The 70,992-nt window shown below is 52.5% G+C and overlaps 1 protein-coding gene across 1 annotated transcript; it reads left to right on the forward strand.

The window, feature by feature from the left end:
- Nucleotides 1–16,131: 16,131 nt before the first annotated feature.
- On the forward strand, nucleotides 16,132–34,290 carry LOC135887162 (Fc receptor-like protein 5). The gene is made up of 8 exons (XM_065414941.1): nucleotides 16,132–16,205; nucleotides 16,309–16,347; nucleotides 19,720–20,013; nucleotides 20,808–21,101; nucleotides 30,355–30,654; nucleotides 32,030–32,359; nucleotides 32,793–32,894; nucleotides 34,218–34,290. The coding sequence occupies exons 1-7, from the start codon at nucleotides 16,175–16,177 to the stop codon at nucleotides 32,885–32,887; spliced, it is 1,383 nt and encodes a 460-aa protein (XP_065271013.1). The 5' UTR covers nucleotides 16,132–16,174; the 3' UTR covers nucleotides 32,888–32,894; nucleotides 34,218–34,290.
- Nucleotides 34,291–70,992: the final 36,702 nt, after the last annotated feature.

The raw sequence follows: 70,992 nt of genomic DNA on the forward strand, positions 1-70,992 counted from the left end.
CGTAGCCTCCTCGCCCGATTTCTCAGCATCTGCCTCTGGAAAAGGTGGATGATAAGGTGCGAGGTGTTGACAACGGCCATAACTGCAGCGATAGTCGCAGCGGGCTCCATGCTCGCAGTGCTGTGGCGTCCGCGCTGTCACTAACCAGAAAAGTGAGCGAACTGATTGCCCGCCGGCACTTTCAGGGAGGGATGGCGGGAGTGACGGTTGGATGACGACAGTTACCCAAAACCACCCTCGACACATTTTTTTCCCCAGAAGGCATTGTGGGCTCGACCCAGAATTCCAATGGGCAGCGGGGACTGCGGGAACTGTGGGATAGCTGCCCACAGTGCACCGCTTCCAATGTCGACGCTTGCCCCGTTAGTGTGGACTCACAAAGTCGAATTACTGTCCTTAGTGTGGATACACACGTTCGACTTTGTAATATCGATTCCACATATTCGATTTAAGTAAAATCGAACTACTCTCGTAGTGTAGACATACCCTAAAATATTTCTAGAGAGCAATGAGGTCCTGTCTCAGCCTGCATTTGATGCTTTTCACTTTCCTCTCCCATCTTCTGCACATCCCACCAGCCTTTCTTTGAACCTGCTCCAGTTGGAATTCATCTTTCTTGAGCCTGGGTGACCAGAATTGGACAAGCTATTCCGGAGGTGGTCCAAACAGTGCCTTGTTCCATGGCATGAGTGCTTCCACATCTCTCCTAGAAATACCTCGCCTGATCCCATGCCTTCCCATCGCCATAATCGTCACAGTGTCCTATAAGATCCCTGACAAACCTTATTGAACAGGGTTGAATTAAGATTTAACATTGGAGTGAAGTTCTGAAACAGCCTTCCAAAGGAAGCAATGGGAGCAAAAAAACCCTAACTTTTTTCAAGACTGAGCTTAATAAATTTATGGAGGGGATGGTCTGATGACGTTGCCTACGATGGCCCATGGCCCATCTGCAACTGCTATTAGCAAATATCTCCAACAGCTAGAGATAGGGATGGCTCTGAGATACTACAGTGAATTTTGTCCCAGGTGGCTAGCTGGTGGGTCTCACCCACACACTCAGGCCTGGTCCACACTACCCCCCCACTTCGGACTAAGGTACGCAAATTCAGCTACGTTAATAACGTAGCTGAATTCGAAGTACCTTAGTCCGAACTTACCGCGGGTCCAGACGCTGCAGGCAGGCTCCCCCGTCGATGCCGCGTACTCCTCTCGCCGAGCTGGAGTACCGGCGTCGACGGCGAGCACTTCCGGGATCGATTGCCTGCCGTCGGACCCGGAGGTAAGTGTAGACGTACCCTCAGGGTCTAACTGATCACCAGATTTGAGGTCAGGAAGGAATTTTCCCCTTGGTCAGATTGGCAGAGAGGGTTTTTTGCTTTCCTCTTCAGCATGGGGCAGGGGTCACTTGCTGGTTTGTATTGGAGGAAATAGTGGGTTCTCTGGAACTTGAAGCCTTTAAATCAAGATGTGAGGACTTCAGTAACTCAGCCAGAGGCTAGGGGGCTATTACAGGAGCAGGTGGGCTAGGTTCTGTGGTCTGTGAGGTGCAGTAGTTCAGACTAGATCAGAGGTGGGAAAACTACGGCCTGCGGGCCACATCTGGCCCGCGGGACCTTCCTGCCCGGCCCCTGAGCTCCCGGCTGGGGAGGTTAGCCCCTGGTACCTCCCCTGATGTCTCCCCTCCCCTGCAGCCACGCCACCATGCGGGGAGTGCTCTGGCCCGCCGCTCCTGCCGGGCTGTGCGGCTTGCGCCCGCCCACCTCCCAGGCTTTCCAATAAGCCAGACCTGCTGCTCTGAGCAGCAAGGTAAGGGGCGGGGAACGGTCGGATTGGATAAAGGGCAAGGGCTCCTGGGGGGCAGTCAGGGGACAGGGAGCAGTTGGATAGGGGGTGGAGTCCCAGGGGGCGGTTACGGGATAAGGAGCAGGGAGCAGTTGGATGGGGCGGAGGTTTGGGGGGGCAGTCAGGGGACAGGGAGCAGGAGGCGTGGGATAGGCGTGGGAGTCCCAGGGGGCCTGTCAGGGGGTGGAGGTGTGGATAGGGGTCGGGGCAGTCAGGGGACAGGGAGCAGGGGGCGTGGGATAGGCGTGGGAGTCCCAGGGGGCCTGTCAGGGGGTGGAGGTGTGGATAGGGGTCGGGGCAGTCAGGGGACAGGAAGCAGGGGGTGGAGGTGTGGATAGGGGTCGGGGCAGTCAGGGGACAGGAAGCAGGGGGTGGAGGTGTGGATAGGGGTCGGGGCAGTCAGGGGACAGGGAGCAGGGGGTGGAGGTGTGGATAGGGGTCGGGGCAGTCAGGGGACAGGAAGCAGGGGGTGGAGGTGTGGATAGGGGTCGGGGCAGTCAGGGGACAGGGAGCAGGGGGCGTGGGATAGGCGTGGGAGTCCCAGGGGGCCTGTCAGGGGGTGGAGGTGTGGATAGGGGTCGGGGCAGTCAGGGGACAGGAAGCAGGGGGTGGAGGTGTGGATAGGGGTCGGGGCAGTCAGGGGACAGGAAGCAGGGGGTGGAGGTGTGGATAGGGGTCGGGGCAGTCAGGGGACAGGGAGCAGGGGGTGGAGGTGTGGATAGGGGTCGGGGCAGTCAGGGGACAGGAAGCAGGGGGTGGAGGTGTGGATAGGGGTCGGGGCAGTCAGGGGACAGGGAGCAGGGGGCGTGGGATAGGCGTGGGAGTCCCAGGGGGCCTGTCAGGGGGTGGAGGTGTGGATAGGGGTCGGGGCAGTCAGGGGACAGGGAGCAGGGGGTGGAGGTGTGGATAGGGGTCGGGGCAGTCAGGGGACAGGGAGCAGGGGGTGGAGGTGTGGATAGGGGTCGGGGCAGTCAGGGGACAGGGAGCAGGGGGTGGAGGTGTGGATAGGGGTCGGGGCAGTCAGGGGACAGGGAGCAGGGGGCGGAGGTGTGGATAGGGGTCGGGGCAGTCAGGGGACAGGGAGCAGGGGGCGGGGGTTGGATAGGGGGCAGGGTCCCGGGTGGGCAGTGAGGGGCAGGGAGGGTCCTGGGAGGAGGCGGTCAGGGGACAAGTAGCAGGGGGGGTTGGATGGGTTGGGGGCTCTGAGGGGGGCAGTCAGGGGGCGGGAAGTGGGAGGGGGCAGATAGAGGGCAGGGGCCAGGCTGTTTGGGGGGGCACAGCCTTCCCTACCCGGCCCTCCATACCGTTTCGCACCCCAACGTGGCCCTCGGGCCAAAACGTTTGCCCGCCCCTGGACTAGATGATCATGATGGTCCCTTCTGGTGGAGGTCACAGGGCTCCTTCTGCAGTGGAGGTAGCGGTGCCGTTGCCTTTGACCTCACCGTGAAGCCAACGTCTCCGCTAGAGCTGCCTGGGAACCAGGCCTACTGCCCAGTGGTAGATCTGCCTATCGCCATTTTACTTCCCCTTCCCAAACGAAAACCAAGAGTTTCAAAATGCCCCGTGAAATACGATTCTGAGAAGAACTCATCAGCGATGCCAAGAAGGTCACTGCAAGGACCCAGCCTGACCTCTGCTGCGACACACAATTCCGAAAGCCGATCTTTCAGAGAAACATCCCATCTCGATTTTAACATTGCCGGGACAGAGAACCCACCACAGCCTTTGGGATGTGGTTCCAACGCTCAATTCCCCTCACCGTTGAAAATTTGCACCTGATTTTCAGGCTGAATTTGTAAAGCGTCAACTTCCAGCCGTTGGATCATGTTAGATCTTCGTAGGCTGATGGAAGAACCCTCAATTATCCAATTTCTCTTCCCCCCATAGGCACTTATAAATTGTGATCAAGTCACCCCATAATCTTCTCTTTGTTAAGCTAAACAGATCAAGCTCCTGGAGTCTCTCACTCTAGGCAGGTTTCCTAATCCTTGAATCTTTCTCGTAGCTCTTCTCTGTCCCCTCTTCAATTTATCTGCATGATCCTGTGAATCTACAGGGTCCATAATTCAAGATTTCGAGGCTGTTCTGACCATCTAGTGTGACCTCCCGTCTCACTCAGAGCTGGGCACAGGATATCAGTAGCTGTCGGACCAGTGAGTTGAGGGAAGTGTTGTGTTTTGACAAAATCAGAACATTTTTCAGCCAAAAAGGGACTCAGATCTCAGCTCGCATCATCACTTGAAGATTACCTGTTCTGTTCATTCCCTCTGAAGCACCTGGCATTGGCCACTGTCGGAAGACAGGATACTGGGCTAGATGGAGCTTTGGTTTGACCCAGCATGGCCGTTCCTGTTGTCACACCCCAATGGCTCCCTCCCTCAAGGGGTCCCCCCGGGGGAGGCAGATCAGCATTGTATATTGCTAACGCTGTTGCAGGCATTGCAGGGCATTTTGGGGAGGGTCAAAGGTGTGAGTGTGGAATGGAAGATTCCTTTGCAGGGTACAAGAGGCCAAGAGGGGGAAGGAGGAAGAGAGCAGAGAACAGGTTAACTCAACACTGTAGCTAGCTAGCTCAGTCCGACGATAAGACGCTACGCTGGCCCCAGTCCAAGATCACGGCGCTAGACGAGAAATCTGCAGCTGCATGTATCTCTCACTGAGCCACAGCCAGCCATGAGAAAAGAAAACGTACACTGAACCAGGGCTGCAGAGATGGAAAACACAGGTGAGACGACGGGGAGGAGTGGGGGGAGGGGGAGAAGCAGAGCTTTGCATCCCTGAAACTGGTGTGTTTTGGTAAAGTTGAGGAGACCACAGAAAGCCGGTTTGGACTGGTACAAAGGAACAGAGGTTGTGGAACGAAACACCCCCAAAGGAACCGTGGAATTAAAAACCCTCCTGAGAGCTGGAGCAATTCGGAGATCACAGTGGACCCTGGACGACCTGGGCCCAGGACAAGAACTCCCATCCACCCCTCCCCCTCTTCTTCTTACGTTACACCCAGCCTTGGCCAGCCTCAGGTCGTGCGTGTGTGAGTATGAAAGTGGGTTAGGGCTAACGCCTTCTTCCCTCCTCTGAGTGACGTGGAGAACACCCTGCACTCGCCACTGTTATTTTATTATTTTTAGTAATAAAGCTTTAAAACGTAGACACTTGGTATGCGCCTTCATCCCCTCCCCCACCAATCCTGCTGCCTCAGCCTGATCACCTGATGCCTCAGGCAGATTGGTAACAAAAATCTGTCACACTGTCAGCCAGAACAGGGCCAGAAGATTTTGTTTTGATTTTGACTTTTAAAAACCTTTCCATATAGAAACATTTCTGCTGCAACAAGTCGCTCCAAAATGAAAAATCAAAGCGATCGGTTTTGAAAGGGTCCAAACTGATCATCATCAACATGCTTCATTTTGCCAAAATTGATACTTTTTTCTAAATATTTCAATTTCGACAAAACCAGCATGTGTGGAGGAAAATTTTCCAACCAGCTTTGGCCCCCACTGCAAACATGAGTTTTTGATTTGCCGACCACCCTCCTTCACTGAATCAGCCGGTCCCCCTGCCCTGGGGCCAGATTAGAGCCAGCTCCCTGACCAGACCCAGCACCCCCTAGAGGGTAAAGCCCCCATGACCCATTCCCCTGAGCCAGCCAGTCTCCACCTTAGGGACGGATTGCAGCTGGTGTCTCCTAGAGGGGAAAGGCTCCATTTCCCATTACCTGCCCCCCGAGTCAGCCAGCCCCCTGCCCTGGGGCCAGATCAGAGCCAGCATCCTGACCAGAGCCAGTGCCCCCTAGAGGGGAAAGGCCCGTGTCCCATTCCCTGCCACACTGAGCCAACCAGTCAGTCCTCCACACTGGGGACAGATCAGAGCCAGCACCCCCTAGAGGGGAAAGGCCCTGTGTCCCATTCCCCTGAGCAAACCAGCCCCCAACCCGGGGGCCAGATCAGAGCCAGCTCCCCCTAGAGGGGAAGGGCCCCGTGTCCCATTCCCCTGAGCCAGCCAGTCTCCACCCTGGGGTGGATCAGAGCTGAAACGGACTCAGATGAGGGCCTCAGCTTTGAAGCTGAACACATCTGCCCAATCCAGATCACACTCAGGTCCCACTACGGGTGGGTCAGACGTCCAGGAGGTCAGCATTGTCCTGGGGCCCGGTGAGCTGGTAGGTCCACCAGGTTCCACGGCATGGAGCATTTTAAGTTCCTTGATTGGGGCGGGGAGGTTTTTGCAACCGTTTCTGGCTGAGTCACAGTGAGTGATGGGGTGGGGTGAGGAGCAACCCGGCTTCCTTCCCGTTCTCAGGGACCACAGAGGACAAACCTGACAGAGGCTACAGCTAATGTGAGGAGCATGTCAACCACAGGAAAGCAGCCCGGGAGAGCAGAGTGTCTGGCCCGAAACAACGGCACATGCTGTCTGTGGTAGAATGAGCAAGGAGTCGCCCGCAGTAACCAAGAGAATACGCTCCTTTCTAAGGGCTTCTGAGAACCCAGGAGTCCGGGCTCTTTCCCCTCTCTTATTCTCTCTCCCTCCTCTCCTTTTCTCCCCCGCCCCCGGCTTTCCCATTAACCACCGACTCCCATCTCTGGAGGGAAGAAGCTGGGAAGGTTGCAATGGCAGGATCTGAGCGAACCCAGTGGTTCTAGCGTAACAGGGTTGCACTGTCCAGGAGCTGGGAGGGAACCTGAGCAGAAAAGCCCAGCCCCAGTAGTAAAGCATCACAACCTCCCCCATGGGAGGCGGGACTCATGAGCTTCATGTGACTGGTGGGGAAACTGAGGCACACGACGGGGCAGGTGATCAGACACTGGAATTTTTATTTTGCCCTGGGTCCCCATCCTGGGATTAACCTTGGATTTCGTAAATGACAAACTCCCCAGGCTAGTCACTAGCCTGTGTCCATCCTAGCCTGCTTGTGATCACAGCTGTAGTGGAGCAGGTCAGCCAGGGTCAGCGTTTGGCTGGGAGACCTCCCTGGGTGGTGAAGGGGGTGAAACTGATACAATAGGGGGCGCTGTGCTGCAAGGAGCAGGGTGGGGGTCTCAGTAGGGGGCGCTCTCCCCTGTGACTCAGTGCTGACCGCAATGCCCCAGCGCTGTGCTAGGGGGCGCTGTGCTGCAGGGAGGAGGGCACGGGCTCAGCACCTCAGATCCTGCCCTAAGGCTGGGGCAAGCAGTGTGGAAATGTAGGCTGTTAACAGCTGCTGTGCCCTGCTCCAGAGCCAGCTGCATTTCAGTGCTAGGCAATCTAGCCCTGGCCGGTGGCACTGGGTGGCTACTAAACAGCAGCTGCGCCCCACCCCAGAGGCAGCTGCATCTCAGCAGGCAGCTCCAGGGTGGTGAAAGGCGAGGTAGAAGGGGGCTAGTCTTTTTCTCAAGTCTCGCACACCTGGACGCACCCCCAGATGGAGCCTGGCACAGCTGAGAACCAGTTAGAGCAGAGGTCGGCAAACTACGGCCCATGGGCCACATCCTGCCCACAGGACTGTCCTGCCCGGCCCCCGAGCTCCTGGCCCGGGAGGCTACCCCCGGCCCCTCCCCCGCTGTCCCTCCTCCCCCGCAGCCTCAGCTCGCTCACTCCGCTGCCGGCGCAATGCTCTGGGCGGTGGGGCTGTGAGCTCCTGAGGCAGCGCAGCTGCAGAGCCCGGCCTGACCCGGTCTCTGTGCTGCGCGGCGGCGGTGGCGTGGCCCGGCTCCAGTGCCGCCAGCCACTGGTGCTCCAGGCAGTGCGGTAAGGGGGCACGGAGCAGGGGGGGTTCGATAGAGGGCAGGGGAGTTCAGGGTGGTGGTCAGGGGGCGGGGGTGTGGATAGGGGCAGTCAGAGGGCGGGGAACAGGGGTTAAATGGGGGCAGGGGTCCCCAGGGGGGCAGTCAGGAAGGAGGGGGGTTGGATGGGGTGGCAGGGGGTGGCAGGGGGCAGTCAGGGGCAGGGCTTCCTGGGGCAGTCAGGGGACAGGGAGAAGGGATGGTTGGATGGGGCAGGGGTCCGGGGGGGGGGGCATCAGGAATGAGAGGAGGGGTTGGATGGGGTGGCGGGGATCCGGGGATGGTCAGGGGACAGGGAGCGGGGGATGAGGATGGGGCAGGGGTCCCGGGGGGGCTGTTAGGGAACAGCGGGGGTTGGATGGGGCAGGAATCCTGGGGGGCAGATAGGAGGTGGGGGCCGGGCCACGACCCCCTCCCCTAACCGGCCCGCCATACAATTTACGAAATTTGATGCAGCCCTCAGGCCAAAAAGTTTGCCTGCCCCTGAGTTAGAGGAACTAGGGTTTGAACAGGTCCTGCCAGGGGACCCACCATGCCCCGGATAATTGCAAGTGGCAAAGGAAAAACCTCAAGCGGATGTTGGTTGCAAGTCACTTCCTTTGTCTCTGCAGTCGGCAGCTGGGAATGAAGATGATGATGAGGATGATAATGATGAAAGCTGCTTGCAGGGTTAGCTTCCAAAGCCAGGGACAGCGTAGAGCTGGAGAGAGAAACTCTCCTTGATTTGTATTGCCCAGGCTGAGGAATGAAGTCTGGTGTACGTGTTCCTGCTGGCCCCTGCAGGAGGGAATGACCCTCGAGGCTGTGAGCTTCTCCACAGCAGTGCCCAGCCTGGGGACCCCAAGGGCTGTGAGCTTCCCTGCAGCAGTGTCTAGCCTGGAGATCCCTGGGGCTGTGAGCTTCCCTGCAGCAGTGTCCTGTCAACCCCACCAAGGTCCCCAGGGCTGCAAGCTTCTCCCCAGCAGTGTCCCGTCAGCACGGGAAGAGACGGGGAGATGGGGAAGCAAAATCCCAACAAACATTCACCACCCTGCCCAGTATCCGCTGGGCGGGGGAGGCAGATCCCACACCTCTAGTTGCCCAATGGGCACAGCCCTCAGAAGAATGAGGTCGGGGAGATGAGGGTTCCCAGCTGGGTTTCCCCCACCCCATTCGACGGACAGACATTCCCCGGGGGCCATGGAGGTGTCCATCTGGATGGTGCCCAGATGGGATCCTTTGCCCAGCTTCCAGTACCCAGTCCTGGCAGGTGCCCACTCTGGCACCTCAACTACCAACAGCTGTCGGCGGCGGCTGCCCCTGTTCAGCGGCTCTTGCCCATCCCTGAAAACTCTGAACCCCGATACTGCAGCCACCCCAGGTCACAGTCACGACAGGACGTCCCGGTGGGCCAAGACCTCGGGGGCAGGGGAGGCTGGAAAACAGGGAGTTGGGAGGATGACGGGAAAGGCTAGCAGGCTTGGCCACAAGAAATCTCCCCACCAAGGAGAGCATAAAACCCAGAGATGGGGAGTTCCCTACTCCTCCACCCCGCGCCCCCAGTAAATCTGGGTGTTCCCCCCAATCCACCCTCCTGGTCTGCTTCTTGATCCAATGACAGCTCCCTCCTTCTCCGGTGTGTTTTATTGGGGGAGGGTCCGTGCAGAGCCCGGCACAACAGGAGAACCCAAGCTGGGGCAGAGGGGTGTCTGTGCAGTGCCAGGCACAAAGGAGCCCCGGATCTAGGGCAGAGGGGGGCTTACACAGCACCTGGTGCCACAGGACTCCCCGATGTCAGGTGGGACATGCAGCGATCAGGTGCCCTGGCCCCTGGTTCGCCCCACGGGACATGCAGCTCCCTGGCATAAATTCTCCAACCGCCCCGGAAGAACCAGATCCCAGCTCTGGTGGGACCCGTGCCCATTGAGGAGAGTGGGTGCTCTGGAGAGACAGGGTCCATGTGGGGGCTGGAAAACAGAGGATGAAAGGGGGTGAAGGGTCATTTTGGGAGGCTGGCAGAACAGGGAGAAGCTGGGGCAGTGGAGGAGTTGGCCCATGGCCCTGTAACCAGGCAAGGCTGGGCCCCCCGCACTGGTGTAAAATAGCCCCCAGCAGATAAACTACCATGGAGCTCGCATCCCGATAATTCACCCTGAGCTGGGGGAAGCAGTGTCCTCACCATCATATCCCTCTAGGGGGTCAGCTACTCCAGCAGGGGGCAGCAGTGATACAGAGAGAGAGAGAGAGAGAGAGAGAGAGAGAGATAAGGGCTCACCCTCTCCAGCAGGGGGCAGCAGTCACACACACACATACACACACACACAGAGCAGGGCTCACCCTCTCCAGCAGGGAGTAGCAGTGACACACACACAAACGCACACACACACAGAGCTCATCCCCTCCAATAGGAGCCCTCCTTCAACACCCCACCCAGGGCCAGCTCCAGGCACCAGGCAACCAAGCACATGCTTGGGGCGGCACCTGGTAAGGGGCGGCGGGGGGAGCGCGGAGCGGCATTCGGGGGGGGTGCTCCGGCAGCGCAGTGCTCGGCGGGGGGGGGGCAGTCTCGGTGGCGCAGCGCTCAGCGGGGGGGGCGGCGCGGGGCGCGGCGCTGGGGGGGGGGTTCCGGCGGCGCTCGGCGGGGGGGGCGCGGCGCTCAGGGGGGGGCGCTCCGGCGGCACGGGGCTCGGCGGGGGGGGCAGTCTCGGCGGCGCGGCGCTCGGTGGGGGGGCGGCGCGGGGCGCGGCGCTCGGGGGGGGGTTCCGGCGGCGGTCGGCGGGGGGGGGCAGGCTCCGGTGGCGCGGCGCTCGGCAGGGGGGCGGCGCGGCGCTTGGCGCTCGGGGAGGGGTTCCGGCGGCGCTCGGTGGGGGGGGGGGCTCGGGGGGCAGCGCTTTTTTTTGCTGCTTGGGGCAGCAAAAAAGTTAGAGCCAGCCCTGACCCCACCCACGGGAATTCCTTGTGGTTCTCTGTTCATCACAACTTCAGCTCAGAACAAGCTGCCAGGTTTAGGGGGGCCCCACGGGCCAAGTCCTTGCAACCGCACCCTAAGACTCAGTGATCCTCCATGGACCAGGGGCTCTGTCCGTTGGGAAAAAGGCCCAAGACCACTGAAAACCAGGCAGTTCATTTACAAACCCTTCCTTTGCCCGTTGGCTCCCTGGAGAATCCAGTTTGAGCTAATAGACGAGAACCACTCCAAGGGGGTGTCTTCAAAGGGGCTGATAACCGGAGCAACTACATTATCATCCCCTAGTGTGAGCACACAGCCTGATATTAGGGGTTTTGTCTTAGCCAGGCAACTCTACACCTGCTCCGAAAAATAAGTGTCCCAATTTTTCACACTTGCTATCTGGTCACCCTGCAATCCCCCCTCCTAGAGGAGTTACAGACAAGTTCCTTACGAGGAGAGATTAAAAAGACTGGGACAGTCCAGCTTGGAAAAGAGACAACTAAAGGAGGATATGCTAGAGGTCTACAAAATCATGACTGGTGAAGATCAGTGGTTTTCAACTGTTTTTCATTTGCAGACCCCTAAAGAATTCCAAAGGGAGGTTCAGAGCCCTTTGGAAATCTCAGACGTAGTCTGCAGACCCCCAGGAGTCCACAGATCACAGGTTGAAAACTATGGATGTAGAGAAAGCGAAGAGAGAGGTGTTATTTACCCCTTTGCATAACAGAAGAACTAGGGGCCACCCGAAAAAATTAATGGGCAGTGGGTTTAAAACAAACAGAACAAAGTACTTCTTCACACAAAGCACAGTCAACCTGTGGAACTCACTGCTGGGGGATGTTGTGAAGGCCCAAAATATAACTGGGGTCAAAAAAAGAAGGAGATACTCTCATGGAAGATAGGTCTATCAATGGCTATTAGCAATGAGGGTCAGTGATGCAACCCCATGCTCTGGTGTCCCTAAGCCTCTGACTGCCGGAAGCTGGGACTGGGCCACTCAAAATTGCATAAAGTTTATCTGAACACCATAGGGTAAGTACAGGATGTTGTTATATCCGTCACCCTCTCCCACCCTTGAGCTGCTTTATCACAGTACTCACATGCCAGAGACAGATAGGGAGATAGAGGCATTCTTCAAGGACGGGCGCTTCCCCCCCATATAGCTGTGCCAAGTATGTGGAGACGTCTGAGCCTGAGTTGTCCACACCAAGACTAGAGATCTGGTAACCCCATGAGTGCTCCTCATTAGCCCATCGATACGCCACTTCTGTCCTGTCCTTGATGTACTGGAATCAGCTCAGGTGATAGCCCCTGGGTGCCAAGCTGGTGAGCGTAACAGGGTCTCCAGTGTGGGATGGGCACTGGAGACTGATCCCCGAACAGTTGCTTGAGACTCTAGCTTTCCCCGTTGCTCTGAATTTGCATGAATTTGCTGGCTTTTTGGCTTTGCTGCAAAAGACTGGGAGGGTCTTGGAGAAAGTTGAAGGTCTGCTTCCCAGATGATGAAAGGGGGCAGTGACCAGCTGAGCTCCCACGGCACTGAGGATTTCTCAGGGCTGGGATTTAACTGAATTACATTTATTCTGTGGTGAATGCGAGTGGGTCACTCAGAGCCTGGGAGAACATCTTTAGTATTTTAACTAACGACAGGGAAGAATGCACCAGGCATTAGGATGCTCACCTAGGAGTTGGGAGATCCTAGTTCAATTCCCTGTTCTACCACAGACATCTTGTGCCTCACTTCCCCCCCTTGAAAAATGGAGGGGAGTAGCCCTGCCCAATCTCATGGGGGGGCTGTGAGGATGAATTCATTAAAGGTCGGGTGGGTCCCACATACTAGAGTGATGGGAGACAGATAGGGAGGAGAGGGGTAGATTCTATGTTTAAATATGGCCCATGGGTTGGCATATGAATTCAGGGCTTCATAGTATTTCATACCAGTTATTTAGGGGCCCAGTGGGATTCTCAAAACATCAATCTCCCTAAAATTCACTTATGAATGATAATTATTTAATAAGTGGGGTGGGGACTGATGGGAGAGTGGGGCAGGGACAGACGGGAGAGTGTGGTGGGGACAGATGGGAGAGTGGGGCAGAGCGGAGCAGAGACTGACAGGAGAGTGGGGTGGGGACAGACAGGAGAGCGGAGAAGAGACTGATGGGAGAGAGGGGTTGGGAAAGATGGGAGAGAGGGGTTGGGAAAGATGGGAGAGAGGGGTTGGGAAAGATGGGAGAGAGGGGTAATACCTCTCTGGGTACGTCTACAGTGCCAATGGCAGTAGGTCTCACAGCCAGGATCTGGGTTTGAACTACAGGGCTAAAAACAGCAGTGTAGACGGTCCCAGTCGGGCTTGCAGACCCACCCCCCTTTGCCGGGTTTTGGATCCCCAGTGGGAATGTCTAGCCCTGTAGTGTGAGCTCCGTGAGCCTGAGTCAGTTGACTTGGGCTCTAAGATGTGCCACCATGGATAGACGAACCCATTGTCCTTCCCTTTAGGTCAACACTATCTCCACCTTGTGTTTCTCTTCCTTTCCCTTTATACTCTCCTCTCTGACTTCCCGATGAGCGCTCAGGGTCCATTGGAAGCCAGAGCTCCCAGAAGGAATGACTGACCGACACTAGGAAGGTGAAAGCCACAAGACCCCACAAGATGATGTCTCCCATCTGGGATCTTGGGGGTCATCCAAGCTTCTGATGCATCCTCCTCCTTTGCATCTTCAGCTTCATGGTCTACATCCAAATAGGACTTGGGGGATAATTTCCGTTGGCTGGAAGGAGTTACAGGGATTGAGAAATGGGGAACCTCCAGCACAGGTGGGGCCATGGGGGCATGGGGTGGGGAAGGCCATGATTCACTGAATCTAGCCTCCACCGAAAAACACAGTCCTGCCTACCCTGGAAGGACCTCCCTTCTAGGAGGGATATGGTAAGAACATAACCCGTGGAACGTGATGCCCGGGAGTACTGTGAAGGCCAAAAATATAACTGGGTTCAAAAAAGAAATAGAGAAGTTCATGGAGAGTAGGTCCATCAATGGCTATTGGCCAAGATGGTCAGAGATGCAACCCCATGCTCTGGGTGCCTCTAAACCTCCAACTGGCCGAAGCTGGGAGTGGACAACAAAGGATGGATCACTCAATGATTGCCCTGTTCTGTCCCTTCCCTGTGAAGCATCTGGGAACGGCCAGTGTTGGAAGACAGGATACTGGGCTAGCTGGAACACTGACCTGATGGCCTTGTGTTCCCTCTAAGAAGGACATTGTCCATTGCTCACTCTAGCCAGCAGTCATGGAGGGCAGCTGGCGAGTGCCAGGCACTTGTGCCATATGGGCAGCCATTGAACTGGGCCAAGAGCCAGCAAATTCAGTTCACCCAAGGAGCAGCCGGGGAAGTGGGGGAATGACTCTTGGTTACTGCCAATGTGGGTTGGGATTGGAGCCGATGGTGCTAAGAGGAGATGTGATAGGACAGACAGAGCCCTCCATTTGGGGCACCCTGCCACCCTTGTAGGTGAAGGGGGGGGTGACAAACACAGTATCTTGTAGGCTATTGCTTCGAATTTGTCAACGTGATTTACACCTGGTGTGGGCCAGAGATCTCATTCCAACATCATGGGGAAGGTTCGCCGAGTTTCCTTCCCCCTGGGAAAGTGTGAGCTGCAGGATATGAGCTCAGACGAGACCTGAAACCACCAGGAATTGCAGGGGGAGGGAGCCCTGCCCGTAGAGAGGTGAGGTCACACCAGGGCGCTTGAGAAGGTCACAGAACTATCTTCAGAATCACACAGCAACTACTGAAGGGAGATGCCCACAGTCACAGGTCCGTCACCTCATTTCCCACAATGTCTTGCAACGTGGCCCATTCATCTCCGAGACTAGAAAGCCCATCGCTCCGAGTGCTGATCATATCTACCCAGTGTTCTCCACTCCATGAGCTTTCCACCCAGGTCCTGATATGGCCTCCATCGCTGAAGATACTGGATGACTCCCTAATATTTAGGAGATTTGCGCTCACAGATCCCCACTCAGACAAGGGATGTGCGACTTTCTCAACATGACGTGTATTTCCATCAATTCATGGCTTCCGAGTCCAGAAGAGACCACAGGGGTCATCCTGTCCGGCTTCCTGTATAACACAGGCCATAGGACTGCCCTGAATGAATTCCTGCTTCAGCCTAGAGTCGATCGTGTAGAAAAATATCCCGTCTTCATTGAAACACAGCCAGTAACAGAGACCCCACCACGCTCCTGGGGAAATTGTTCCACTGATTAATTACCCTCAATCTTACAAATTTACACCTTATTTCCGGTCCAAATTTGTCAAGATTCAAGTTTCAGCCATTGGCTCATGTCAGACCTTTCTGAGCTAGATTGCAGAGCCCATTCTCACATATTTGGTCCCCATCTAGGTACTCACAAACTTGGATCAAGTTCCTCCCCCCTTAACCTTCTCTTTCGTGAGCTAGAGCGCAGTTGACAAATGGGGAAACTGAATCACAGAGAGTAACAGGAGCATAAAGAAGCTAAGCATCCAACTCCCACTGGATTGCAGGGGGATTTAGGCACTTTGACAACACAAGCTTTTCCCCAGGTCACACTGGAAGTCTATGGCAGAGCAGCAGATGAACCCAGGTCACCAGAGCCCAGCTCCAATCCCTTAAACAAAAACACAACCTTCCTCTCCTCACACAGACAGGCGCTTCGACACTTGCCATCCTCATCTCCCGGCTGTGTCTGCACCAACACACAGAAATAGTCACATAAAAACAAACAAACCACAATGCAGCATTAGCCTGTGGGACTCCTTGCCACATGAGCTCATTTTGAGCCCAGGAGCAAAGCAGCAGTCCAAATAGGGTGAAACACGTCTATGTGAAAGACAAGACTATTACAGCTCTAACTCCTAACAAAATAACCAGCAGCTTTGGAAGGCGTCTGAACTTTGCCGATACTGTTCTAGGGTTGATTTATACTTAAGCTTCAAAGGGTTAGGTGTTTAAATCAATAAACTGCCATGGCTCTGAGAAGGGAGTGTTCTCTACTGGTTAGAGCATGGGAAACTGGGATTCCAACTGGGGGGAGTGGGGATGTGGGGAATGGGGCACAGGGCCTTTCCCCTCTAGGGGGTGCCGGCTCTCATCCAACACCAGGGTGGGGGACTGGCTGGCTCAAGAGATGAGGAATGGGACATGGGGGCTTTCCCCTGTAGGGGCACCCGCTCTGATCCAGCACCAGGGGCAGGGAGACTGGACTGGCTCAGGGAATGAGATATGGGATCTGTTCCTTTTTCTAATCCAGCCCCACCTTGGTGGACCCTGACCGAATTTGGTGTGTGTGTGTGGGGAGATTAGGGTGCACCAGGTCCGGGCTGGGGGGGTGGGGATCAAAGCTGGTTCCAGCTTCTATGACCAGAAGAGACCATTGCTTCACTGCAAGGCTTCGTGGGAGATGGTGCATCATCACTAGCTGGCCTGCCCAGGGTTTTGACATTTCCGAGGGGAAACAGGCGGCTTGGCCTGGCATCTGCATTTCCTGCCACAGGGGATGTGCAGAGGGGATGAGTCTCTGATTGCAGCTTGGAGACGGCACCGGTGGCAGAACGGAAAACCCAGCTCCAGCCCCCGAGCCACCAGCTCTGCATGGCGCTAACTCTCCTTCTTCCCATGCTGGGTAAGTGACCTCCCTCAGGCCTCACCCCGCCTGTCTGTCCTGAGCACATTGCATCCCTCGGTCCCACATCCGGAGCCCTCATCCCCTCTCTTCTCTCTTTCAGCCTGTCTCCAGATCCTCCCCCGGCCGGCGTCCCCCGCAGGTAACTCTCTCTCCTGGAGGGGAAGGAGGGGTTTTCTACCCCGAGCCCATGGCCACCTCTGTGGATGGCTCAAGGGGCCCCATAGGAGCATAGGAACCAAGGTCTGTTGACTCCACTAGCCTGTCCCTGACAGCAGCCAGTGCCCAAAGGCATGGGGTAATCTGACCCTCACTCGAATCTCTCACCTTGATACTTAGTGGGTAGAGACTGGGTTAAAGCTTGAAGCTTGAGGTTTCATACCCCTGGCAACATTTACATTGGCATAAATTCTGGTAGCTTGTGGCAGTCAGATAAACATCCCAGCCCTCTTTGAGTCCTGTTAAGTCCTTTACCTCAACCCACAGGATCACTTGCCTACTCCCCTTCCAAAGTGTCTCCTGTGGAAGCCAACTATCCACTTTGTCCACGCTCAGGAGGTGGCCTCTGAGGGAAATGAGTTGAAGGGTCTCGGGTCATATCACACGTAGTTCCACAGTCTCATTTGCCTTTTACCCGTCTGGTGCGTCTCCTATACCTGCTTCAGTCTAGACTTGCATGATGGCCACTGGGGAAAATGAGTTGGAGGGTCTCACAATTAGATAAAGTCAGGAATTCTCCAGTGACATTTTGTTTTGTTTTTTCATTGAGAAATGGCACTTTGTTGACAGCAAGAGTTTTGTGGGGAAAAAATGGTTAAACAAGTTTTGAGGTTTCGGGTGAAAGTAGTTTTGGCATTGTTGAACCAGAAACTTTCATTTTTCCGAGGTGAACTTTTTTTGGAAATGTTAGTAAATTTCCACTACAAAAGAGTTGGAGAACCAAATGCGGGCCTCTCAAAACCATCATTTCAATTGACCCCCAGCTGGATTGTTGCTCAGATTTTAGATTCACACACTTTGGGAGATTTAGAATTTTCTTCACAATTTGGGACTGGACAAAAATTTCAAAGGGTCACAAATTCTCACATGCTGGGAAAACTGTCTTGCCCCCGAACACCCACCCACCTACCCATGCAATGAGTAGCTGTGATTTCCCCACACACAAACATGCTCAATGGCTGAAGAGTGAGTCACGTAATGGCTCAGTTTTTGGGGTTCTCTGGATGTTAGCAGTATGGCGTACGGAGAGCTCACCCAGCTGACGCCTGTCCTGAGAAGGAGACAGTCTGTTCCTCAGGGGCTGCTAGCACGGCTGTAGAGGAAACGTTTAAAGTGGTTTATGAATAGACTTCCGCTCCCACCCGTCCCCGATCTGCAGTCATGGAGGGAAGCTCATTTGTGCATTGCACTCGCTACTCAGCTTCCTCATTTTTCCTAGTCACGGCCAGGACGAGTAATGACAAATCTGGTACAATGCACAAGACAGGAACTCCGTCCTTAGCCCTGCCCTGCCCTGAGAGACAGGGGCCGCAGGAGTGGGGCAGGGCCTTTCCCCCCGTAAACACACTCACATAAAACTTGTGGTTAGACTGCAGATCTCCTGCCCACAGGATGTTGCAAAGGCCAAGAGTTAGCAAGGTTCAAAGTGGGGAGGGACCTTTATGTGGATTACGAGAGCATCTGGGTTTATCAGGATTAATGTCATTAGATCTTCTTAGACCTTAGTCCTCTAGAGTGAACAGTCCGTTATCACATTTTTGGTCCCCCTGTAGGTACTGATGTCTGGAATCACCTCACCCGTTATCCTGATCTTTGGTAAACTAAATAGATTGAGCTCATTGAATCTCTCATTCTAATCCTTTCATCATTCTCGTAGCTCTTCCCTGACCCCTCTCAATTTATCACCATCCTTCCTGAATTGGGGACACCAGAATTCCAGATCCAGGATTCCGGCAGCGGTCGCCCCAGTCTCAACTACAGGGGCTAATAACCTCTCTAGTCCCATCCAAGATTTCTGTTTATGCCTCCAAAGATCACGTTAGCCCTTTTGGCCACGGAGTCGCAGGGGGAGCTCATGGTTTAAAAGATTACCCACCTTGACCCCACAACTATCGCACTTTCCCTGTTCCAGCCATTGCTCAGTACACCCTCACGGCTCCACTGACCTTATTTTCCTCAGCCTTTGGAGGCAGCTGTGTGTTTGAGAATGAGACATATCAAATTGTAGAGAAGGAGACTGGAATTTTCTCTTCAGCTGGGAGCTACTGTTCTGCCTATCTCATAAGTCTAGCTGATATTTAGTCCTATCTTGAGTGCAGGGGACTGGATTAGAAAACCTTTTGAGGTCCTTTCCAGTCCTACAATTCTATAACCACTCGGGCTGGGCAAAAATTTGCCACAAAGAACATTTTTTCATCCAGAAATGTAGATTCGGTGATGTCAAAACATTTCGCAACTATGTGTGAATTTCATCCTATTTTTCATTTAGGGAAATGAAACAAAATGGAGAGTTTTGATATTTTCTAAATGAAAGAATGTTTCCTTTCAACATTTCCTTCCATGTTATTTTTTTTTAAATGTCAGAAATGTGTTCAAATGCTCAAAGTTAAAACAAGACATTTTGATTTTGTCTAAACTAAATGGTTCCTTCAATGCTAAATGATTTTTTGCTGTTGTTACTTTTTGGTGTGCCACATATTTCAGAAATGTTCAGTCCAACGCAAAACATTTTCTTTTTGACTTTTTGAACAAAAAAAAATCCATTTTTCAAACAGCTCCACTCATAATGCAATAAAAAGAGTGAAACTGATAAAACGGCAAATTCAAAACCAGCCAAAAGAAATATTTTTTTCCCGCACAACAGATCATTGGGCTTTGGAACTCACTGCCACAAGACATGGCTGAGGACACAAGTTTAGCAAGATGCAAAGAGGGGGTTGTATGTTTAACAAGAATAGCCAGAATAATGCTAACAAAAAACACTGGAAGGGATATTAAACTTCATGCTTCAGGGCTTAGGCCAATCAGTAACTCTTAGAGATCAGGAGGAGAGATTATTCCACATCCTCAAGGTCCCATGCAGCTTCTCCTGAAACATCCGCACTGAGACGAGATACTGCGTTGGGTGACCTGGAGTCTGATCCAGGTGGCAATCCCTCTGTTGCTATGGGACTGTGCCCTGGGGTCAGCTGAAGAAGTTCAGTTCCTGGGAAGGTTAGGAAGTGGGCTGGGATGGCTCCATAGACTGCAAGTTTGGGATGGCATGGTGGTAGGGGTGGGCGCGGGGGCATCTAACCTCTATCACACTCTACTTGCTGCAGCTTTTACTAATTTGTGGGTATTGTGGTCTAGAGCTGTCCTGGTCAGCTGCATGACCCGGGACAAGTCATTTCCACACCCCGTGCCTCAGTTTCCCCATCTGTAAAATGGGGATAATGAGACAGACCTCATGCTTGGAGATTGACTGATGAAAAGCGCTAGGAAATATTATTATTAAACCACTTTTTGTTTCCAGATGTAGCTTCCCTGAAGCCATTGCTGACTGTGAGCCCAGACTATTCCACCTACCGTGTTGGCGATTCTGTTACCTTCACATGCTTAACACCCATAGGGCACCAGGCCATGCAATTCCAGTTTCTAAGGGATGGAGCTGAAGTGGACTCTCCAGAGACCCAAAGTCAGCTTCCCTATACCTACAATCTGCCTAGTCTAAATGTGAATGACTCCGGGTCCTACCACTGTAGGTACTGGACACATGGGCAGAAGATCCCGTCCAAACTGAGTGATCCTATCACCCTAAATGTCTACGGTGAGTTGATGTTATCAGGTGGAGAGTCTTCCAGCTACAATGGCCCCATCGCTCAGTGGTTAGAGCCTCGCTCTTATAGACTAGACTAGGTGTTAGCATTTCAATTCTCACTGGGGCTTGGAAGAATATTTTGTGCTCTACCTCAACCACAATATATGGGCTCAATGGATGAATGATTGGGTGGGACTCTCTGGCCTGTGTTATCCTACAGGAGGTCAGGGTAGATGATCACAGAAGGTCCCTTCTGACTGGAATTCTTTGCCAAAGGATGTCGTGGAGACCAAGCTTCAAGGCTTAGGCCAATCAGTAACTCTTAGAGATCAGGAGGAGAGATTATTCCACATCCTCAAGGTCCCATGCAGCTTCTCCTGAAACATCCACACTGAGACGAGATACTGCGTTGGGTGACCTGGAGTCTGATCCAGGTGGCAATCCCTCTGTTGCTATGGGACTGTGCCCTGGGGTCAGCTGAAGAAGTTCAGTTCCTGGGAAGGTTAGGAAGTGGGCTGGGATGGCTCCATAGACTGCAAGTTTGGGATGGCATGGTGGTAGGGGTGGGCGCGGGGGCATCTAACCTCTATCACACTCTACTTGCTGCAGCTTTTACTAATTTGTGGGTATTGTGGTCTAGAGCTGTCCTAGCCAGCTGCATGACCCGGGACAAGTCATTTCCACACCCCGTGCCTCAGTTTCCCCATCTGTAAAATGGGGATAATGAGACAGACCTCATGCTTGGAGATTGACTGATGAAAAGCGCTAGGAAATATTATTATTAAACCACTTTTTGCTTCCAGATGAAGCTTCCCTGAAGCCATTGCTGACTGTGAGCCCAGACTATTCCACCTACCGTGTTGGCGATTCTGTTACCTTCACATGCTTAACACCCAAAGGGCACCAGGCCATGCAATTCCAGTTTCTAAGGGATGGAGCTGAAGTGGACTCTCCAGAGACCCAAAGTCAGCTTCCCGATACCTACAATCTGCCTAGTCTAAATGTGCATGACTCCGGGTCCTACCACTGTAGGTACTGGACACATGGGCAGAAGATCCCGTCCAAACTGAGTGATCCTATCACCCTAAATGTCTACGGTGAGTCGATGTTATCAGGTGGAGAGTCTTCCAGCTACAATGGCCCCATCGCTCAGTGGTTAGAGCCTCGCTCTTATAGACTAGGTGTTAGCATTTCAATTGTCACTGGGGCTTGGAAGAGTATTTAGTGCTTTACCTCAACCACAATATGTGGGCTCAATGGACGAATGATTGGGTGGGACTCTCTGGCCTGCGTTATCCTACAGGAGGTCAGGGTAGATGATCACAGAAGGTCCCTTCTGACTGGAATTCTTTGCCAAAGGATGTCGTGGAGACCAAGACTATAACAGGGTTCAGAAAAGAATTAGATAAGTTCCTGGAGGATAGGTCCATCAATGGCTTTTAGCCAGGATGGGCAGGGATGGTGTCCCTAGCCTCTGTTTGCCAGAAGCTGGGAATGGGCAATCACTTGATGATTACCTGTTCTGTTCATTCCCTCTGGGGCACCTGGCATTGGCCACTGTTGGAAGACAGGATACTAGGCTAGATGGACCTTTGGTCTGGCCCAGTATGGCTGTTCTTATGTTCCTATGTACAAGACTAAGCTATTCACAGTGCTGGCTGGAAAGTTTCAACCAGAGCTGTTTTTATCAAAGTATCTGGTTTTGTCAAAATCAAAACACCCTGTGGGAATGTCCCAATCTCAAGAAGTTTCAAGAGGAAGCAGACAGAACTTTATTGTAGGTTGATTTTAGTTATATTTAAAAAGGACCTTGAGAAATTGGAGAATTGCCCTGAAATCCACAAGGTGAAATTCGATAAAGACAAGTGCAAAGTGCTACACTTAGATAGTCATTAGGAAGGGAAAAAAATAAAATGCACAACTACAGAATGGGGAAATAACTGGCTAGATGGTAGTACTGCTGAAAAGGATCTGGGGGATGTAGTGGATCACGCATTGAAGATGAGTCAAGAGTGTGATGCAGTTGAGAAAAAGCCATATATCATTGTGGGGTGGGCAAATATCATTAAAGGAGGGTCGTATGTAAGACATGGGAGGTAATTATCTTGGTCTGCTCGGCACTGGTGAGGCCTCAAGTGGAGTACTGCTCCAGTTCAAGACGCCACACTTTAGGAGAGTTGTGGACAAATTGGAAAGAGTCCAGAGGAAAGCAACAAAAATGATGAAAGGTTTAGAAAAATTAGATTTAAGAGGAAAGGTTTAAAAAAACTGGGCATGTTTAATCTTCAGAAAAGAGGACTGGAGGGAATGGGCTGGAAATATCTGCAAAACAGATAATCTGTAGCTATGTTATGGGCTGTGCTAAAGAAGATGGGGATCAATTGTTCTCCATGTCCTGTGAAGGAAGGACAAGAAGTTACGGGCTTAATCTGCAGCAAGGGAAATTAAGGTTAAATAGAAGGAAAAAATTTCTAACTCTAAGAGGAGTTAAGCTCTAGAATCGGCTTCCTGGGCTAGTTGTGGAATCCCCATCACTAGAGGTTTTGAAGGTCAGGATGGACAAACATTCACCTGGGATAGTCTAGGTTTACTTGGTCCTGCCGCAGCGCAGGAGGTTGGATTTATGACTTCTCAAGTTTCCTTCCAGCCCAACATTTAGATGATCCTGTGAAATGTTTCATTTCAATAGTTGTACGCAGCGTCGTTGGAGCAGTGTTGGTCCCAGAACACTGGAGAGACAAGGTGGGTGAAGTAATATTGTTTCTTGGATCAGCTTCTGTTGGTGAAAGAGAAAAGCTTTCAAGCTACACAGAGCTCTTTGTCTCTTCCACTAACAGACAATTAGTCCAATAAACGATATTACCTCACCCACTATCTCAGCTAGGAAACCGGGGACTGCAAACAGGGCAGTTTGAGAGGGGGAGAAGGAGATCCCCCAGCTGAATGAACAAGGTGCGAGTACTAACCTTGGGGTGAGTGAGTTTGTTTGACTGCTTGTGTGTTTCTTTCTCTTTCAGGTTATTTCAGTTACTGGGTCAGGTGGGATTGTGTGTGTCTGGGGCCTGTTTGAGCCTTTGTTCCCTGGATCATCCTTGATCATGTTTGATCAGCCTCAATCAACCTTGTGATCACCCTCCCCCTGTGTGACTAACGAGGGGGTAGGGCTGACCTAGGAGAGAAGGCCTTAAAAGCTGGAGGCTAAGCGACCAAGGGGAGCTAGCGCCCAGGGGATTTTGAGAGGGAGGTTGTAGGAGGGAGTTGCAATATAGTTGCTATGGTTAGGAAGGGCCACATCGCCACTGCCAATGCTGCTCCTGTCTCCTCCACCTGCGCCTGTATCCAGACAGACAACCTGACCATGGATACCTCGACCCAGATCCTGGTGTGGACTTGCAGAGACTGTGGCCTGCATTTCCCACTCACAGAAACCCAGGCTGGGGGGAGCATCTAGTGTGAGAGGTGACGGCTGGTGGAATCTCTCAGGAAGCAGGTGAGTGAGCTACAGGAGGAGGTGGCTAGGCTGAGGAGCATCCGTGCCCACGAGGAATTCCTCAAGAGTATTCATATGGAGACATCCAAGGCTGAGGAAGCTCTCCAGCTACAGACGACTGCTGTCACACCACCGGGGGAGGAGGATACGGCTCTGTCACAGGGAGGACACTGGCTGCTGGTTACTTCTGGCAGCAGGCAGTGCTCCACCCATACTCCCAACCCAACCCATCTACCTGCCCTGGCAACGAGAGACAAGGAATCATCCCCAAAAATGGAGGAGGAGAAGCCACGTACCCACAAGGCTAGGAGAATCACAGCCGCCACTCCCAGGAGGAAACGTAGGGTAGTGGTGGTTGGTGACTCTCTTCTGTGGGGGATGGAGGCACCCATCTGTCACCCTGACATGGCATCCCGAGAGGTATGCTGCCTGACAGGGGCCTGTATCTGAGATCTTACGGAGGAATTGTCGAGGATCATGTGGCCCTCTGACTACTACCCCATGCTACTTATCCATATGGGTACTAATGATATTGTGAGGTAGAGACAGATGCATCCTGGAGGTGAATGCCTGGCTGCGAGGATGGTATTGCAGAGATGGGGTCCACCTATCGAGGAAGGGGAAGAGCATATTTGGATACAGATTGGCTAAACTAGTGAGGAGGGCTTTAAACTAGGTTCGAAGGAGGCAGGTGACCAAAACCCACAGGTAAGTCAAGAACATGGAGAGCTGGGAGAAGGTTCAGATTCAGACGGGAGCATGGGCTGTTATAGCAGGGATAAAGGAGATACGAGACAGAACTGGGGGAAGAATCAATTCAGTATCTTAGATGTCTGTATAGTAATGTGAGAAGTATGGGGAAGAAGCAGGATGAGCTCAAAATGTTAGTAAATAAACACAACTATGACACAGTTGGCATCACAGAGACCTGGTGGGATAATACGCATGACTGGAATATTGGTAGAGAAGGGTACAGCTTGCTCAGGAAGGACAGGCAGGGAAAAAAGGGAGGAGGTGTTGCCTTATATATTAAAAATGTATACATTGAACTGAGGTTGAGATGGAAATAGGAGACAGACTTGTTGAAAGGCTCTGGGTAAGGATAAAAGGGGTAAAAAACAAGGGTGATGTCATGTTGGGGGTCTACTACAGACCACCTAACCAGGAAGAAGAGGTGGATGAGGCTTTCTTTAAACAACTAACAAAATCATCCAAAGCACAGGACTTAGTGGTGATGGGGGTCTTCAGCTACTCAGACATCTGTTGGGAAAATAACACAGCAGGGCACAGATTATCCAGTAAGTTCTTGGAATGTATTGGTGACAATTTTTTATTTCAGAAGGTGGAGAAAGCTACTAGGGGAGAGGCTGTTCTAGACTTGATTTTGACAGATAGGGAGGAACTGGTTGAGAATTTGAAAGTGGAAGGCAGCTTGGGTGAAATGATCATGAATGACAGAGTTAATGATTCTAAGGAATGACAGGAGGGAGAACAGCAAAATAATGACAATGGGTTTCAAGAAGGCAGACTTTAGCTAACTCAGGGAGTTGGTAGGTAGAATCCCATGGGAAGCAAATCTAAGGGGAAACATAATTGAAGACACTTGGCAGTTTTTCAAAGAGACATTCTTAAGGGCACAAGAGCAAACTATCCCACTGTGTAGGAAAGATAGGAAGTATGGCAAAAGACCACCCTGGCTAAACCAGGAGATCTTCAATGATCTAAAATAATTTTAAAAAAATGTCCTACAAAAAGTGGAAATTAGGTCAAATTACAAAGGATGAATATAAACAAATAACACAAGTATGTATGGACAAAATTAGAAAGGCCAAGGCAGAAATCAAGATCAAACCTACTAGAGACATAAAGCGTAACAAGAAATCATTCTACAAATACATTAGAAGCAAGAGGAAGACTAAGGACAGGGTAGGCCCGTTACTCAATGAGGGGAGAAAAACAATAACAATGTGGAAATGGCAGAGGTGCTTAATGACTTCTTTGTTTTGGTTTTCCCCAAGAAGGTTGGTGGTGATTGGACATCTAACATAGTGAATGCCAGTGAAAATGAGGTAGGATCAGAAGAGGCTAAAATAGGGAAAGAACAAATTAAAAATTACTTAGACAAGTTAGATGTCTTCAACTAACCAGATGAAATGCATCCTAGAATACTCAAGGAGCTTACTGAGGAGATATCTGAGCCATTAGTGATTATCTTTGAAAAGGCATGGAAGACGGAAGAGATTCCAGAAGACTGGAAAAGGGCAAATATAGTGCCCATCTATAAAAAGGGGAATAAGGACAATTACAGACCAGTCAACTTAACTTCTGTACTTGGAATGATAATGGAGCAAATAATTAAGCAATCAATTTGCCAACATCTTAAAGATAATAAGGTGATAAGTAAGAGTCAGCATGGATTTGTCAAGAACAAATCATGTGAAACCACCTTGATAGCTTTCTTTGACAGGGTTACAAGTCTTGTAGATGGGGGGAAGCGTGGTATATCTTGACTAGACAAACAAACTAGAGAAATGCAATCTAGATGGAGCTACTATAAGGTGGGTGCAAAATTGGTTGGAAAACCATTCCCAGAGAGTAGTTATCAGTGGTTCACAGACATGCTGGAAGAACATAATGATTGGGGTCCCGCAGGGATCAGTTCTGGGTCAGGTTCTGTTCAATGTCTTCATCAATGATTTAGATAATGGCAGAGAGGGTACAGTTATAATGTTTGTGGATGATACCAAGCTTGGAGGGGTTGCAAGTGCTTTGGAGGATAGGATTAAAATTCAAAATGATCTGGACAAACTGGAGAAATGGTCAGAAGTAAATAGGATGAAATTCATAAGGGCAAATGCAAAGTACTCAATTTAAGAAGGAACAATCAGTTGCACACATACAAAATGGGAAATGACTGCCTAGGAAGTACTGCGGAAAGGGATCTGAGGGTCATAGTGGACCACAAGCTAAATATAAGTCAACAGTGTAATGCTGTTGCAAAAAAAGCAAACATCATTCTGGGATGTTGTAAGCAAGACATGAGAAGTAATTCTTCCACTCTACTCTGCATTGATTAGGCCTCAACTGTAGTATTGTATCCAGTTCTGGGTGCCACATTTCAGGAAGGATGTGGACAAATTGGAGAGAGTCCAAGGAAGACTGACTAAATGATTAAAGGTCTAGAAAACATGACCTATGAGAGAAGATTGAAAAAACTGGGTTTGTTTAGTCTGGAAAAGAGAAAATTGAGAGGGACATGAGAACAGTTTTCAAGTATATAAAAGGTTGTTACAAGGATGAGGGAGAAAAATTGGTTCTCTTAACCTCTGAGGATAGGACAAGAAACAATGGGCATAAATTGCAGCAAGAGAGATTTAGGTTGGACATTAAGAAAAACTTCCTACCTGTCAGGGTGGTTAAGCACTGGAATAAATTGCTCAGGGAGGTGGTGGAATCTCCATCATTGGGGATTTTTAAGAGCAGGTTAGACAAACACCTGTCAGGAATGGTCTAAATAATACTTCATCCTGCCATGAGTGCAGGGGACTGGACTAGATGACCTTTCAAGGTCCCTTCCAGTCCTATGATTCAAAGATTCTCTCTCCATACTTATAAATGAGAGTATTCATTTGTGTCTGGAAAACTTTCTTCCAACTTTTGCCCAATGGAAAAAGGTAACGAAGTGGTGAGTTAAGAAAATGTGGAGGAAAACTTAATGGTTTTGAAACAAACATTTTCAAAATATTGGATGTTTTAATACTGATTTTTTTCATTTTGGGGGGAAAAACCCTCAGGTTTTATTTCCAGTTTTTTCCTTATTATGAAATAATTTCAGAAAATGAAAAAAAACATCATTAGAAATTATTTTCTTTCCATTTAAATAAAAAAAAAAACAGCCCCACTTTCCAATGAAAAAAATCCATTCAGTGGAAAATGTTCTACCACGAACCATACTACATATTCTTGAGCGCCATCTAGTGGTGTTTTATCTGTTAACTAACTGTATCTCCAGACAGAGAGTGCTCTGGTAACACTGGTCTACAATTTTTGAGAAGTCGTCTGCTTCAGAGATAAAATGTGCTATTTATTATGTATTTTGATGTGCTGAATTCAAATATGACAATTAAAACAACTGATTGGCTACTGTTTCTAAGATATTTAAGTTTTTACATTTTATGTCTATGTATATTGTGTAGATAGTAGAGTTTTAATCATAAATTGTAAACCTAGGTCTTTTCATGTGTTTATGGTTGCTTTACATGATAATATTTCACCTGTCCTGTTTATGTAACACTTTAAAAATCAGCAAAAGGGTTATCTAAATAAAATTGATTATGAAACAAAAGGCAAAAAACTATTCTGTACATAGTTTAGTCCTATTCAGTGTCTACTCGGCGCTTCTTGGCTTGTCTCTTGTATTCATTAAATGGAGCATCTCTTGTCCCCCTACCAGCACTCTGAAACCTCTCTTGTCACTGTCCAGCAATAGTCTGCAAGTATTGATGGGCTCCATTTGCCCTGATAGCGTTTCTCCATTGTTGCAATGTCCTGGTGAAATCGCTCGCCGTGCTCGTCGCTCACTGCTCCGCAGTTCGGTGGAAAAAAATCTAGATGAGAGTGCAAAAAATGTATCTTTAGTGACATGTTGCAACCAAGGCTTTTGTATGCCTTGAGGAGGTTTTCCACCAACAACTTGTAGTTGTCTGCCTTGTTGTTTCCGAGAAAATTTATTGCCACTAACTGGAAGGCTTTCCATGCCGTCTTTTCCTTGCCACGCAGTGCGTGGTCAAATGCATCATCTCGAAGAAGTTCACGAATCTGAGGACCAACAAAGACACCTTCCTTTATCTTAGCTTCACTTAACCTTGGAAATTTTCCACGGAGGTACTTGAAAGCTGCTTGTGTTTTGTCAATGGCCTTGACAAAGTTCTTCATCAGACCCAGCTTGATGTGTAAGGGTGGTAACAAAATCTTCCTTGATTCAACAAGTGGTGGATGCTGAACACTTTTCCTCCCAGGCTCCAATGACTGGGCCGAGCGCGCCGGGGTGTGGCCAATCTTTCTTGATGTAGTGGGAATCTCTTGCACGACTATCCCATTCGCAGAGAAAACAGCAGTACTTTTTGTATCCAGTCTGCAGACCAAGCAAGAGAGCAACAACCTTCAAATGGCCACAAAGCTGCCACTGATGTTGGTCATAGTTTATGCACCTCAAAAGTTGTTTCATGTTGTCATAGGTTTCCTTCCTATGGACTGCATGACCAACTGGAATTGATGGCAAAACATTGCCATTATGCAGTAAAACAGCTTTAAGACTCGTCTTCGATGAATCAATGAACAGTCTCCACTCATCTGGATCGTGAACGATGTTGAGGGCTGCCATCACACCATCTATGTTGTTGCAGGCTACAAGATCACCTTCCATGAAGAAGAATGGGACAAGATCCTTTTGACGGTCACGGAACATGGAAACCCTAACATCACCTGCCAGGAGATTCCACTGCTGTAGTCTGGAGCCCAACAGCTCTGCCTTACTCTTGGGTAGTTCCAAATCCCTGACAAGGTCATTCAGTTCACCTTGTGTTATGAGGTGTGGTTCAGAGGAGGAGGATGGGAGAAAATGTGGGTCCTGTGACATTGATGGTTCAGGACCAGAAGTTTCATCCTCTTCCTCGTCTGACTCAAGCGAGAATGATTCTGGTGCATCAGGAACCGACAGTCCTTCTCCGTGGGGTACTGGGCGTATAGCTGATGGAATGTTTGGATAATGCACAGTCCACTTTTTCTTCTTTGACACGCCTTTCCCAACTGGAGGCACCATGCAGAAGTAAAAATTGCTGGTATGATCTTTTGGCTCTCTCCAAATCATTGGCACTGCAAAAGGCATAGATTTCCTTTTCCTGTTCAACCACTGGCGAAGATTTGTTGCACAAGTGTTGCAGCATATGTGTGGGGCCCACCTCTTGTCCTGATCTCCAATTTTGCAGCCAAAATAAAGGTGATAGGCTTTCTTAACCATAGTGGTTATACTGCGCTTTTGTGACGCAAAAGTCACTTCACCACAAACATAGCAGAAGTTATCTGCACTGTTCACACAAGTACGAGGCATCTCTGCTCACTTTGGCTAAACAGAAATGTGTCCCTTTGCTAAATCAAACACTGACAAATAAGAGAGCACGACACTGTATGATTTCTAGAGCTGATATAGGGCAATTTGTTCAGCAGAGTGATGTAAGCTTCGTTATGATTGCATCATCCATGACTTCTAGGAATAACATGATGCAATTCATATCATGTATGACGCAATACCAGCTTCAGATTGCATCATTCATTGTTTTGCCTAAAAAGCAAGTACTGTCCAAACCCAGTCATAGATTTATTCATAGATCCAGTCAAAGATGTATTTTAGTCATTTCTGGTTTAAATTGAGATCCCTTCCCTTTATAACTCACTTATCCTCCGCCATTCCCAAGTCAAGGGTCGTATATACTGACCCAATAGCATATCTTGAAAACTAGAGCCAATCAACAATTTTAAGCATCATTTTCGTTCTCAGTGACCCAGAATTAGTAAAGTTTGACTACATTTATTTCAGAAGCATTTTGGCTGTAGAGCAGTGAATAGGAACTGGGGGATGAATGTTTTTCAGAGACAACTTCATGCTCCCCACATCGCTGCTTCTCTTGAGATACATCCCTTGCAGAGGAATCAGCTCCTGTTGAGCTATCACAAGATCTGTTTCTTAGGGGATAGTTCACTGGCTAGGGGGTAGGAACCAAAATGTGGGGTTGTTTGTACCAGTGAATCGGGTATCACTTTGAGTCACTCTCTTTTCACTAACCTCTCTGCTCCTATTCCAGACCGACCACCACCCCCCTCACTCTCTCTGGACCCCCGCTGCCTTGAGTACCTGCTGGGGGAACAGGCAACGCTCAGCTGCATAGATCCCAAAGTCGGGGAGGTGACAGGATACAGATTCTACAATGAAAGAAGTGGGGAGATCTCCAGCTATAAACCTGACCCAAGCGGGGGAGCCAAACTGGTCTTCCTTACACTTCACATGGCTGATGCTGGATCATATACTTGCAAATACTGGAGAGCACAGTCTGGGCAAGAGATACTGTCAGTGGGAAGCCAATCGGTCTCTGTTTCAGTGCTGGGTGAGTCCCCCATTCATGCTGCTCTTTGATGGAGCTGGAGGATGGGTAGGGAAAGCTGATCCCGTTTCACTGAGGATTTCCATAGTTCAAAATCTGGTTTCATTCCAGTTTGGAACAAAAGCCAAGAATTTCAAAGTTCTCCCTTGAAGGGACTGGAGCTGAGACTCTGGGGCAATCCACCGGGTGAGCCCGGAAGCCCTGGGAGCTAAATCTTCCAAGGCCTCAGCTCCTCATTTACCAAGAAGCTGGAGCCCATGCTGGGTGGGAAAACTGGAAGGAAGCCAGGTCATTTCTCATGGAACTCGGCCTGGGTTCCATCAGAACTTGGTTGAAATATAACCGTCTGCGTGAAACATTTCAATTGTGACAAATTGGCAGTTTCCAGTGAAACACCTGTTTAGTTGGAATTCTTCTGACCAGCTGTAGGAGTGAATGTTACTAAGCTGGGGGCATGTCCCATCCAGCACAGTAAGCCTATCTCCATAGCACTAGAGGGTGAGATCATGTTATTGGGGTGAAATTGACCCTGCAGAACTAGTTTCTGCTCATTAGTCTCTCTCCAGAGTTTCTCCTCTTTCCTCTCCAGAACCTGGTAAGAATTCTTTCCTGATCTGTGATTTCCCCCCCCCACTCCTTCCATTCTCTGAGTCTCTCAAATTGGGCCCAAAATAGCCAACATGACCACCTAACAGCCTCTCCATATAGCCAATGGGCAGACCCAAGCCACTTAACATGGCAACGCAACTGCCAACATGATTGCCAAACAACCAACAATATGGCTGCCTAGCATGGCCTTTCAATATGGCCAATGATCAAAATTTGAGGGACATATCATGGAAACGCAACTGCCAACATGGCAACCCAACAGCCAACAATATCGTTCACAAAAGGGACAATGGTCAAAACCAAGCAGCCCAAGATTGGCACCCAAGTGACAACATGACTTGCCAATTTCCAGCAACATTGCTGATCTATATGCTGGCCAATGTCTAGCAATATGGTCTCCAATAGTACCAAAGATAGGGCTGTCTAATGTGACCACCTTAATTGGCTACACCAGCTTACTGCAGAATCCAATAAGACCTTCCAACTGAGAGTCATCCTGGCCACAGGGAGTGGGCCTTATGTATGTGCTCAATGCTTTCCCATCGATGAAGGTCTTCATGGACACCAGGGAGTTGGGCAATGCTGGTGGCAATGGAAAGACAGTGTCTCAGAAGGGATTGCAATTTATTTCCAGTCTCTTGGGTCCCAGAGACCCCAAAGTCCCTCTGAATAAAACCATTTCACCTCTTTAATCTCCTCCACTAGCCTGGTGTCCCATGCCACATGAGACCTGCCTCTGCTAACCCCTTCCTTTTGCTGCTCCCCTCAGATCCTCCTTCCCAACCGGCACTGAGCCTGGATCCCCCGTCTGGCGTGATTAAGGAAGGGCTCCCCCTGCTGATCACCTGCATGGCCCCTAGGGACACCGGTGAGCGAAGGTTCCACTTCTACAAGGATGGAGCTGAGTTCAACCCTGGGAACACACAGTCTCAGATCAGCACCACGGGGCCAGGGCCTGGCTCTATGAATGTCTCTGTGCTCAGCATCCCATGGGCCCGTCCTGACATCACTGGGAAATTCACCTGCGGGTATGAGGAGAAAGTGTGCCGGAAGTGGGTCCAGTCCCCCAGGAGCCAGGCTGTGACCATCACCGTGACAGGTGAGGAAACTCCTGCTTCCTAACTACCAAGATAAAGACTTCCCCATCAATGCCACATGATGCAAATGGAGAGCAGAGAACACAATGAGCGTATTGGGGAAACGTGCAGTATTAGGGACAGAACCTGGCGGCACCCACTGATCCCACAGCATGGACCCCTGCCCTTGTATAACAACGGAAGTCTATTGTCACTGCAGCAGCGTTAATACTTGTATATTCTGTGCGGTCATCCACACCACAGAGTGACTCACACACCTGGAGAGCTGGCTGCATTTCCTCCACCAGGGGGCAGCACGTACCTGCACCTGCACACACACATTGAGGGAGAGAGAGAGAAAGAGTCTCAATCCCTCCTTTAGGGGCAGCAGATAACCAAATACAAGATTCATTGCATCATTTCACAGGGGAATTCTTTTCTCTACTGTCTCTGCAGCGGACAAAGTTTTCCTGCTCCGGTTCCTGGTGGTGGGTGGCTCCTTCTTCATCATCAATGGCCTCATCTTCCTCATCTCCCACTGCTGCTTGTAGCACACAGGTAACTGGTTAAGGCGGCAGCTCTGATGCATAGACTGTTCCCATGAAAATAACCCTTTAGCGGCCTCAAATGTCCCCTCCCCCCGCACCCCTCCAGAATTTCAGCTCAGAGCAGTGGGTTTAAGGGGAAGTCTGGGACCTGTGAGAAATAACCAACCCTCTGACCTGCAGACAATCCTAGTGTCATAAATATAAAGGGAAGGGTAACAACCTTTATGTATGCAGTAATATCAAATCCCACCTGGCCAGAGGTACAGAATCACTTACCTGTAAGGGGTTAATCAGTTCAATTAACCTAGTTGGCACCTGACCAGAAGGACCAATGGGGAAAGAAAATACTTTCAAATCTGGGTGGGGGGGAAAGGTTTTGTTTGTGCTCTCTTTGCTCTCGGGACAGAGAGAGAGACCAAGCAGGTAAACCAGCTTCTGAAGAGATATCTTAAATGTGGCAGCTCTGATGCATGGACTGTTCCCAAGAAAATAAACCTTTAGAGGTCTCAAAAGTCCACCCCACCCCATCTTCAGCTCAGAGCAGTGGGTTTACAGGGGAAATCTGCGACCTGTGAGACATCACCAACCCTCTGAGCTGCAGGCAATCCTAATGCCAGTGACCGAGACATGGGCAGTTGTGGCCAGTGGATAGAGCAGCCATCAGGAATTGGAGGCAAGGGTCAGAACTGGAGTCAGAGGCCAAGGGCAGAGCCAAGGTCAGGAATCGGAGCAGGACCATGCAACAGCCGTGCATGAAATGGGGACATGGAGGCTATTGCATCCATTGGAACCTGGAGGAGGAATTGTCAGGAGACGAAAGCTATGAATGAAAAATGCCAGGGGATCCAGAATGACCATGAGTGGTGGTGAAGGTGGTTTTGCATGGTGAAGCGACTCCCAGCAGCACACTGGGGTATTACAGTCAGGAAGGACTCAACTGGGACAGCACCCCATACCGAGCCCCCAACACACTCCCTGCAGCATAGCGCCAACTAGCACCACAGTGGGGTACTGGAGTCAGCACTGACTCCAAACAGGACAGCACCTCTACTGAGGGCCCCACACTGCTCCCTGCACCACAGCGCCCCCTAGAGCTGCACAGGGGAATTGGGGCCTGAACAGACTCAAAGAAGAGAGCGCCCCTAGTGAGTCCTCCCACACCCTCCTCTCTTCAATTTTTTGCCTCAGGGTGTGGCTCTAGCCAACCCTGTTTAGCTGGGGGGTGTTTCCGAGACCCCAACCCTGGGGAAGGAGAGCAGGAGCTGAAGCGCACTGGGTGGTGGGGCAGAGAGGGCTAAAGAATTCTCATTGCTTCTTGTGTTTGTGTTCCCAGGGTCTGCAGGACGCTCCCAGGCAGAATCGGGTAGGGGATTTTGGATCAATAAAAGGCTCCAGGCCATTCTCAGTCTCTCCGTTTCACGATGCAGTCCGTTTATTTGGTGAATGCCGAGGGCCAAGAATTCTCCATGCTCCCAACTGCGTCCTTCCATGGGTGAAAGGGTTCTTCAGAGGCTGCCCGCCCAGGGGTTAGAGCAGGGGGCAACTGGGAGTCAAGACACTTAGGATCTGTTTCCAGTTCTGTGACAGAAAGGAGGTCTACTGGGTTAGAGCAGGCAGGGCTGGCAGCCAGGACCCCTGGGTTGTGTTCCAAGCTCTGGGAAGGGAATGGGGTCTAGTAGTTGAAGCAAGGGGGGCTGGGAACCAGGATTCCCAGTTCTATCCCGAGCTCTGAGAGGGGCGTGGAGGTCTACTGAGTTAGAGCAGGGGGGTTGGGAGCCAGGACTCTTGGGTTCTATCCCTAGTTGTGGGAAAGGAGTGTTATTCTCTTGGGCTTTTTCGGGGACTCCTTCCTAGCTTTGTCACCAAGAGCTTGCAACTTTGTTTATAGCTGCTCACAGTGATCTATTAATAGCTTCTGTCATCATGGCTGCCTGGGCTCCTCTCATGTGGGCAACACATTTACCACATCACCTGTAGCTGTTTTTGTTTTGCTCTCTGGCAAGAAGCCTGGTTGCTATTGACACCCACCTCCCCCCATCGCAGAACCACCAGCAGCTCAGGAGCAGACAGGCAAAACCTGCAAAAACAAAAACAAAACAAAAAACCCACAGAAATTGGGCTTGTTTCTTCCTTAATTGGCTTGTGAGTTGCTTGTTGGCTATTTTTTGGCTTGTAGCTTGTTGCTTCTTTTTTTTTTTATGAGCTCCCAGCAAGCAGGGGCAAGGAGAGGCGGGGCGGGGAAGAGAGTCAGGGATGCACAGTGGGCCCACCACAGTCCCAGACTGCACGCCAGGGAAATCTAGTCACATACAGTGTTGAGGTTCTTAGGGATTGGCTTGTTTTGGCCTTGTTTTTCCCAGTACCTGCAGTAGGTACTTGGTCACCTAATTGGTCTCAGATGCCCCAGGCTATGGCCCCTGGGTTTCCCAGACACTCTAACAATGGCTGGTTCTGACACACTTTATCAGACCTCTGTCAGGGCTTGGCTACACTTGCAAGTTAAAGTGCATTAAATGAGCCCCGGGCACCCTAACTCCTGAGGTGGCCACACTGGCAAGGCACTTAGAGCGCCTGGACCCCGCGGCTGGAGCGCCCCGGTAATCCACCTCCACGGGAAGCATAGAGCTTGCTGCGCCCTGGCTGGAGCGCCGGGGTGTCAGTGTGGATGACGTGTTGCATTACTGCGCTGTGATTGGCCTCCGGAAATGTCCCATAATCCCTTGAAGTCAAGTGGCCGCTCTGGTCATTGTTTTGAACTCGGCTGCAGGCATGAGGATGTCCCCTTTCAAAGCTCCATTTCTGACAGCCGGCTGCTTATCTGCTCTGGGACACACAGCAAACCATCACTGTGGAATGCTGCTGCTGCTGAGGCAGGCGTTTGTGCATGTGTGTGTGTGAGAGAGAGGTGAGGGGGTGGGGGCTGATGTCAGGGTTTCCCCCTTCCCCCTGCCGTTGTCTGAACTTACAAGACAGCATGCTGACACGCTCTGCCCCCTAAAACACTGTGTCTCTCCCCCCACATACACACAACACACTCCCTGTCACACTCCACTCCGCCATTTGAGAAGCACGCTGCAGCCACTTGCACACTGGAATAGCTACCACAATGCACTGCTCTCTGTAGCGTTAGCAAATTAGCAAGAGCTGCTAATGTGGCCACATCACTGCACTTGCAGCTGACAGTGTGAACACAGGGAAGCGCTCTCCCTGCTGCTGTTTCCAAGGGCTGGTTTAACTCCCGGCGCTCTACATCTGCAAGTGCAGCCATAGCCTTTGACTCAGGAAAATGCTCCCACGAGTTCCCTGGCAGATGGTTCTCTCCCCAGCTCGAGGAGGGGAGTGGGGTCTAGTGGTTAGAGCAGTGGAGGGCTGGGAGCCAGGACTTGGGTATTGCAGGGAACTCCTTCCTCATTCTGCCGCAAACAGCAGATGACCTCGTTAGTGACTAATCACTGAGATCTGTTAATCTCTGAAGCCAGAACAGCCCTTGTCCCTCTCACTTGGCCAACCGCTTTGTGCATTATCCGCAGCCCCTGCTCGGCCTTTGTGTGGCAACGCCAAGAATGAGGCAGCCACCCACACACCTCCCCCATGGTCCTACATAGGCATCTGAGAAACCTTCTCCGGTTAAGGGGCTTGCGAAGGGGTTGACTCACCGCGGGAGCGCCTTCTCATGGCTAGGCGGGGCGTAGCCGCTGCCTGTCACTCTGGCACCCCCTGCTGATGTCCCTTGGCCAGGTCACGCTATTGATGTCCACCCTTTTGGGGGTAACAAGTGGCAGTAACCGAAAGAGCAACCAAAGTAACTCTGAGACCTTATATCTGATCGCAGGTCCCTGTGGTCAGCACATCCCTGCGGGCTCTGGAGTGTGCTTAGCCCCTTAAATCAGGGGTCTTCACGCCACCGTCCCGGGGCTGGGTGGGCAGGCAACCTGGCCCTGTCTGCTGCAAGCCAAGGTCTGCGCCTGTCCAACTCCTTGGGGCTGCTTTCCCACAGGTTTCTTCCTGCCCAGCTTCTCTCCAGCTTTCCTCCCCACGGCTGCTCCAACTTGACCCTTCTTTCAGGATTCCTGGGCTCATTCTCCCCCCTGACCAGGTTTTGGTCCTATCCCTAATGCTGAGAGGGGAGTGGGGTCTAGTGGTTTGAGCACTGAGGGCTAGGACCCAGGCTGCCTGGGTTCTATCCCCACCTCTGGGGAAAGAATGGGGACTAGTGAGTAGAGCGGGGGACCTGGGAGCCAGGCCTTCCAGCTAGCAAATGCAGACTCCCTCCCTACCCACACATACCCCTTCTGCTACAAACAATCTTCTCTTTATACTAAACAGCCTGTTCCTCCCCAGCTGCTTGGCATGTCCCATCAGGCCTGGCTTTGCCCTCCAGGCAGGGCCGGCTCTAGGCACCAGCAAAGCAAGCAGGTGCTTGGGGTAGCACATTTGCAGGGGCGGCAGGGGTCCAGCAAGGGAGCTGAGAACCAACAGGGGGCCCTGGGAGCTGCAGTTCCTTGGTTAGCTCCCTGCCTATAGAGCCAGCCCTGGAGCAGGGAAAGAACTACATTTCCCAGCATTCCCTTGGCAGGGAGTGAGGTAGCTGAGACGTCATGCTGCAGCTTGCTGTGAATGGAGAGCTCACTGCTAGAACGGGGTGACACTGTGAAGGGCAGGGAGACCATATTTTAATATTCAAAAAAGAGAACACTCCATGGGGAGGAGGGGCAGGTAGCCCTGCCCCCTATCCACTCCCTCACACTTCCCACCCCCTGACTGCCCCCCACAGAACCCCCAACCCATCCAACCCCCCTGCTCCTTGTCCCCTGATCGCCCCTGTCACGGAGTCCCCGGGCGATGCTCTGGAACTGCTCCCCACAAAGCCAGTCAGGACTTTGGGGAGCCTCCTCTCCAGTGGAGCAGACCGTCTTCAGGGCAAGAAGCTCATACGTCTTCACCTCCTGGGTTTGAGCTTGGAGCATTCAGCATATGCCCCTCCGTGCACTTCCCACAGCGAGTCCGCCCAGGTGGGGTCCTGGGGAACAGGGCCGGCTCTGGCTTTTTTGCCGCCCCAGGCAAAAAAGCCTCCAGCCGCCCCCCCCAGCACGGGGGGGGAGGGCGGCCAGAGCCCGGGGGGGGGGGCGGTGAGCCCCAGCCGGGGCTCCGCTCTCCCCGGCGGCCGGGGGGAGGGCGCCGGGGGGGAGGGCGGCCGGAGCCCTGGGAGGAGGGCGGAGTGCCCGGCCGGGGCTCCACTCTCCCCGGCGGCCAGAGCGCCGGGGGGAGGGCGGCGAGCCCCGGCGCTCCGGGCTCCTCTCTCCCCGGCGGCCGGAGCTGGAGCCGGAGCACTGCGTCGCCCCCCTCCAGGTGCCGCCCCAAGCACAAGCTTGGTGGGCTGGTGCCTGGAGCCGGCCCTGCTGGGGAAGCCAGAGGTCCTGCACGCACCCCCACTTTGCAGTCAGATGTGACTCTTAGCCAGCCAGTAAAACAGAGGTTTATTAGATGACAGGAACACGGTCTAAAACAGAGCTTGTAGGTACGGCGGCGAACGGGACCCCTCGGCCGGGTCCATTATGGGGTTCAGAGAGCCAGACACCCCCTTCCCCGTTCCCAGCGAGCACCCAACTGAAACAGCCCCCCAGCCCCTCCTTCTCTGGGCTTTGTCTCTTTCCTGGGCCAGGAGGTCACCTGATCTCTTTGTTCACCTTTAGCTAGTCCCTTGCAGGGGGGGAAGGGCCCTGGCCATTTGTTGCCAGGGAGACAGTGCCAGTGATTTATGCACACTGGCCTTTATCCCACCTCCTAGAGACTTAAGAAATGCATAGGGGAAACTGAGGCACCCACACAGTATTCAGAGGAAACATTAAGAGCATTCCCACTTCGTCACATCTCTCCCCCCTTCGAGACCAAACTGAGCGAGGTCACTTTAGCCAGTGACCTGGGGAAGTTCGAACCCACCAATGTTCCCATGGATACCCCATCATCTCTCCCATTCCTTGGTGGGAGTTACACCAGGACATTCCAGTTTCAGGCCCTCCCATGGGTCTGTTGTGCTTGATGGCGCTTGCAGGCTGCATGTGGGAAGGTTTATGCAGCCCGTACCCTTTTTCCACCCCAATACCCCTGGGGTTTAAACTGGGATTGGGTCTTTTCCCAGTGCTCCAGTTTGGAGGGCTGCAATTCGGGTTTTCTTGGTTAAGAGCCCCCATCTTGATCTTTGCCACCCTCTGAACAGGTGTCTCTGTCCCCAGCAGCTTGGCAAAGTCTGGGTTTACCAGATTTACCGGGCCCTGGATTAGAGCCTCCTTCAGTATACAGAGAGCCCTCTGGCACTGTTCGGTCCAGACCATCTTGTCTGGCTTACCCCTCTCATATAGCTCAGGGGTGGGGGCAGCTAGGGGGCTAACGTGGGGTGCCAACCTCTGGTAGCACCCCACCATCCTGACAAAGGCCCGGACTTGTTTCTTGGTCTGGGGAATGGGCCAATCTCTGATCATCTCCACCTTGCACTTTTTGGCTTTTACCATCAGTCCTGCCTCCTTGAGGCAGCCCAGCATCCTCTTCACCTGGGACACCTGTTCCTCCCAGGTCTGGCTAAAGACACACGTCATCGACGTACGCCAGGGCCACGTTCTCCATCCCCCTCAGCTTGTCTAGAATCTCCCCAGGCCGAAGCGAGGGGTGGGCATCGGACACGGTGATGGCGTTAAGCTTCAGATAGTCCCCACAAAACCAGATCATCCTGTCTCCCTTTTGGACCAGCCCCATGGGTAAGGCCAATGGGCTGTTGAACGGCTGGATCACATCTAAAGCCAGCATGTCCTTGACCTCTCTCTCCAGGTTCTGGGCTGCTTTCCCAGTGACTCTGAACGGAGAACACCTGATGGGGAGATTGGCTCCCACCTCAGGGAAGAGATCCACCAGGGGGTCTTCCCCCTTCTCCTCCCAATCCTCCCTTTCAGGTCCAGGGGTCCCCTCACTCTCCTCCCATCCAGCCGCTCGAAAGGGAAGAACCCTGTGGATTCTTGGGGCACCACCAGCTGCCTCCCGATTCCCCACAGTTCTACTTCCCCTTGGGGAGCCCATTCCTGGTACAGGAATCCCTTCTCCCGCGGGACTCTGTCCCTGCAGCCTTCCCCAAGGGGGTTTGCAGCGCTGTGGCCAGCAAGTTCCCTTAGCTTCTCCAAAGAGGGATCCCTCTGCAGCTTGGTCTGGAATTCAGCTGCTGATAGGGTTACCATATTTCCACAAGCAAAAAAGAGGACACCGGGGGGAGGAGCCCCACTCTAGCCCCGCCCCTGCCCCGCCCCATCCACTCCCTCCCACTTCCCACCCCCTGATTGCCCCCCTCAGAACTCCCAACCCCGCCCCACTCCTTGTCCCCTGACTGCCCTCTCCTGGGACCTCTGCCACTAACTGCCCCCTAAGACCCCACCCCCTTATCTAAGCCGCCCTGCTTCTTGTCCCCTGACTGCCCCCTCCTGAGAACCCCCACCCTCACTGCCCCCCTACAACCCTACCTGTCCCCTGACTGCCCCGACCCTTATCCACACCCCCACCCCATATTCACACCCCCGCCCCCAGACAGACCCCCCCGGGACTCCCATGCCCTATCCAACTGCTCCCCGCCCCCGACAGGACCCCCAGAATTCCTGACCCATCCAACCCCCTCTGCTACCTGCCTGCCTCGACCCCTCTCCACACCCCTTCCCCCTGACAGCCCCCCCCAGAACCCCAGACCCATCTAACCCCCCCTGCTCCCTGTCCCTGACTGTCCCAACCCCTCTCCACACCCCTGCCCCCGTGATAGCCCCCTGACAGGACCCCCAGAACTCCCGACCCATCCAACCCCCTCTGCTCCCTGACTGTCCCAACCCCTCTCCACACCCCTGCCCCCCTGACAGCCCCCCCAGAACCCCAGACCCATCTAACCCCCCCTGCTCCCTGTCCCTGACTGTCCCAACCCCTCTCCACACCCGTGCCCCCCTGACAGCCCTCCCAGACCCATCTAACCCCCCCGCTCCCTGTCTCTGACTGTCCCAACCCCTCTCCACACCCCTGCCCCCCTGATAGCCCCCCCCGAACTCCCGACCCATCCAACCCCCCATCCCTGTCCCCTGACCAGGGCCGGCTTTAAAGAGCCCAGGAATCGGGCTGCGCTCTGGCCGGGGTGCGGGGCTTGGGGCCGGGCCGGAGGTGCTCGGCTGGGGCTGGGCCGGCGCGCTCGGCCGGAACCGGGGCCGGCGCTGCTGGGGCCCGAGCCGGGCCGGAACCAGGGCCGGCGCTGCTGGGGCCTGAGCCGGGCCAGGCCGGGGGTGCTTGGCCGGCGCCGGGCTGGCGCGCTCGGCCGGAACCGAGGCCGCCGCCCTGGGGCCTGAGCCGGGCCAGAGCCGCTGGGGCCGCCGGGCGCCGCTCGGCCCAGGCCGGAGGGAGCCGCTCAGCCAGGGCTGCGCCTCCCCGGAGCTCTCCTCCTCGCGCCCCCCGCCCCAGCTTACCTGCTGCTGCCTCCCACCTGCCCCTGCTTCTTTTCAGACTTCCCGCGAAGATCTGATTCGTGGGAAGCAGGGAAGGGGGAGGAGCAGGTGGGCGGAGCGTTCAGGGGAGGGGAGGAGGGGGAAGACAGCTGTGGGGCTGGACAGCGTGGTAAGGCTGCAGGGGATGGGGGGAGCCGGGAAGGGGCTTTGGCTGCCCAGCAGCGCTAGGCCGCCGCTTTTCTGTCTATAAATAGCCGACCGGGGGGGGGGGGGGGAAATCCTGGACATTTTTAGATTTTTAAAAATCCCCCCCGGACGGCTATTTATAGACCGAAAAGCCGGACATGTCCGGGGAAAGCCGGACATATGGTAGCCCTAGCTGCTGGGGAAGGGAGTGGGACCTGCTCCCTCTCACTGGCTGGGCCTGGGGTCACAGCCCCTCTGAGCCCTGTCCCTGGTAGCTTCCTCCCTGCTGTGTAATCACTTCCCAGCAGCACGTCTGGACCAGGCAAACCTGGTTGGCAGCGGACCTGCCCTGCCGGTGTGTCCCCCCGACTCAGCTGGGGTCTCAGCTCCCATCATGCTCAGCGCTGCCCTTGCTGTCCCAGTGGGGCCAGGCAGCGAACTCTCTGCTCTGGTCACAGCATCAGAGCCAGCGTGAGCCCCCTCTCTGGTGTGCAGGGGGCGGGGAACATTTCTCCAACACACTCAGCCCCAGGGGGCTGGTTACAGGTAGGCAGGTACCCTGAGCCCAGCAGCCCCTCCCTCCTGCCAGCCAGGTCATTTGCATTTTCACTGACCATTTCCATCTTAGCCAATTGGTTCCCTGGATTCAAATTTAAATCCTCGGCCGTTACAGGAGCAGGGCCTGGATCCTGTCCCAAAGAGACACAGTCACCCCCCAACAGGACCTCACAGCCAATATCCTGGAGAACCCCAACGACCAGCCAGCCCGACCCCTCCTGGGTCTGCATAGGGATCCAGGCCATAGGCAGAGCGAGGGGCTTCATCCCGGGGACATTCATCCAGGTCACCCAGCCCCTCAGCACCTGAGGCTGCACGACCCGGGGCCTGACAACAGTTCTCTCTGTCCCAGGGTCTCGCCACCCCAGGCATGTCTCCCCACTGACCACCACCTTCTGCTCCCACTGGGGGTTCGAGGGGCCTGAGCCCAGGAGACTCCACGCCGACATATAGACCAGGGCCAGGAGTGGGAGCCTGTCCACCACCCCACCCATCTGGCTGACAGTGTCTATGGCCTTGGGACCCAGCAAGGGAGCTAGATACCGGGGCTTTTCCGCAGGGTCCCCCTGGTTCAAATCACCCGCCTGCGTGAAGGCCGTGCAGTGGGCATCCACATCCCCCCCCCTTAACCAGGGGCAGCAATTTAGTGTCGAGGCTCCCTGCGGAACTGGCACCCCGGGGTCTATCCCCACTCACCCCTGGGGAGCCCCCTATGCCTCTATGTTCCATCATTGCCAGTCCATGCTGCTGCTGCTTCTCCTGCAGCTTTTCCTCGGGCTCTTGCTCTCTCTCACGGTCCTCTCGCTCTCTCGGACTCAGCTCCAATCCCATCCGTCTCCGATCCCCCGATGGGGAACCCGATCGTGAAGACCCCCATCTGGTTGGGGACCAGACTCTTGGGGATGCCTGGCTACTGCTCCTGCTGCTTCCAGATCCTCTTGTAACCCCAGCTGGGTCAGGAATCTGCTCCTTAGAGCGGTCCTCGTCCTCCAGCTGCATGATTAACTGGGCCTTGGTGAACTTCCCAATGCGTACCCCTCTCTTTTTGCACAGGATTACAATGTCCTTCTTAAGGAGATGGTGATAGGCCATCACTTCACTGTTCCCAAGTTGCTTTGGACTCAGAGGCCTGTGTGCTATTAGCTCCCCCATGGTTTCCAGGAAGAACTCCTAGTGTGCCAGCCCTTCTCGAGGTCACCACCTCTTTGCCAGGGTCGAGCTTCACACTCCTCCACCCCTGGGACCGCTCGCTGCAATCCCCAGGGGAACCCTGTTACAGCAAAAGTCCTTCTTTCTCCCAGGGTCGACTGGCAAGCTCCTCCGCCCCTGAGACTGCTCGCTGCAGTCCTCAGGAGGATCCCATTACTCCAACAGTCCTTCTCGCTGGTCACACACTCCCAGAGGTTAATCGCCCCCTGAAACCGTCCTTCTCTGAGCCTTCAGCACGCCTGGTCCTCATTATCCCCCCTTCGTTTTACTGCTTCCCAGTCACTTACTGCAAGAAGCGCCATCCACGGGGTGCAATACATCCCACCGCTACCACCAGTTGTCACGGAGTCCCCGGGTGATGCTCTGGAATTGCTCCCCACAAAGCCAGTCAGGACTTTGGGGAGCCTCCTCTCCCTTGGAGCAGACTGTCTTCAGGGCAAGAAGCTCACACGTCTTCACCTCCTGGGTCTGACCTTGGAGCATTCAGCAAATGCTCCCCCGTGCGCTTCCCACAGCGAGTCCGCCCAGGCGGGGTCCTGGGAAAGCCAGAGGTCCTGCACGCACCCCCACTTTGCAGTCAGATGTGATTCTTAGGGCAGGTCTTCACTACGGGGGGGGGTGTCGATTTAAGATACGCAAATTCAGCTACGCGAATAGCTTAGCTGAATTCGACGTATCGGAGCCGACTTACCCCGCTGTGAGGACGGCGGCAAAATCGACCTCCGCGGCTCCCCGTCGACGGCGCTTACTCCCACCTCCGCTGGTGGAGTAAGAGCGTCGATTCGGGGATCGATTGTCGCGTCCCGACGAGACGCGATAATTCGATCCCCGAGAGATCGATTTCTACCCGCCGATTCAGGCGGGTAGTGTAGACCTAGCCTTAGCCAGCCAGTAAAACAGAGGTTTATTAGATGACAGGAACACGGTCCAAACCAGAGCTTGTAGGTACAGCGGCAAACGGAACTCCTCGGCCGGGTCCATTATGGGGTTCAGAGAGCCAGACACCCCCGTCTGCACTCCCTTCCCCGTTCCCAGCGAGCACCCAACTGAAACCCCCCCGCCCCTCCTTCTCTGGGCTTTGTCTCTTTCCCGGGCCAGGAGGTCACCTGATCTCTTTGTTCACCTTTAGCTATTCCCTTGCAGGGGGGGAAGGGCCCTGGCCATTTGTTGCCAGGGAGACAGTGTCAGTGATTTATGCACACTGGCCTTTATCCCACCTCCTAGAGACTTAAGAAATGCATATTGGAAACTGAGGCACTCACACTGTATTCAGAGGAAACATTAAGAACAGTCCCACTTCATCACAGCCCCCTCCCGGGACACCTGCCCATAACCACCCCCTGGTACCCCACCCCTCATCTAAGCCTCCCTTCTCCTTGTCTCTGACTGCTCCCTCCTGAGACCCTCCCACCCTAACTGCCCCCCCTAGGACTCCACCCCCTACCTGTCCTCTGACTACCCTGACCCCATCCACACCCCCACCCCCTGAGAGACCCCCGGGACTCCCACGCCCCATCCAACCGCGGCCTGTCCCCTGACTGCCCCCCCGCAGAACCCTCGACCCATCCAACCCTCCCTGTCCCTTGACTGCCCCCAGGATCCCCCGCCCCTTCTCCAACCCTCCGGCCCCCTTACCGTGCCGCTCAGACCAGCGTGTCTGGCTCCACGCGGAGCCAGACACGCTGCTGAGCTCCCCCGCGGAGCGCACAGCCCCATCCCCCCAGAGTGCTGCTGGTCTGGCGCGCTGAGGCTGCAGGGGAGGAGAGGAGGGGAGCAGGGGAGGGGCTCTGGCTGCTGGAGGCCCCAATGTGAGTGGCTCAATCCGGCCGGGCCGCCCTGTCAGCCGGGCCGCGATCTGCATTGGGAGGGAAATCCCGGACCTTTTGAGAGTTTTACAAATTCCTCCCGGACGGCTATTTAAAACCCCCAAAGCCGGACATGTCTGTGAAAATACGGACGTATGGTAGGTAACCCTAGAACAGGGAACAAGTACGCCCAAGGAGTAGAAGGCTTTGGCCCAGATAGCCCCTTCAGAAGACATCCCCAGACTGGATTAGGGATACTGGTGTGACCTCACCTTGCAGCCCCCAAAGAAAGAATTGGGTGGACTAAATGGACAGTGCCCCTCTTTATCTGAAGCCTAGCAAGGGAGGTACGTGGATCCCACTAGAATTGAAAATGAAAAGTAAGGGAGGGGAGGCTCTACTAGAGGACCTGGGCAGCTTTAGATACAGTACCAGGCACGTAGGAGGATTTCCACTTCTGAGCCATGGAAGCAGAAATTGACTTTTCCTTTCCAGATTTAGCTACTATTCAGAAAGAGAATCTAGCACCTGCCTTCCAGAATTGAACACCCTCAAAATTCAGGAGTGCTCAAGCTCAATTTGGGCAGCTGTTACTTCATTTCTCCCAAATCAAATATACTGATCCACTGTAACTTGCTGTAGAAAAAGTAGGATAAAATTGAGCAAGAAATGCTTCCCAGTGGTTATTTTCAACAGCCATTGCCATTTTTTTTTTTTAGTTTTAGTTTTGTTTGTTTAAAATGAAGACAGTGATATTGCATTGGCAAATTCCCCATAGAAACAAAGAGTGGAACAAAAGAATAATAAAGGCACCTCAATTTTTCCTCATTTATAATATGCACCCAGATATCCTCCAATCACACAACCTGAAAATTGTTCCACTTTAGTGCAGTTCTGTAACCATATGGGAACCAAACCTGTCTGTGTTCTGTGCACATCCAAAATTCCTGCTGAATGACCTGCCCTGGGAGCGAGTTACCAGTGACCCAGGGCTGGGGCGGCAGGGGGTGCAGGTGGGGGGGAGAGCCTAGGGCTGGGGCGGCAGGGGTGTGTGGATGAGGGAGGCCCACAGTGGGGGCGGCAGGGAGTGTGGGGGGGGGGGAGAGCCCAGGGCTGGGGTATCAGGGGATGAGGATGGGGGGAGCCCAGGGCTGGGGTGGGGGGCAGCCAATTTTTTTTTTGCTTGGGGTGGCAAAAAACCTGGAGCTGGCCCTGCCTCCAGGTGCGGTTAGGTAACATAACCGGCCTGTGTGGGGCAGGCATGCTGTCCCAAGGCTTAAACCTCCCTGGGGTTCTGCTCCCAGACCCTCCAGCACTTGGCACAGGCCTGGCATCTCCCTGGGCCAGGTCACAGGCCTGACATGGGATCTCCAAGATCTGCTCCTAGAGATGCTCACCTGGGTTCTCTCACCTGGGGGCATTTCTAGCTTCTGGGCTTTCCCCTCACTCTGGTTACTGATGCTCTTGTGTTTATTCTCTTCAGTGATGTGCTAACTCCTCCCCACCCCCAGCTCCTGTTAGGTGGAAATAAAGATGATATTGATCAGCTGGTGTCACTTATAAATCACGTTCCTCTCTTGGAGATAGATAGATAGATTAGATAGATTAGATGTGTATGGGGATAGACAGACAGATAGATGGGTGTGTATGGGGATGGACAAACAGATAGAGGATAATCTCACGTGCAAAGCCCTGAACACTGAATCGAAGATCAAAGCTGGGCCGTGAGACACCGCTGGGTCTGAAACAGCTGTTTCATAATGAAGTAAAACGTGATGATTATTTCAATTAATAGATTCAATTAATTGTACGCAAGAAGGTTCCCCTTTGAATCTGGTCCCAGGGGTGGGGATTGACTGGCTCATGGAGTGGGGAATGGGACATGGGGCCCTTTCCCCTCTAGCGGGTGGTGTCTCTGATCTGACTCCAGGGTGGGGGACTGGCTGGCTCAGGGGGTGAGGATGGAGATTTCAGGCTGCAGATGGAGCATTTCAGGACAAGAGAATTCAGGCTGCAGCATCTCCAGCCCCACCCCTTCTTGTGGGCACGGAATGCAAAACCTTTAACAATAGCCCCGAGCCAAAGGGCTCAACTTCCCTGCACAGGGCCAGGGGAGGCAGCTCGGTGGCCAGGGCTGTGGTCGGCCCCCACCACACCACCTCCTCCTTTCGCCGAAGTCTCTGAATAACCAACCCTGGGGGCCTAACAGCTGGGAGGTGATTGTGGCCAGACGCAACTTCCGACCTGTACCTCCCTTGCAGAACAATCCGAGGGTACTGGGCCAAAACCCTTGGCAGGCGGAGAGGGGGCCAGTGGCTGAGCTGAGAACCCAGCTCCCAGCCCCAGAAGGACCAGCTCAGCATGGCGCTAACTCTCCTTCTGCCTTTGTTGGGTAAGTGGCCTCCCTCTGTCTTTCTGTCTCATGAGCTTCTCTCTCTTTTCAATGCATGATGGGTTCCATCCTCGGCCATTCTCGAGCACTCTCCCCGCCCAGACCTGCCCCTGTCCCCCTTCGATCCCGGCCCCTCCTCACTCTTTTCTCTTCTTTCTTCCAGCCTTTCTCCAGATCCTTCCCCAGCCGGCGTCCCCTGCAGGTAATGCTGACTCGCTGAGATGCTGAGGGTGGGGAACAGCTCCCCTTTGCTTAGAGTGCATGGTGTGGCAGGGTGGGGTATCATGTCCTCTTCCAGGGAACGGGTATCCCCAAGATCTCCCCCTTGTCATCCACTGGAGTCTCCTCCTCCTCCTCCGGTGGAATCTGCACCAGCAGCTCCAGTCCATACGGGACTGAAGAGCGGCCCCAGTAGGTGGGTTCCAGCCCAGTTCCTAGCAGGACAGGTCCCATGGATGCTAATCAGCCCCCAGCAGAGAGACCCAGAGGCATGGTGACTAAGCACCCCTGTACCCACCCATAGGTGCCCTAGCACATAGTTGGGGGATTGCATAGTTATTGCAGGGTATTGTGGGGTGTAGCTTAGCAGAAGTGAACAGAACTCCAGGAAAACATGGGTTAAATCAGTTCTTCTAAGTGCCGAGGATTTGTACCATGTGGTATACACTCTCCTAACCTAGCTATCTGTTGGCCAACAAGCAGTTATTTGCAAGGAAGTTATAAATAGATTCCCTTTCACAGAGGAACTTGTGATACTTCCCGTCCTCACATCATCTCTTTTGCTTTAACCCCTGTCACCCAGTGAAGGTGAAGCACAGACGGATTCTGCCCAGGGGCTAGGAGAGGACCCACCACCAAAATGCAGCCCCAGAGGTTTCTTCCTGGGGGTTAGCCAAGAGCCATGCTCTTAGTTTCACAATGTGGGGTGTTTTCCCTGGAGCCCCAGCTGCAGGAGTCGTGGGGTTGAATCACACAAAACAGCCAGAGCGGGAGCTCCCACCTCACTTTTAGTCCAGAGGCCCAGGTACTCCCCGGTTTGAGTTCCCCCTCTGCCTGATGAGGAGCTGGAGTCCTCAAACTTCCCACCTCCTTGTCCCCCGCTATGGAAGAAGGCAAAAAAAACCCAAGGTCGCTGCCAGTCTGACCTGAGGGGGAGATTCCTTACTGACCCCAGGTCAGGGAGCAGGGAAACTGGATTGTGGGGGAGTGCTCTATGCACCAAGGTCATTCCAATGCCAGTGGAACTGCTTCAACAGGAGAGATTGAGAGGCTTCCCCATCAGAATACCCCATAGCTCAGTGGGGGACACTCACCTTGGATGTTTTTCTAAGAGATCTGCTCGAGGAATGATGTTGGGGACGTTCTCTGGCCTGTGTCCCACAGCAGGTCAAACTAAGATGGTCCCTTCTGGCCTTGGAATCTAGGAAAGCTAGGTCTTATTTTCCTCAAAGTTCATGCTTCAGGGTTTCAGTTGGCCATCTGTAAGGGTCAGGAAGGGATTTTTCCCCTCCCCCATGTGTTCTGTTTTTGTTTTTTAATCTTCTTGCTCTGAAGCATCAGGCATGGCCACGGCTGGAGATGGGCCATTGTGGGGTGGGCAGGGCTCTGAGTTGGCACCCAGCATCCTCTGTCTCAGGCGTTCAGCTTGATGCTTCTTGCCCCCATGCTCAGGGTCTCACTGATCACCGCAGGTGGTCGGGAAAGGTATCTCCCCCCAGGTAAGATTGGTAGCAACCTTGTGGGGTTTTTACCTTCTTCCGCAGCGCAGGGCATGGGTCACTTTCTGATTGGAACAAGAGGAACTGGTGGAAGGTGTGAGGACTGTAGTGTCTGGAGTCCGGGGCCTATTGCAGGGGTGGGTGGGTGAGGGTCTGGAGGTCAGATTAAATGATCAGAATTGTCCCTTCTGGCCTTGTAGTCTATGAGGGTTAAGAAGTGGGATGCAGGCTGTGACCAGAGTCCCAGTGAGGAGCAGCTATCGTCACTCAATTAGGGTGAACTGCAAAGAATTGGGCAGCCGAACCCCAAAAAGCTGGTGGCTATTCCAATACTTAGATTTACCAAGCCAGCATAAAACAGCTTCTTTATTACCTTACTGGTTACTCAGAAGTCCAAACAACACAGTTCCCTTAAAGTGATCCAGCCTCAGGCCTCCATCCAGGTACCCACGTCAAATATGATGATTTCTGAAAATCTGATTTTATCATATAAAAGAAAAGGTTCTACCAATCCCAAAGGATCGGACACATTACCTCCCGGTTATTGAATATTCCAGATCTTACACAAATACATGCTACAGCCAATTCTTATTAACTAAAATCTAAAGGTTTATTTATAAAAAGAAAGAAAGAAAAGGTGAGAGTTAAAATAGGTTAAAGGAATCAATTGCATACAGTAATGGTAAAAGTTCTTCGCTCGGGTTTGTAGCAGCGATGGAATATACTGCTGGCTTAAGTCAAGTCTCTGGAATACATCCACAGCTTGGATGGGTCATTCAGTCCTTTGTTCAGAGCTTCAGTTTGTAGCAAAGTACCTCCAGAGATGAGAAGCAGGATTGAAGACAAAATGGAGGTGTTTCCAGCACCTTTTATAGCTTTTGCCTTGTGGAGGGCATCCCATTGTTCTTACTGTGGAAAATTACAGCAACAAGATGGAGTTTGGAGTCACACGGGCAAGTCAGATGTCCATGCATTTCACCTAGTCACAGAAAGAAATTTCATTAAGTGTAGATGGGTATCTCCCATGGTCCATTGTCAGTTGAATGTTCTTTCGATGGGCCACTCAATTTGGATAGTCCCTCCAAGATGTGCTGGCTAATTACTTCGTGGGCGTTACCCCAGGAACAAACATTTGAAATCCAGGTATAGAGCCAATACTTATAACTTCACATACAAAAGTGATACATGCATAGAGATAGCATAAACATAACCAGCAAATCATAACCTTTTCATAGACGTCTCACTCAACAACCTTTGTACAATATTTGCTGCAAATATATAACAGGGGTTGCAACAATGATCTATATGGTCATATTTTAATAAGATAAAGTCACACAGGTGGTCTGGCCAAGTAGTCAGGTGTAGTGGGCACAGCAGGCATCCAGGTGTGGAACAAAGCTGAGGGTCAACACCAGAGTCAATGGCCAGTTAGGAGAGTCAGAGAGTGAAGCTCAGGATTGGAGCCAAGGTCAGATACCAAACACCAGGGACAAGGGTTGAGCCAGAATCAGAAGCTGGAGGCCGGGGTCGGAGCCAGGACTGGGAACTAATGGTTCAAGGCCAGGCATATGGGCAGGAACTGGAGGAGAAGCAAGGATCAAGCAGAGAGCAGGAGGAAGGTGGGAACAGGAGCAGAGCAGGAACAGGGCTGGGTGCAGAAAGCAGGAAATCACACAGCTGCTCAGACAACTTCCTGTGCCTCCTTCTGGCTTAAATAGCGTGGTCAGGCCAATCGGTGGAGCCACGCGATCCTCCAATCAGGGTTCCTGTGGGTGGTGCCTTGGTTGAGGTTCTGGTCCTCCTAGTTTCTGGTGCCACCAGCTGTTAGAGTTCTTGGGTGGACCAGTCTGAGGCAGCTGTCTGGGAATGCCTAGGCCTGGGTTGGAGAGTTGAGATGTCACAGTGAGTCTCCTGGCTTCTTGCAAAAAGGTGCTGAGTGCCCGACTAAGAATCTCAACCAGAGATAGCCACCTAACTCTGGGAGAGGTGGGGTGTTTAGTGTACCTCCATATTCTTTGCATCTTTCATGGGCTAGCTCAGGTGGGGCTGGCCCATGTGACTAGCAGGAGATGTCCCTATCCATTGCACCGGGAGCCTAGCCGGGGTTTTGCTCCTTTGGATCCTCTTCCCCTGGGTTTTTCCCTGTCTGCACTGACCCCCCTGCCTCTCTTCCAGGCCCCCTGCCAGCCCCCACGCTCACGCTTCACCCGCCTCGCTCTGCCTATCACCCCGGGGAGCTGGTCACCCTCAAATGCACGGCTCCCGGGGCCCACAGAGCAACGAGATACAGGTTCTACAAGCTAAAAGGGGAGAAGATCCTGGACGAAATCCCAAACCCGACCCAGCAGGATCTGGTCAAGCTCGCGGCTGCACCTGGACCATACACCTGTGACTTCATCACCTGGCAATCCGCCCAGGAAGTCGTGTCTTTGCCGAGCCTCCCCGTTTTCATACCATTTCTCCTCTTAATATGCAACATTGGGGCCTGGTGGTAGAACTAATCTCCCATTGACTTTTATTAAGGTTTCCCACGACTCCACTTCTGTATTCCTTTATTAGTCCACAGGCCATTTGGGGTTAATTACACTGAAAACACCAACACAGCAGTACACACCCTTCGATTTTATAGCCTACCCACAATATAGTTATAAGTCAAAATACTCATGACAAAATCAAGCTCAGACGATTCCTTCCCATCCTGGCGAATCTCCAAAGGGGCAGAGAAAACGCTTGCACCAAAAATCCTTCGGTTTCATAGAGATAAGACGGGTGAGGTGATATCTTTTATTGGACCAATTTGCGCTGGTGAACGGCTGACAAAGACCCCTGTGTACGGTCGAAAGTTTGTCTCTCTAATATCCGGGGACTGGCATGACTACAGCTACTCTTGCTTTATACCCCTTAAAACAAACAAGTAACGTTATTGCTGGTCATTGGACATTAGCCAATGCCAAAAAAGGGCCAGTTAACTGTATTTTCTGTATTTCCATTACTTTAGCCCAGACTTCAATACACTAACGCTGGTATGTCCAGAAACCTACAAATTGACCACAAACAACTTTGCTTTCTTACGATCTTGGTCACATGTTTTAAGCCCATTACTCATGCTAATGTTTGAACTCGATTTGAAACCATCCTGATACTTCGGACCCATTTAGGCCCATATTCCTACACAAGACGTGGTGTTATATTGGGTGAATATATTGTAATATTCAACTTGCGGTGGGGTGGGACAGGGGTTCCCCATCCTAGGAGAATTTGTGGGGTTTTCTGAAAAGTTTTCCATCCTAGATCAAACTAAAACAGCACCATCTCGTGGATTTTTGGGAACCAAAACATTTCAGTTTGTCTCAATTGAAACATTTTGTTTTCATCATTTCAGCCAGGCTCATTTCAGGCCCGACCTCCCCCCCCCCCGCCTTTTCTTAAACCTTTTTTTAGTCTCAATTACAGATCAGAGAATTCCATTCCTCCTGGGATGGGAGGCAAGGCGTGGGGTTGGGAAACGGGTGTAGATTAAACAGAAAAGTTCTCAGAAAGGATCAGCTTTCGCCAAAGCATTCCATTTGGGGGAAAATTAGACACCGCCAAAATAAAAAAGCTTTGGGGAGTCGGCAGTTTCCAGCCAAAACTCTTCTGGTTTGGGTTTTTTTTGACAAAATTCTAAATTTTGGGGAAGAATTACAACCAGTCCTAGAAGCAGAATACATTTGTCCTCCATAATCCCTTCCCACACTGCTATGCCTCTATTCCAGACTCTCTGCCAGCCCCCACTCTCTCTCCGAACCCCCCATACACTGTGTATCTCCCAGGGGAGCGTGTGAACCTCAGATGCTTGGCTCCGGAGGTCTTGGAGGTGATGGACTACAGATTCTTCAATCAGGAAGGGCAGCAGATCTTCAAACAGATCCCAGATACAAATGGAGAAGCCCGACTGGAGATCACGGCAGAGATGAGGAAGGCTGGGGCATACACCTGTGCATACTGGGCAAAGGAAAACATGCGAGTGACCTCATCTAGGGACAGCAACCCCATCTCCATAACAGTGACAGGTGAGTCCCTGCTTTAACTGCTGTGAGACGGGAGAATCTCTAGGAATCTGCAGCCCCCCCCCCAACCCAGACCATTAACTTCACCCAGTCTCTGATCAGTGTTGTTCTCTGGGTCTCAGACACTCTGTGGGCAGCAGGGGTGCCAGCAGCACCGAGGCAGGTGCCCAGTTGAGCAGTAAAGAGGAGGAATTAACAGGGCACTGCTGTGGGGAAGCTCACAGTCCTGAAGTCCTGGCACTGATGGGGCATCCAGATGCGAATACTTGGCATCAAGCAACCCCAGGGCCATCAACACTTTTTTCGTGGTGGAAAATTGCATTTTCCCTTAGACAAAATCTTCAGTGGAAATTGTCTTGTTTCCCCATTTTTTTAAAAAAAATTTCTTTGGACAATCAAACCCCCCTAAAATGCAAAATTTTCAGTGCTTTTTGGCAGACATGTTGGGTTTCTGTGGCTGAAAACTGCCTGGAAAAAATTCTTTTTAGATTTTGGTTATTTTGACTACAGGTCAGGTTGACCAGTGGAAGTAGAAACGTCCCCCAGCCAGCAAGACGGTGTTAACACTTTCACCCAAGCGGTTAGCCAAAATTTGGGGTCTGCTGTGTTGTTTCTGTTAGGAGAAGAAATTGATGCTGGTGTCAATTATTCCTGTGATGCAATGGTCTTGATTTACAAAGAATGCACAAAATCATGTTTGCCTGAACACAGAAGGACTCAAACAACAGGAGGCAGTTTCTTTCGGCTTCATTTTTTACATTTTGGCTGCACTGAAATGCAACCCCGAGCCTCTTTCAGTCAACACTCTGCCCAACAGCTCTCTCTCTCTCTCGTAGCTTTGTCTCAGGGTCAGGTTACCGGTCCTTCTGTGGGCTGTGTACGGGACTTCCTTCTCTGTCTCCTTCTGTGCTGTGTCATCTGCTTCCTTATTATTGTTTGTATTGTGGTAGCACCCAGGAGCGTCAGTCATGAACCATGACCCCACTGCGTTAGGTGCTGTATAGACCCTGAACAAAAAGAAAATTTCTGCCATGAAGAGCCAACAATCTAAGACAAGCGAAATCAGATGGAGACAGACAGACAGGGGAGTACAAGGGAATAATGAGACGACACTATTCAGCATGACACCCACACATACCTCTGTTAACTCCATGACACGGTCACATCTCTATTAAAACAATATCCACACGTGTGCGCTTTGGGTGGAGGCTGCTCGTTTGAGCTTCCTCATTCTATAAAGGAGATTATTGGCTTCTTACAACTCTGTTCCGTGAAGTGTCGCATTTACACTCATAGCTCTGGATTCAAAGAGGTACAACCCAACTCACAACAACTCCTTCACTTGCATGGACTTTTATATGCAACCTCAGGAATGAATTTCTACCCAGGGAAGGTTATTTAAATTGCCCTTTTTAGTACCCCCCTCCCCCTGCTTTATATTGAGCTCAACAACCCGCCCCTCTCTTCTTAAAGAGCAGGTCGGCTCCAAAATGTGACTTTTTAACACTAGCTTCTTCTGAATCGCAGATCTGCCCCCGGGCTCCACTCAGGGCCTGACTTGTCGCTGTCTAATGCATTGTGAGGTCACCTACCTTCAGGTCAAAGGGTGGGAAACTCATAGATTCATACATGAGACTTGATCAGTGTGTGTGTGTGTGCGTGTGTGTGTGTGTCCATGCTGTCACATTCCAGAGGCAATGAGCCCTGCTCAGAGTGTGTTTGGGGGGGCGGATCTGAAGAATCATACATTGTCAGGTCAGCAAGGAGCAGTCTGATCATCTCACCCGGCCTCCGGCATAACACAAGCCAGAGACCTGACCTGCATCAATTCCTGATGGCAGAAGAGGAGATCTTCCAGCAAAACCTCCCACTGCACCAAACTGCCCCCTACCCAACACCCCCCTCCCAGTGCCTGCTGCCCTTAGAGGGTCCCCCAGCACCCCACATTCCAATCAGTCTGGCCCAGGGGAAAGACCAGCTGGGGGATCCATGGACAGCCAGGCCCGGGGCATTAGCAGTGAAGAGGTGCTGGACACTGTCTGGTCCCACAGTCCCTGGTCCCCTCAGGACCCAGCCCCCAATCCCCACAACCACGGCATCTACCCCGGCTCCATCACACCCCACTGCCACATGAGCCCCTCCGGACCAGGGAGGAGGGGAAGAAGCTGCAGAGAGAGAACCCAGCTCTATTCACGCCATCGTAAGGTCTGGGGATTGTCTGCCTTCCCCGCGCCATGCTGACCAGCCCATGCTGACCCGTCCCTTTGTTGCCTCCCTCAGATCCCCCTCCCCAGCCAGTGCTGAGCATGGATCCCCTGTCTAAGCGGTGAGCGAAGGGCTCCCCCTTCTCATTACCTGCGTGGCCCCCGGGGACGCCAGCGAGAGGAGGTTTCACTTCTACAAGGACGGAGCTGAGATCATCCCCGGGGACGCAGGGTCTGAGATCAGCACCGCGGAACCTGGCACTGGCTCTATGAACGTCTCTGTGCTCAGCATCCTACAGGCCAGTCCCAACATCAGTGGAGAATTTACATGTGGGTACGAGGAGAAAGTGGGCGGGAGGTGGGTCCCGTCCACCAGGAGCCAGGCCTGGAATGTCACAGTATCAGGTGAGGTGGCCCATGGCTGCTAAAGTGTCCCCAGATAAATTCACCCTCCGATCCCCACACACACTTCACAGGAGAGCACCCAGAGCCCCTGATGGCCCAGCTAAGACAGGGCAGATCACAGGGGTGCTGGAGGACAGGCAGACAGGGGAGGGACACACACAGAAGGGAAGAATCAGGGGTCGGTATCGACCAGTCTAAGAGAGAAAGGCTGTGGGTGGTTTTCACATCTCAGCTTGATGGCTCCTGAGATCCAGGGGAGTTTGTCACACGTCCTAGAGGCAAAGACACACCTACATCATCTGGGTCACCATTAGCAGTGATGTTCACCTGCTGGTTCCACTTATGATTCTTCTCTCTCTGCAGGTCGCAGCTTCTTCTGGGTCCGGGAGCTGGCAGTGGGTGGCTCCTTCTTCCTCACCAACAGCCTCATCTTCCTCGTCTCCCACTGCTGCTTCTAGAGCCTGGTAAACAGCCCATCATACTGCATCTCCGAGTCTCCCAGCAAAGTGACCCATGTGGGTGGAAAACTCTCCCTACCATTCTCAGCCAGGAAGGGTTGGTTGGTCCTGGGGAAATCTTGATCAGTGCGAAATTGACACAAGCTGATCTGGAGCTAGCATCATTGGCCTGCTGGGATAGAACTGTGGCCTGGTCTACACTATGGGGTTAGGTCGAATTTAGCCGCGTTAGGTCAATTTAAAAATGACTGTGTCCACACAACCAACCCCGTTCCATCGACCTAAAGGGCTCTTAAAATCAACTTCTCTACTCCTTCCCGGCGAGGGGAGTAGCACTAAAATCGACTTTGCTGGGTCGAATTTGGGGTAGTGGGGATGCAGATCGACGGTATTGGCCTCCGGGAGCTATCCCAGAGTGCTCCATTGAGACCGCTCTGGACAGCACTTTGAACTCCGATGCACTAGCCAGGTACACAGGAAAAGCACCAGGAAATTTTGAATTTCATTTCCTGTTTGGTCAGCGTGGTGAACTCAGCAGCACAGGTGACCATGCAGTCCCCACAGAATCGTACAGCATAGAATGTTTCTACACTCCCCCTATCATCTCCATCCCTGAGGTTATCGCAGATTAGAAGGCAAAAAAACCGCACTCGCGATGACATGTTTTCTGAGCTCATGCCGTCCTCCCGCACTGATAGGGTACAGTTTAATGCATGGAGGCATTCAGTAGCAGAGGCCAGGAAAGAATTAAGTGAGCGCGAAGAGCGGAGGCGGGACGTGATGCTGAGACTAATGGGGGAGCAAGCGGACATGATGAAGCATCTGTTGGAGCTGCAGGAAAGCCAACAAGAGCACAGACCCCTGCTGCATCCACTGTATAACCGCCTCCCCTCCTCCCCATGTTCCATAGCCTCCTCACCCAGACGCCCAAGAACGCGGGGGGGGGGGGGGAAAGGAAGGCTCCGGGCACCCAGCCACTCCAAGCCAGAGGATGGCCCAAGCAACAGAAGGCTGTCATTCAAACAGTTTGATTTTTAGTGTGGCTACAATAAGCAATGTGGTCTTGTCCTTTCCTCCTCCCCCACCCCACCCTGGCTACCTTGTCCGTTATCTCTTTTTTTTTTAATTAATAAAGAAAGAATGCATGGTTTCAAAACAATAGCTACTTTATTTCAAAGGGGGGAGGGTGGTTGGCTTACAGGGAATTAAAATCAATAAAGGGGGAGGGTTTGCATCAAGGAGAAACACACACAACTGTCACACCGAAGCCTGGCCAGTCATGAAACTGGTTTTCAAAGCCTCTCTGATGTGCAGCACGCCTTGCTGTGCTCTTCTAATTGCCCTGGTGTCTGGCTGCTCAAAATCGGACGCCAGGCAATTTGCCTCAAACTCCCACCCCGCCATAAACTTCTCCCCCTCACTCTCACAGATATTATGGAGCACACAGCAAGCAGCAATAACAATGGGAATGTTGGTTGCGCTGAGGTCTGACCTAGGCAGCAAACAGCACCAGCGAGCTTTTAAAGTGCGTGACGGTGAGCTGAGCAGGCTCCAGGCTTGCCATGGTATGGCGTCTGCATGGGTAACCCAGGAAAAAAGGCGTGAAACGATTGTTGCTTTCACGGAGGGAGGGGCGACTGACGACATGTACCCCAAACCACCCGCGACAATGTTTTTGCCCCATCAGGCATTGGGAGCTTAACCCAGAATTCCAATGGGCGGTGGAGACTGCGGGAACTGTGGGATAGCTACCCACACCGCTCCATAAGTCGATGCTAGCCATGGTAGTGAGGACGCACTCCGCCGACTTAATGTGCTTAATGTGGACATACACAATCAACTGTATAAAATTGGTTTCTAAAAATCCACTTCTATAAAATTGACCTAATTTTGTAGTGTAGACATATCCTGAATCTATGATGGGATTTGAAAGCTGTTTAAACAGGCCCAAACTCAACACTACACAGTGGTCTCCCTGCCGGTGCTGAGATGCAGCCACCTCTGGGGTTGGCCATGGCAGATCTGTGAGAGCCACAGGGCAACGCTGTATAAGGGACAAAAGAGGGAGAAGCCCGACTGCAACTGGGGCTTTAGGGGACATTTTCGGGAATCAGCTGGTCACAGAGGTGCCAGGGGAACAATAAAGAACGTGAGTCAAGAGGCAGCCAGATTTCCATCTGAAACGACAATACAGCTCCTGCAGCACAGCGCCCCCTAGCACCACCCTGGAGCAGTGGGATCACAACTGAGTCTGAGTGGAGACCACCCCCTGCTTAGCCCCACACCAAACGTCCTGCAGCACAGCACCCCCTAGTGCCGCACTAGGGTCTGTGCTGACTCTGTGGGAAGAGCGCCCTCTACCACATTCCCTGCAGAACAGTGCCCCTTAATGTGCGCTGCACCAGTGTAGCTAGGGATCTGAAATGTCTAGAAATGTTGAATGCATGGGAAAAAACTAAGTTTTTTTCCAGAAAAAGCAAAAATTTGGGGAGAAATTGAAATATCTGCAGTAGTCACTTGCTTATCAAAACTAACTTTATTGACTTCTTTAAGAATGAGCAATGTAGCATGTGTAATTATTTAGTACATAAATATACCAATCGGTACTCTTTTATGAAATAAATAAGTGTAAATTCTTTAGTTTTGATTCAGATAATACTAGCAAATATACCTAGTATATCTGTGTGATATCCACCTGCCTCAGAAATAGCACAGACCCCACAGCCAAGGAGGAGAGTTGATCTCTGACGTGGTTCCCATCTCCACCAGGAGGGGCCAGCTGCTGTACACAGCTGAGGCAAAGAAACCAGCACCTCAGGCCTGGATAATCCAGGCCAGTCAATGGATTACAGATCAGACTTTATAGATTATGAGGCCAGAAAGGACCACTGTGTCCATCTAGTCTGACCTCCAGCATTGCACAGGCCAGAGAACTAGAGCAGAACCAGCGCTAACGTCCTCTGGCCCCCACTCCTGCCTCTTCTGATTCTGGTTCTGCTTATTATCCTCTCTCCCTCCTTCCCCGCTGGACTCTAGTCTCTGAATTTGCATTTGCTCCTTTTATTCCCCTCCTCTTCTGCCCCCTCTTTGCTCTTTCATGTTCCTGATGAGTCTCACGCCACAACATTCAGGCCCAACAGGCTGCCCAGCATCCTGAGGTGAATCAAGAGGCTCTGGACAGAGAACACAGGTCTTCCATGAATAAATTGAATTCTGGGCACCATCTCCACTTTCTCTCCCTCCATGTCCCTGCTGAACCCTCTCCTTTTTTGATCCCTGCAGATCCCCTTCCCCAGCCGGTGTTGAGCGTGGATCCCCCATCCGGAGTGGTAAGCGAAGAGCTTCCCCTGCTCATCACCTGTGCGCGCCCCCCGCCCCCCCCCCCGGGAACTCTGATGAGCAGAGGTTTCATTTCTACAAGGATGAGGCTGAGATCATCCCTGGGAATGTGGGGTCTGAGATCAGCACCATGGAGCCTGGCACCGGCTCTACGAATGTCTCTGTCTTCAGCATTCCCCAGGCCGGTCCCAACAACATCAGGGAATTCACCTGTGGGTACGAGGAGAATGTGAGCGGGAGGTGGATCCCGTCCCCCAGGAGCTGGGCTGTGAACATCACTGTGAATGTCACCAGGACTGCTGAGACTTCCCTAATTTCTTAATTCAGCTCCTGGGAAAGGGAGGTCACATGAGGTGAGAGATGTCACATTGAGATAGAAAACAAAGTGGAGGTGGAAATTTCCTTTCTTCCCCAGGCCCTTTCTATCTATGATACTTTGATGGCCCAAGTATCTGAGCAGCTTACAATTTGTTAAAGGATATAGCTCCTCCATGCCCATTGTAGAGATGGGGAATGGAGGCAAAGAGAGGGTAAGTCCCACAGGGGGCCTGCGGTACAACAGGGAATTCAACCGCGATACCCAATGCCCCAGGTGAGCCCCATAACCATTGGACCATCCTTCCCCTCTTTGGAACAAGAAGCAGGCTGTTACAGACAGAACGTGCCATAGACACGGTAAAGGGTTGTCACACCAAATTTGTTGCAAATGCAGATTCCTCTGTGGGACCCAGACCTTGTCCCAGGGCTCCCTGGCTGTTCTCATGTCCCCCCCCCCCTCTCTTTTCTTTGTCTCTTGCATAAACAGCCTCACACAATACCCCTGATATTCTGCTGACAACAGGCAGCGTCTTGCTTCTGGTTGGAGGCCTGGCTGCTCTCATCTGCTACTGCATGGAGGAAGCAAAGAGGTGTGTGAAAAGGGGTGAGGGGTTGTGAGTTCCCACCTGCTCCTACGATATTGTCTAGCCAAAAAAACCCTATTCTGTAGTAATCAGTGTAAATAGTTTTAAACCATTAACAACCACAAAGCACCATACACGGTGTGGGTATGGAAACCAAATCTAAAATATGCATCGCAAATGAGGTATTTACCTTTCAATGAGAAGACAAAGTATGATAAGAAGATTGAGTTCTAAAGAAATATTGATAGGCTTTCCAATGTATATTGGTACATGTTCCATTTATTAGCACAGGATGTCAAATAACCAGCTCAGCTGAAGTTTGATTTAAGACAATCAATCAATCCTTAATACAGCGCTACACAGAGAAAAGAAAGTTGTGCAATGCTCCCTTCTAACGCTGTTTGGCAGCTGCCTGCTTCATCCACTGCTTGCAGGAAGAGCAGCCGTTGGAGCTGGTGGGGGCTTGGAACCAGAGTGGGCCGGCAGCCCCCACATCAGCTCCCCTAAGTTCCCTGTGCGGCAGCCGCCCAGCAGGTTATCAATCGCCGGCAGTTCAGGTGTCCCTCCCCTCAATGCCCTGTGCTGCTCCAGCCCTCTGCCTTGGCGCTGCTCCCGGGAGCCTCCTGCTTGCTGGGGGGGGGGGGGAAGAGGGGTGCTGATGTCAGGGTGTCCCCCTCCCCCCCGCTCCTGCCCCCCACTCCTGTACCCCATCACCACAGAGCTGGGGGGGGGGGGAACACATGACAGGGCTCAGGACAGAGGGAGCTTGCTGGCAGCAGCTGCTGTCTCAACTTGCTGATCTACTTAAAAAGGCAATGTACTTAGAGTGGGGTCAGCGTATTTACAGCCAGTGGTGAGCTGGAGCCGGTTCACACCGGTTCGCGTGAACCAGTTGTTAAATTTAGAAGCCGGTTTAGAACTGGTTGTTAAAGGGCTGGGCAAACTCCGGGCCGCGGGCCACATCCAGCCTGCGGGACTGTCCTGTCCGGCCCGCCTGAGCTCCCGGCTGGGAAGGCTCCCCCAGCCCCTCCCCGGCCTTCCCCCCTCTCGCAGAGCCCGGTGCCAGCGCTCCGGATCGCTCCTGGGCAGCTCTGCAGCTCCTGACGCTTTGAGCGGCATGGTAAGGGGGCTGGGCCGGGCCTGGGAGGAGGGGTTGGATAAGGGGCAGGGAGCAGTTGGAGGGGGCGGAGGTTTGGGGGGGCGGTCAGGGGACTGGGAACTGGGGGGTTGGGTAGGCGTGGGAGTTCCGGGGGTCTGTCGGGGTGGTGGTGGATGGGGTCGGGGCAGTCAGGGGACAGGGAGCGGGACAAGTTGGATAGGGAGTGGGGCCCTGGGGAGCAGTTAGGGTGGGGGGCTTGTACCCACTGGGCGGCACTTAATAACCGGTTCCCTTCCGGGTCGTCGTCGACACTTCGACAGCGGGTCCTTCATTCACTCTGTGTCTTCGGCGGCACCGAAGGACCCGCCGCCAAAGTGCCGCCAAAGACCCGGAGCGAGTGAAGGACTTTCCGCCGAAGTGCCACTGAAGACCCGGTAGGGAACCAGTTATTAAGCTTTTGGCAGCTCATCGCTGCTTACAGGGGGAAGGCGCTTCTCTCTCTCTCACTCTTACACACACACACACACACACACACACACACACACACACACACACATTCTGCCATATGACAGTCAGTCCCTTCCTGTTTTTTCAGCCCCCCTCCCAACTCCCCAGCTCACCGTGTTCCTGCAGCAGCCTGTCTACATAACTGGAGAAGCTGTGACCCTGACGTGCTCAGTTGCTGGGTTTGAGTAGTAGCCGTGTTAGTCTGTATCCGCAAAAAGAACAGGAGTACTTGTGGCACCTTACAGACTAACAAATTTATTGTAGTGTAACCCTTCTGCCCCTCTGAGTTGGCAGCAACAAGGGCCGGGTTCAGTATCTAGGGGTTCCGTTTCAATAACGCAATGCAAAACCGGCTCAAGCCCCCACCCAGTGACCTGGGACAATTACATACCACCCCCCCGGGCGCCTCTAGGAGGCAATACTTCCCCTCTCGCAAGCACGGAGTCTGAGTGTAGCAAAAGCCTGTTAATAAAGGAGGGAAGCAATGCGGCATTATGTTGGGGAAACACCACAAACTGGATTCATAACACAAACCATGAGCAAAAGACCCACCTCCAAGTAAGTTTGGCAGTGTCCTTTTCCCCTCAGGGTCTTAAGTCCAATCACCCCAAAGTCCAACAACCCCAAAGCCTCTGTCCCTGGTCAGTGCCGCCCCAGAGTTCAAAAGTTTATCTGCAGAGTTTTACCCCCCAGCCTGGGCGGAAATGGGGGGGGCACACGGGATGTTAAGAGGCACCTTACGTGGCCCGAGGCCGACTGCCCCACCTCTCCGTGGAGTTCTGCTGCAGCCTTTACCACGAATGGCTCCGCTCTACCAGCCGCGCCGCGCTGCTCCGCTCCTCCAGCCGTCCCCGCAAACTGCTCCGCTCTGCTCCCCGTTCCATGGGCCGCTCCAACCGTCCCACAAACTGCTCCGCTCTGCTCCCTGTTCCGTGGGCCGCTCCAACCGTCCCACAAACTGCTCAGCTCTGCTCCCCGTTCCGTGGGCCGCTCCAACCGTCCCACAAACTGCTCAGCTCTGCTCCCCGTTCCGTGGGCTGCTCCAACCGTCCCACAAACTGCTCCGCTCTGCTCCCCGTTCCGTGGGCTGCTCCAACCGTCCCACAAACTGCTCCGCTCTGCTCCCCGTTCCGTGGGCTGCTCCAGCCGTCCCCGCAAACTGCTCCGCTCCGCTCCCCGTTCCGTGGGCTGCTCCAACCGTCCCACAAACTGCTCCGCTCTGCTCCCCGTTCCGTGGGCTGCTCCAACCGTCCCCACAAACTGCTCATCTCTGCTCCCCGTTCTGTGGGCTGCTCCAACCGTCCCACAAACTGCTCAGCTCTGCCAGCCGCTCCACTCCACCAGCCGTCCCATGAACCGCTGCAGCTGCCCCCGCAAATGGCTCAGCTCCGCTCCGCTCGCTGTTCCATGGGCCACTCCAACCATCCCACAAACTGCTCGACTCCGCCAGTTGCTTAGCAATATATCTTCAGGCTCCCACACGGGATAACACAGCACTCAGTGATCTCAGCTCAGCAATTTTAGCTCTTTTAGTGATTTCAGCTTGTAGTAGGGGAGCCCCAGTGCTGGTGCACCATTGGCCCAAAGTGAATTCAGTTCAGCAACTTTTAGTTAGACTTCTAATGGAAGCAAACTTAGCTCTGCTCTTTAGTTCTCACACAGCCACCCACAAGCGCTTTCCAGGCGCAGGGGAGGAAGGCGGTCGTCTTTGGCTTATGTGATAGAGTCTTCTAGCCCCAGCTGTTGAAAAGTTAAGGGGGTCAGGGAGTTGGAGAAGGGGGGCAGTCAGTTGGAGAAGGGGGGAGAAGGGGGACAGGGAGCGGGGGGGTTGGATGGGTCAGGAGTTCGGGGGGGGCTGTCAGGAGGGCAGGGGTGTGGAGAGGGGTTGGGACAGTCAGGGACAGGGAGCAGGGGGGTTAGATGGGTCAGGGTTTCTGGGGGGGCTGTCAGGGGGCGGGAAGTGGGAGGGAGTGGCTAAGGGGCAGGGCTACCCAATGTCCTCTTTTTTGAAAGTTCAGATATGGTAACCCTAGTGTCTGCCCCACACAAACTCGGAGGGGGTTAATGTGGGCCTGGAGGGGCCCATTAACCTAAGACTGGTGCACCTAGAGGCAAACCAGGGCCTAATGGCAGATGCAGCCCAGCTGGGCAGGAGCTGGGCTGGGATTAGAAAGCCAGGAAGCGAGAGCAGGGTGGAGGTCTGCAGTCACTCTGCAGAGCAGCAGTTTTTAAACTTTTTGAGCTGAGCCCCACCCCCCAAGTTACAATTTTTGGTTGCATCCCCGAGACAAAAATAGACCCATGCAAAAGTATGCTCAATAGAGCTGCTCATAAACCTAGCAGAGACCTTCGCGTAGCTTTAATTAAGTTACCTGCACCTGTAAGTTTCAAATACACAGCTGCTTACCAATGGCATGGCCAATGCTTCCTCAGCAGTGGCCTGCTTCTACCTTCCAGCCAGGCAGCACCACTCGGGCAGGGCCAATATCGGCCCCTCACCCCTCTCGGGAAGGCATGTGAGACAGTCTCTGGGAGCAGAGCCAGCGTGGGACGCAGAGACTGCTTGGAGCAGAAATGAGTGTGGCCACGGCGGATGTTGACGCTGACCCACAGGCTGGGTGGCTCACTGAGGTAAGTCTGAGGGGGTGCTCCCTCCCCACCCCCCATAGAGGCTGCCCCAGACCCTGCCATGTGGGGCTGGATGAGCTGCCTGGCATTGCCACTTGCTCCCCCAAATGTTCCTCCATGCCCCCTGAGGGGTGTGTGCCCCACAGTTTGAAAACCTCTGCCTTAGAGGGAAGAGAGTTGGCCAGGGATGGGAGGAGATCAAGCCCTGGGGTCCTGCCCTGGACTAGAGAGTCTGACAAGAGATCTAGGGAGGTGAAGTAGCCGTGGGGAGTGGAGGAAGCTCCTGGGGTGAAGCCAGAGATAGGTAAGGAGACAGAGAGGTGAGGTAGGGAGGAGTCCAGGGAAACAGCAGCCAGCTTGGAATCTGAGCAGACCTGGATTGCCAGTGAGAGGGCCCCTGGGCTGGGACTGGGGCAGGGCCGGTGCTACCATTCAGGCCAACTAGTCGGTTGCCTAGGGCGCCAAGATTTGGGGGTGCCAAAAAGCGGCACCCCCAATTTTTTTTTTTTTTACAGCGGCCGCTGCGCTGGGAGGGAGAGGGAGTCTGAGCCGCCGGCAGGCAGCCCAGGGGTTCCCCTGGGTCAGCGCGCTGCCGGCAGCCCAGGGGTTCCCCTAGGTCAGAGCTGCCGCACGGAGTGGGGAGCTGCCGTGGGGGGGATGACTCAGGGCGGGGGGGGGAGGAGCTGCTGCAGGGGGGGCGTCTCAGGGTGGAGGGGGGCGGGGAGATGCCGCAGGGCTGGGGGGGGGACGCAAGGTGGAAGTTTCGCCTAGGGCGCGAAACTTCCTTGCACTGGCCCTGGACTGGGGTAACAATTGGCCCAGGTTCCCAGTAGCACAGGATCTCGAGTTGGAAGAGGAGACTGTCTGAGACACTGTCTGGACGGCTTGTCCAGTGGGACTTTGTTATCCCAGAAGGGAAAACTATATAGTGACCTGCCCTGAAAGCTGAGCCACAATGAAGTGGACCGAGTCAAGGAGAGAGAGGGGGCCACAGTGTAAGTAAGCGTCGGAAGGGGGTGCTAGAGGGGGCGAAAGCTAAATCCCCAGACCCAGCCACAAGGAGGCACAGTAGCAGTGAGTGGGGAGCCCTTTACAGGCTGTGGCTGTGGAAAACAGCCACAGCACCTTCCCTCACTCATTCCCCCTCAACAGGACCCATAGGTAGGGAAGACAGTGGGTGAATTTAGCTTAGGGCTGGGCTTTTGGTGAGCAACAGTGTTGAAACATTTTTACTCCCACCAAATATGGTTTTGTGTGAGTATGCACAATGTCCGCATAGCATGGCAATGCTGTGACCAATACATTTGCTTGTCTTCACCAGCTGCCATGTGTCAGAGGGAGGGCTGTGTGGGGGGTGGTGTCTCTGATTTGTGCTGACCCTCTGTAAATGATCAGTGAAGTCACATTTGCATAAAGTGTGGTCAGACCATCCCTCCTGAAATTTCACTTCTCTGTGGAATGACTGCTGGTAAAAATTTCATACCTGGAATTTCTTTTCAGATTATTACAACTTAATTATTTTCTCATGCCAGTAAATTTTTTTCACAATTAATAATAATAAAAAACTTGTACTGTGTTTAAACTTCAAAAATATTTTCAGAAATAAAAATAACTGGATAGTGGGTCAAAAAGATGCGTTTTTGTACTTTTTTTTGGTGGGCTTTATTTCCCTGTTTGAAATTCACAATCAATGAAACGTGGTCAAAAAAATCCAAGTTTGAAAAATGTTGACCTGCTCTATTTGAATCCTGCTAGTACCCTAGTTCTGGCTACTGGCCACAGACAACAAGGGCATGGATTGTAAGGCCCTAACCCTGTTGACACTTATGCATATGCTTTACTTTATTGCCATGAGTCGTCCCATTGAAATCAAACACCTGTGTAAGTATTTGCAGGATTGGGGCCTAAGACAAGAAGCGATATAAATGGGGTGGAAAGAGAGATGCAATCATAGTATGCACATTTAACATATTTAAATGCCCCAGCTATATCCAAGTGCCCTATCACCTATCTTATTAATGGATAACTGTTGGTTGCAGGCATTATGGAAGAAAAGGGTCCTGATTTTGCAGTTCAGCTGGGGGGGCAGGGTGTTCCACAGAAGCAAGGTACAAGTAGTAAAGGAAGAGAAGTGCCATAGACATGGCTTCTGAAGAGCACTGGGCAGTAACATGGTAGGTGTGGTAAGGACTGACGCAGGACAGATGAGATTTGCTCAGCCACCGGGAGCATGCTCAGGAAATGTAAGAAACGGCTGAGATCACCGTCTGTTTGGCGACACAGCCAGCTGTCTTACAAGGGAAAGTGAATGTGATTCAATGGAGTCTGGAGGGAGGAAGTTCATATTGATGAAGTTTTTGTCTGTGGGAAGTCTGAGGAAGAATTTAAGATTGAAGTAGGTTCTTAAGGGAGTTGTGTGGCTGCTTGGCTAAAGTGATGAGGAGTGTACGCTGAAGCAAACCCAATGGCATGTTTTCGGGCATGTGCTTGATAGAGGCTGAAGGAAGAGCCAGAGGACTCCTAGAGCCAAGCTATCGGACTGTATTAGAGCTGATGCTGTTTCTAGATATAAAGAGTGAAGGCAAATTTATACCTAACTTATCCTCAAAAGGCCAAGCTATTTATGTGATTCTAAAGCCCTAAGGTGTGAGCCAAGACACCAGAGGAGGATGGTGCAGTGGTTAGGGTGCTAGCCAGAGACCCAGGTTCAAGGCCCTGCTCTGCCACAGCCTTCCTGTGTAACCTCAGACTCTGTGGCTCTGTTCCCCATCTGTGAAATGGAGGGAATACATCCCTACCTCACAGACACATTGGCAGTGGTGTAGATACAATAGTAAGGGGCACCAGAGGATTTAAACAATCTCTTAAGCAGGCTTCTATTGACCATAGCCCCATTACTGGCATTTGATGGTGTTTCCAAGCCTACAGTCATTTCAGCAAATGCCAACCGCTACACCCTTGGTGAGTTGCTACTTTAGTGGCACAGATACGGCTGGCAGCTTATAGCCTATTCTAGGTACTTTTGTCCCCCAAAGAGAGAATGTTTGTCTCTTTAGGGGTGTGCAAGAGTTTAATATGCTACTTGTACAGTCTTGATCATTTCAAGTTGCCCACAACCACAAGCTGCACTTGCCATTAGTAACTAGAAAAGACCTGGCCTCTGCCAGACCCACCACCAAAGATAAAACTGATTAAAATAGCCATTACTGCTGGCACACCCCCTCAACAGTGTGCAATAGACGTTGTGGGACCGTGGCAAGTAACTTGGCCAACATCTAGCTTATGAAATCTATGCTCTGAAGCTGAAGGTCTGATTAAGGATGGTGATATTACTCCAACAGTCCTTGCAGGATACATGATTGAACCCAACTGGCAGTGTGGTGGCCCAGCACAGGGAAGAGCCTAAAATTTAAGATAGAATCACGTAAGTCTTGCAGAATGACCAGGAAGACATCTCAGAGAACTTCATATCTTCCATGTAAGTGTTCCAGACACTGCATATGCCTTTGGGAAAGAATAGCACCAGAGCTGCGTGAAAGGGACGCACCGATGTGGAGTGACAATTGTTTTACATCTGTAGACGTTCTAACTAGACCTTCAACTCTCCGGGTCAGAACATCTTGTCTCATGTGGCATTCTGGAAAGAGAGAGTCCCTGATAATGGACCACTGTTTGCCAGCTCTGAATTCCATGCTTTTGGGAGACTGTGTTATTTCATGCATATGAACTGACTGGTGGAGAGAGCAGTATGACTAGCTAAGAGCGTACAACAAGTCCCTGTATTAGCTCTGCTGAGTGATAGGGCATGGCAGCTGATGATAGGTCCATGGTAACATTTTGATCCAGTGGGAAAAAGTAAATTATCATCCTAAATGGCCTGGCTTAAAGTGCTCAAGGCTGAGCGGTGCCAGATCTGAAGTTTCAGGCTGTCTTCCTTAGCTGCTGGCATGTAGCTCAAAACGTACCCACATTTAAAAGAAAGACACTTAGTCTTGATAAGACTGGATAAGGCAAAACGTTGGCCACCACCCATTGTCACCAGATGTAGCTGTGCTCCATTCCTGGGCCCCATGGGAGTCCATCTGACAGAGACAAATTAAGGTCCTCACTAGAGTTGGCCAGGATTCTTAGATGACCTGTCTTTCTGTTGGAAAATACCAATTTATCAGGAAGATTTCTCGGCTCCATGGTGGAATTTCTGGTGTATGAGAGATGGCAAGCACTGCCTGACAATAGCTTAGTGGCCCTCATTTGGGATGTGTGATACCCAGGTTCAAGTCCTGCTCTGACACCACCAGAGCAGTGACTTGGACTTGGGTCTTCTACATCTCCAGTGAGGGCACTGACAAGGGCTATTCTGGGGTGGCTCACTGATGCGCCATGAAAAAGTTCAAAAGGTCTTGATTTTATCCAAGTGTAAAATGAAACAAAATGCCAACACCCTCAAACCTTTTCATGACTAGAATTCCTGTTTTCCCACCAGCCCGAGTCCTCACTACAGAAGGACCAGGCGGCACCCGCAGCAGGTTCCAAACCCAGCTTGTTTGTGAACCCACGTGCCTCACGGCCAGGGTGAGAAGAGTCCTAACCATACCGAACATGAGTCTCCACTGGTTTGGATTTGTTAAGCGCTGTGAGTCACCTGGACAAAGTCCTCCTCAAGCCTAAATTGTGACTGGATCTCGACCTAGAATTAGTTAAACGTTAATTATTGTTATAGATTATGGGGAAAAGAGGTGGGGGAAAGATGTGAAGTTGCGGGTACTGCTTTGTCGCAGTAAGCTAGAAGCAACAGATGGGCAAAGCTTGTAGGCATAAGTTCTACAGTGAAGTAGAGTCACTTTATTGGAGTACAGGAAACAAGCATTTTTGCTGAAGTTCCTTGTTCAGCGGTAGAAGGAAGAGACTGATTTAGTCATTGTCACATGCAGGGGCGGCTCTATGTTTTTTGCCGCCCCAAGCACAGCAGGCAGGTGGCTTTTGGCGGCACGCCTGCGGGCGGTCCGCTGGTCACGCGGATTCGGCGGCATGCCTGCGGGAGGTCTGATGGTGCCGTGCCACCGGCGTCCCCGCTGCCGAATTGCCGCTGAAGCCGCGGGACCGGCGGACCTCCCACAGGCGTGTTGCCGAAAGCCACCTGCCTGCCACCCTCACAGCGACCGGCAGCCCCCCCTCCCCCTCCGCGGCTTGCCGCCCCAGGCATGCGCTTGCTGCGCTGGTGCCTGGAGCTGCCCCTGGTCACATGGCAGTAATAGGTTGGGACTACAACTCCCATCAGTTCCCTCCCCACTGCACATCCTTCCTGCTGGCTAGGTAATGAGAAAGGTCCTGAAAGTGCCTGGGGTTAGTTGGGAAGTGGCAGCTGGTCTGCGTGGCGTGCCAGGAGCGGCAAAGAACCTGAACGCAAACTGGAGTCCCCAGGAACTGTATGCAGAGCTGCGTGTGGAACAAGGCTGTGAATGCCAGGTGTTACAGATGGGTGCAGGTCTGGGTGAGGCTTATGGGGGAGCAGCAGTGGCTGAGCAGGGAGCCAGTGCAGAGGGGCCCCAATGAGACTGGCCTGGAAACCTACAAGCTCTTATTTGCTGGAAAAAAGACTGGACTGTTTTGGAAGTTTGCCTGAAAAGGGTTGTGCCTAATTCTGCTTTCAGTTAGTATAGAATAAATCAAGAGTAATTCCACTGAATTGAATGGCATGATAGTAGCGTGGACTTGGCTTGAAGTCAGAACCCGGCCAACAGGGCCAAATTCGGCTTGAATATAAACAGTAGTGAAAAGTTATGTCAAGGGTCAGAGAGGGGTAACAGTATCACTTGTATTCAATGGGCATGCAGAATTGGTACCCCTGCATGCAGGTAAATCTTGATCAGCCACATGATGTAATGCCAATGTGACACCAGTGGGGGAACTGCTTCAGCTTTTTCCATCAGAATAGAAATTACCTAGACGGTGCAGTAGGAGGGGCTTTAACTTTTGTTGTCCATTGCTCTTCCTGCTATACTCAACTCTCACTCCCTTGGCATGTAAGTTACCCGTTTTGCACAACCACCGAATACCAAATCAGTGGAAGCGACACAGCTGTATCACTTTCATCCACTTGGCATTGGGTGTTCCATGTTTATTCTTCTCTCCGGGACTGCGGCATATGTAGGTTGTGGTTATTAGCATTTTTTTTAGGATGACCAGACAGCAC

The sequence above is a fragment of the Emys orbicularis genome, chromosome 12 (assembly GCF_028017835.1).
Source record: "Emys orbicularis isolate rEmyOrb1 chromosome 12, rEmyOrb1.hap1, whole genome shotgun sequence".
Taxonomy (NCBI): Eukaryota; Metazoa; Chordata; order Testudines; family Emydidae; genus Emys; species Emys orbicularis.

Bases quoted from the DNA above. Each gene is read 5' to 3' on its own strand.
- LOC135887162 (XM_065414941.1), top strand. From the start codon at position 16,175: ATGGCGCTAACTCTCCTTCTTCCCATGCTGG. The intron at 16,206-16,308 runs GTAAGTGACCTC...TCTCTCTTTCAG, and splicing joins TCTCCTTCTTCCCATGCTGG to CCTGTCTCCAGATCCTCCCC. The intron at 16,348-19,719 runs GTAACTCTCTCT...TTTTGTTTCCAG, and splicing joins CCGGCCGGCGTCCCCCGCAG to ATGTAGCTTCCCTGAAGCCA.